At 37.6% G+C, this 72,089-nt stretch overlaps 3 protein-coding genes across 4 annotated transcripts; 1 reads left to right on the top strand and 2 right to left on the bottom strand.

Moving 5' to 3' along the window:
* The first annotated feature begins 28,608 nt into the window (after positions 1-28,608).
* Positions 28,609-37,614, top strand: LOC104094620 (uncharacterized). 2 transcript variants are annotated; one of them, XM_009600585.4, is made up of 12 exons: positions 28,610-28,814; positions 28,904-28,959; positions 29,109-29,142; positions 29,401-29,499; positions 29,607-29,755; positions 30,752-30,790; positions 33,441-33,533; positions 33,997-34,095; positions 35,016-35,096; positions 36,157-36,240; positions 36,810-36,875; positions 37,299-37,614. In XM_009600585.4, exons 1-12 carry the CDS (start codon positions 28,745-28,747, stop codon positions 37,383-37,385), a joined length of 957 nt encoding a protein of 318 aa, XP_009598880.1. In that variant the 5' UTR covers positions 28,610-28,744; the 3' UTR covers positions 37,386-37,614. The 2 variants fall into 2 exon arrangements, with proteins under 2 accessions (XP_070031162.1, XP_009598880.1); XM_070175061.1 differs by lacking the exon at positions 30,752-30,790 and having other exon boundaries at positions 28,609-28,814.
* A 512-nt stretch (positions 37,615-38,126) lies between these two features.
* On the bottom strand, positions 38,127-50,104 carry LOC104094621 (peptide chain release factor PrfB1, chloroplastic). The gene is made up of 7 exons (XM_009600587.4): positions 49,853-50,104; positions 49,531-49,608; positions 47,550-47,770; positions 46,838-47,041; positions 45,941-46,156; positions 39,279-39,465; positions 38,127-38,646 (listed from the first exon to the last, which is right to left on the bottom strand). Exons 1-7 carry the CDS (start codon positions 50,034-50,036, stop codon positions 38,342-38,344), a joined length of 1,395 nt encoding a protein of 464 aa, XP_009598882.1. The 5' UTR covers positions 50,037-50,104; the 3' UTR covers positions 38,127-38,341.
* Positions 50,105-52,387: 2,283 nt separating this feature from the next.
* On the bottom strand, positions 52,388-60,336 carry LOC104094622 (aspartate--tRNA ligase 2, cytoplasmic-like). Its single transcript, XM_009600589.4, has 10 exons — positions 59,687-60,336; positions 58,371-58,481; positions 58,068-58,181; positions 57,178-57,468; positions 57,000-57,110; positions 56,749-56,811; positions 54,298-54,377; positions 54,062-54,177; positions 52,955-53,069; positions 52,388-52,713 (listed from the first exon to the last, which is right to left on the bottom strand). Exons 1-10 carry the CDS (start codon positions 60,215-60,217, stop codon positions 52,587-52,589), a joined length of 1,659 nt encoding a protein of 552 aa, XP_009598884.1. The 5' UTR covers positions 60,218-60,336; the 3' UTR covers positions 52,388-52,586.
* Positions 60,337-72,089: the final 11,753 nt, after the last annotated feature.

Below are 72,089 nucleotides of genomic sequence, written 5' to 3'. Positions count from 1 at the left end.
AAAGAAGAGGAAGATAGAAGAGACCTCAGTGGTCAAGCTCACAGAGCATTGCAGCGCAATCTTGCAAAATAAACTCCCACAAAAGTGTGGAGATCCATAGAGTTTTACTATACATTACTCTTTTGGTACTCTTAACTTTGATAAATCTTTATGTGACTTTGGTGCCTCAATTAATCAAATGCCATTATCTATTTACAGGAAACTAGAGAAGGAGATTTGAGAGATAAGGTCGGTGCCAATATCTTTGCAGCTGGTAGACCAAATGACTATAACACCCGAGGGGATAGTAGAAGATGTTTTGGGGAGGGTGAATAAGTTCGTATTTCCTTTAGATTTCATAGTGGTGAATATGGAGGAGAACAAGGAGGTCCCCCTCATTCTAGGAAGGCCATTTTTAGCAATGGGTAGAGCTATACTAGATATACATGATAGAAAACTCATGCTTAGAGTGGGTAAGGAGACGATGACTTTTGAGATGAATGTAGCAACTGGAGTGAAAAAGGAGAATTCAACTGCAAGTGTTGAGTGGAAGGTGAAGAGTTCGAAAGAGAAGGCTGCTGTTATTGAGAAAGATAAGTTTGGGGTGTACCCCAAGAAAGCTGAGAAGAAGCTCTACACATGGATGTGTGCACTGGTTCGGGCACGTGGAATGGAGCCCAACTTCGACTCAGACCCCGACTAGATATTCAGGGAAGTTTCCTCTACCTTATACTTTTTAATTGTGTGTCATGGGTACATGTCACAACTAAAGTGTGGGGTAGGGGGATAATTATATGTTGTATGTTGTATGTATGTTAGTTTTTATTTTGTAAAATTGAAAAAAAAACATAATTTTTTAAAAATGTTTAACTTTTCCCGACGATGGATATTATTCGACAGGTTTCTTGAGGGATTTAAGTCAAAAGAAAAAGACAAAAAGATTTTCTTTTGTTAGGTAGTGTAATAATTTTTCCTTGGTTTTTCTTTGTGCTGCGGTTCTTTTTCAAGGGTTTTGTGTGAACCGGGTATAGTTAGTTTTTGTTTTTAGAAGTAAGAAACCTTGTGTTATGATTTGAATTGGAAGCAATGTCTGTTGACTTTATCATGCCTTGAGAATAGTGAGTGCTTTAGTTGTGACTCTTAGGCTCAGTTTTGGACTCTTGCATAAGCACCTTAAATTGTATAAGTCTAACTTTGCTTAACTGCTCTGACTAGAGAGTCTTGATCATCCAATCTTGAGTTAGTTATGTGCCATGTGTGTGTGAGTTTTTTGTGTTATTCTGTGCATTGCATTTGATGTCTAGAACTTGTAGTAGTTTTGTTCAGTCTGGGAAGTGATATAGGCATTTCTTTATTGAGCCAGTTATATGCTTTTACCCACCTAATTGTTATGTATCGTAGTTAACCCCATTGAGCATGTAATCCTATTTTTTTGGCAACCACATTACAAGCCTTACCCATTTATTTGAATTGACCATCTATTTGAACTATTTACCTCTCGTGAGCACTTGAATTTGTTATGAATTTGTAAAAGTTGAAGTGTGGGGTGGTTGGTTTGGCTTTTGAGTGGAACTATTGAAATAGGAGAAAGGTGCACTGTTTTGAAAAATAAGAGCCACTTGAATTTAAAAAGAAAAAGAAAAAATAGTGGTATTGTTGTGCAAATATTCTTTGATAGTGGTAACTCTTGATGTAATTGTGCTTAAAGAAGTTGGGAGTTAATATATATGGATAAAAAGGTGGAGTCTTGGTTTGACTTAAGTGTGGGGTTTTGAATATTAAAAGTATATGTATTAAAAGTGCTTAGGGAGGCATAGTCACTCTTATATCTAAATGTATCCTACCCATCCCGCAGCTTACATTATAACCAATGAAAGTCCTACTTGATCCTTGACTGAATGAGCTCAATTAGTAGAGTAGTATACTACGGGCAAGCCTATGGTTCGTCTTTTGTGGAATATGAATGTTATTTCTGAGAGTGAGTGAATTCTTTCTATCTTGAGTTCCTAGTTGTTCTTAACTTTTATTGTGTGTGGAACTACTCTCTATTATTGTGAGGGCACTTGATTCATGAAGGAAAGGCAATGTTGTTGACCTCTATGTTAGAGTAAGTGAGTGAGTTGTAAATAATGCATGGTGCTTTTGAGTCAATTCTTGAAGTGAAGATGTTACACTATTGTGCTTAGTCTATTTTAAATATTCTGGGTGTAATGAGTTAGGTGAGTTGTTTAAAAAGATCGTGTCTATATGAAATGTAGTTTGATTACTCGAGGATGAGCAATAGTTTAAGTGTGGGGTATTGATGGTAGGCTATAATCTCATGTTTTAGTCCCTTATCGCACTCTAATTTACTGCACTTTAATTGAGTTGGAGCTTTAATCGCTAGTGTTTTGCATTAATTATGTGTTTTATGCCTTGTAGGACTGATTCCGATCTATGTAGATATGATAGAATAAATTCAAGCTATTCTGGAGCTTTGAAGTTTGAGTAAAAGCCCAAGGATTAAGTTGGGATCGTGTTCGGGGATCAACGGATGATAGCACACTTTTGAAACGAAGAATCGAGTAGGCATATTGCGCAGCGTCTAGTAAAATGCACATAACCTTTCGCTCAGAATTCTGTTTGGGCTCCAAAATATATCGTTGGAAATCTATTTAAAAGAGCTACAACTTTCATGTTTTACATTTTTTCAAATTCCCAACTAGTGAGGCGCACTGGGCAACGCACAGTGCGACACATTAGTGTAAACATCTGTCAGAAAATGTCAAACTTCAGAGACTGGGTTTTTGGGGTATGTCAGGAAAAAGCACTAATGCTACGCACAGTGCAACGCATGAAAAGCAATAACTTTGCAAATTTTTCTATTTTGGCTAGGAAAAGGGAATTTCGTCTAGGCTCGACCCTACTTGGTATAAATACATGGGAAAACGGTATTTTCTGGACTTTTTGACACATCTAAGACCTAATGAGGCTAGAGAGAAGGTGGAGAAGCCAAAGTACAAGGAATTCATCATTCAATCCTCACTCAAGATAAGAGTTTGGATCATTTAATGCTTTTATTTATATTTGTGTTGAATTACTCCATATCTATAGAGTAGTTCTCTTTAGGGATTGATGAATTTGGTGTTTTGATGATTGTTTGTGGATATTAACTCTAGTTTTTATGTATTGAATTGTTTTGGGTGATTTAATTATTGCATCTATATTCACATGTTCATGTAATTGAGAGAGGCATAACTTGTGATGTTTTTTCATCATCTTGTTGGTCGAATTCATTGATTCTTCTTAGCAATCGAAAGAGGCTAGTTGAATTATTGTTTAGACCTAGTTAGGAGGATAATTGAAAGAGGTTCTCCTAAAGACCAGTCCACTACGAATTCATGCATATCTTTACCGAGCATAAATTAGTTCATATTGTGAGGTTGTGACTTAATCGAGAGGGGAGTTTCTACTAAACGTTTAAACTAATAATTGAGTGAATTCGAGAGACTCACTTGAACATTAGAACTGAATTAACGAGAGTTAAATCCCAGGCAATTATCTTGCACCTATCCAATCAACCCTTATTTTCTCCTATTGATATCTTCTTTTCTTAATTTTGTTGTCATTAGTCAATTAGATCTAGAGTCTTAGTTAATTTTAGTTCTTAATCATATAATCTCAATTGTCGATCATCTTGGATAGCAATCTAGCTACAAGCTACGAAAATACTATTTAACTCCAATCCCTGTAGATACGATAATTTTCTATACTATCTTTGACTAGTGAGCATATTTAGGTGTGTGTTTTGAGCTCGTCAACAGGCACCCTAGATTTCTCAAAGATAGATAAGAAGCTCAGCCCAGTTTTGGACAACCAGAAGGTCATCATGGATACATTGGTAAATCATGGTGTTGTGATATAGTAGGTAAAGAAGATGAGGAAGTCCCAGGCCAGCAAGAAGTCGAACTTCGAGCTGAGGTGTCCGGATAGCTGAGTTCGGAGATTTGCCTTTTGACATTCTGCTAGACCCCCCCCCCCCCCACCCAGCTCCATCTTCTCACGATGCTCCCGTTGCTCAGGCAGAGGAGCCACGCCTTGCATCCAACACTACTGAAGCAGTATGTGATATGTTCAGCTCTCAGGCCGCTCCCACACTTGAGATGATATTCAGTTAGTTGAGACGGCTGGGACTGATGTTGCTGGTGACACAGTGATGACTGAGGACATTTAGGGAGTCTCTTCGCCCTTTTTGCTCTTTGATCTTATTTTGTTAAGCATTTGGGATAATGCTTCTTTTTATTCGGGGTTGGGGGGTGGGGGGTGGAGAATATTTGATGATTTGATACATTTGACAACTTTGGATCATAATAATTGGAGGACTTTACCTTTTGGTATCTATCTTTAGTAGTTGTTACATTTATTAACATTTAGTTGTTTATCCTTAGTTATGTTTGTTTTGGTAGCTTTTATGTTTTTCGTATTAGTATTGATAATAAGCCTTTGGTTTTTTTAATGCCATGGTTCTTTCCTAATGTAGTCTTTTTTGTGAACCGGGTGATTCTTCCCAAGGTGTATAGTGTGACAACTTTCTTAAGGGAATGAGTCAGTTTCATGTTTAGGTAATAGTCGTAGTAAGTAGTAATGAATAAAATCCATAACTAAGTCATTTTCTACAAAGAGTTATTTATGCCTCATTTGACACCAACATACTTAACTACATGCTTATGATTAAAACAAGGTTTTGGGAAGAAATAGCTCTAGTTTAGTGACTTTGAGGTTCTTGAGTTGACTTTGATAATCATTAGGTGGTTGAATGGACCACAGTGTTCTTTAACTTGACTGTGATTGTTGTGGGCCTTAGACTCTATCCTCTTTTATGGTCTAATTGCATGAGAGGTGAGGTGAATTCTTGTTGCTAGTCCAAGTACTTGAGTGAATAGTCTAGAACTTGCCTCGAATATGTTTCAAAGCGAAATTCTAAGTTTGCTTGGTTTGAAAAATAATTGTAGGCTTTTCTTGGACCATTTGAGATTTCTATTTTCACCCTATGATCGTTATCCCTAGTCAACCCCTTTGAGCTTTTAGCCTTTCTCTGTTGGTAAACATGCTACAGACATTTACCCGTTTTTATCATAATCCTCTCTTGACACCCGAACCTTCCTTAACACTCATATGTAATAAGTGGCTCAAAGCTAACTTTGGGGGAAAAGTTGAGGAATCTAAAAGAGGTATCAATGCACTGAAAAAGAGAGAAAAGAAATGATCTCCATGAAAAGAAAAATAAAGAAAAGAAAGAACAAAACGAAAATACAAAAATAAAATAAAAAGGGAGATTGATGAAATTAAAGAAGAGGCAATTATCTCTAGTATGAACATCAAGAGAGAAAAAAAATGAAATGAACAATAAAGAGTGATGGCAAGTCTCTCTAGCCCCCCAAAAAAAGAAATGCCTCTAAGGGTTTTTCAAATGTGAGCCAAGATATAAAAAGTGGAGTGCTTAAGGAAGGACGTAACCACTTATCCCATATGATATCCTACCCCAATCCAAAAGCCTTCATTATAACCCGAAAGAAGTCCTACTTGATTTTGAACCGAGCAAGCTTACATTAGTAGAGATCCACATGAGGGGCAAGCCTATGGTACTTAAAACCTTACTTGTGACATTCCTTTGTGAGAGAAGAGTGAATCCTTTATTGCTCTAGAATTTGAGTGTTAAATCTTGAAGTGAGCATAGCAAATAGAATGTAGAGGAGGAAGAGTTTGGAGTCCATCATGATTTACATGAAAGAACAAGAGTCCTTGATGAGTGAAGCCAATTCTTGAAGCTCAAATGTCATACTAGAGTTACATGCAAGTCACATAAGTTGAAAAATTTGTCACCTTGATGAAATTGCATGAGTATTGTGGGTAATTGTTGGTCCCAACTGAGTATGAATGACTTGCAATTGACTCTTTTAAATGAACCATCAATTAGGGGAGGTGGGAACTAATCTATTTGCTTGAGGATAAACAAAGACTTAAGTTTGGGGGAGTTGACAAGTGTGGATTTTAACCGCTTATTAGTACCTTCTTGCTTTAGTTTATAGTCCGAACATAGTGATTTCTATTTCCGAATCTAATTAAGTTGTGTGAATTGCAGGCATGTTGGAGGATTCGAGCTCAATGGAGAAATATAACTCAAAAAGGAGTGTTCCAGCTCAACAAGGCAAAAAGGAGCAATGCAAAAGAAAGTGTGGTCCGTAGAGCTTATTCTGTGGCTGCCGATGAAGATGCGGGCTACAGAAATGCAAGTGTGACCGCAGATTTAACTTTGAAGCCTCAGAGTAGTTCAACAGAAGCTCGGTCTTCACACCAAATTGTGCGGCCGCAAAAGTAGTTCGCACTGACAAGCTTGAGAAGTTCAGAGAAGCTGCAAAAGATCAAGTCTGAAGTCTTTTTAGAAGGCAGTTCGCAGCCAAATTGTAAGAGCAAAATATCACAACCCAGAATTCCCACCATCGGGACCGTAATGGCGCCTAACATTTCAATTGCTAGGCAAGACAACGTTAGAGAATCATTAAACCAAATCCTTATTTCCATTCAGTAAATAACAATAATTAGCTAAGATAAAATATAATAAGTGCAGAATAATATAAAAACTGTATTAATTACTACCACCCGGATCTGGAGTCACAATTCACGATCATTCTAGAATTTACTATAAGTAATAGTCTGAAAGAAATACAACTGTTTGAATGAAAGAAACAGTAAAATAGAAGGATAGAAAGGGACTTCAAGGTCTGTAAACGCCAACAAATTTACCTTGAGTCTCCGAATAGCGGGTCCAATAGCTAAAATCTCGATCAAACCGAGCCGGTACCAAAATCTGCACAGAAAGTGCAGAGTGCAGTATCAGTGCAACCGACCCTATGTAGTGGTAAGTGTCGAGCTAACCTCGACGAAGTAGTGACGAGGCTAAGGCAAGGCACCTACAAATCAACCTGTACAATTTAACAGTGTATATACAAATAACAGACAAGAATTATCGGGAGGGGGAAACATGCTGGGGGAATACGAAATAAAGAGCTACAACAGAATGAGAACTGGAACAACCAATATACTATGAATTAACATGAGCACGAATACAACAAAGGAAAAATGCACGGCATCACCCTTCGTGCTTTTACTCTCAATATCACTATAAAATCAATAGAAACGACACGTCATCACCCTTCATGCATTAATTCTCATATCATGGCACGACATCACCCTTCGTGTTTTTACACTCACAATATGGCACGACATCACCCTTCGTGTATTAACACTCACAATATGGCACGACATCAACCTTCGTGCATTAACACTCTCTCTTACCATAATGCAATGCATGAATAACAACAGTAAGATAGAATAACAAGTACATGCCTTACTTCAACATTTGGCTCCACAATATCAATATCAACTTTTAAATAAATACTCAATTATCACAAGAGAATCCGTAAACATGATAAAACGATCAATTTAACAACACTAGTCTAAACACGTAATAATTAGGCATAGGAAGGAGACAATATAAGAAAAATGGGAGAAAACAGGGAAAACAGGTCAATTGGCGGCGCATAACTACTCGTCACCTCACATATACGCTGTTCACATGAATTTCACATAGCAAATAATTTGAGGTTCCTAAATTCCTCAAGTCAAGGTTAGACACAATACTTACCTCGCTCCGAAGGCCACTCAATACTCAATCAGAGCTTTTCTTCTAGAATTCACCTCCAAACCACTCGTATCTATTAAAAAATGACTCAATAATATCAAATATTTCTAAAGGAATCAATTACATTGCATAAATTTACATTTTCCCAAATTTTCCTCCAAAAGTTGAAAATCACCCCCGAGCCTGGATATATAATTGGTTTTGAAATTCGACCTCAAATTGAAGTCTAAATCGCCAAATTTTTGAAATTCCTAATTTCTACCCAAACCCCTAATCCTACCATGAAAACTCTAGATTTTAGGTTGAAAATTTATGAAATGAAATGGGTAAATGAAAGAAAATAGTTTAGAATCACTTACCAACACTTTGGGGAAGATATTATCTCTTGAAAATCCCCTCTAACCCGTTTGTTTTATGAAAAGTTGGAAAAATGGCTTAATCCCGTGTTTGATTCTGTTTTAAGTGCTGGGTGATAGTGTTCATCGCGTTCCCGAAGAGTATAGGCTGCCAAGCCTTCGCGTTCGTGACACCTTGCTCGCGTTCGCGATGGTTGCTCCCCCTGGCCTTCGCGTTCGCGAGACATTGCTCGCGTTCACGATGAAGGAAAGACCGAACCTCACCCAGGTCCCAAATGCTTCGCGTTCGCAATGAGCCGGTCGCATTCGCGAAGGGTAAATCCCCCATAACTTTGTGTTCGTGACCAGTCCTTCGCGTTCGCGAAGAGTAAAAATCAGCCATCCCAGTTTCTACTCTGCGTTCGCAAATGCAAAGAAGGAAACCAGAAGGCACCAGAATATGCAGAAAACCAGATTTTCCAAAGTCCAAACATCCCGTGGCCTATCCAGAACTCACCCGAGCCCTCGGGGCTCCAAACCAAACATGCACATAAGTCTAAAAATATCATACGAACTTGCTCGCGCGATCAAATCACCAAAATAACACCTAGAACTACGAATTTAGTACCAAATCAAATGAAATTCTCAAGAACACTTTAAAATTTCTATCTTCACCACCGGACTTCCGAATCACGTCAAACCAACTCTGTTTCTCACCAAATTTCACAGATAAGTCATGAATATTATATTGGACCTATACCGGTCTCCGAAACCAAAATACAGACCCGGTATCAACAAGGCCAAACATCAATCAATTCTTAAAAACAAATAAATTTCACACTTTTAATTTTCATCAAAAATTCATAAATCGAGCTAGGTACCTCCGAATTCGATTTCAGGCATACGCCTAGGTCCCATAATTCAATATAGACCCACCGGGATCGTCAAAATACGGATTCGGGCCCGTTTACCAAAACTGTTGACTGAAGTCAACTAAAATCAACTTTTACGGTAAAAATTCTTATTTTCATCAATTTCAACATAAAAGTTTTCCAAAAACACGTCCAGATTGCGCACGTAAATCGAGGAGGGTAAAAATGAGATTTTTAGGGCTTAAGAGCGCAGAATCGAGTTCTAAAACATAAGATGACCCTTTTGGGTCATCACATTCTCCACCTCTAAAACAACCGTTCATCCTCGAATGGACATAGAAAAGTACCTGAGCTGCTGAAAAGGTGGGGATATCTACTCCGCATATCGGACTCGGACTCCCAAGTGGATGCCTCAACATGCTGACCTCTCCACTGCACTCGAACTGAAGGGTAACTCTTTGATCTCAACTGGCGAACTTGTCGGGCTAGAATAGCCACCGACTCTTCCTCGTAAGTCAAATCCTTGTCCAACTGGACAGAGCTGAAATCTAACACATAGGAAGGATCATCGTGATACTTTTGAAGCATGGACACATGGAATATCGGATGAACAGCTGCTAAACTAGGTGGCAACGCAAGCCTGTAAGCCACCTCTCCTACCCTCTCTATAATCTCAAAAGGTCTGATATACCTAGGGCTCAACTTGCCCTTCTTTCCGAACCTCATTACACCTTTCATGGGTGATACCCGAAGCAACACTCTCTCTTTGACCATGAATACAACATCACGAACTCTGTGGTCGGCATAACTCTTCTGCCTTGACTGAGCTGTGCGAAGTCAATCCTGAATAGTCTTGACTTTATCCAAGGCATCTTGTACTAAGTCTGTGCCCAACAACCGAGCCTCCCCCGGCTCGAACCACCCAACAGGCGACCGACACCGCCTACCATATAATGCCTCATAGGGAGCCATCTAAATGCTCGACTGGTAGCTGTTGTTGTAGGCAAACTCTGCAAGGGGCAAGAACTGATTCCATGATCCTCCGAAGTCTATAACACATGCGCGGAGCATATCCTCCAAGATCTGAATAATACGCTCAAACTGCCCGTCCGTCTGAGGATGGAATGTTGTGCTCAACTCAACCCGCATACCCAACTCACGCTGTACTTCCCTCCAGAAGTGCGAGGTGAACTACGTAGCTCGATCAGGAATGATAGACACAGGAACACCGTGAAGACGGACGATCTCACGAATGTAAATCTCTGCCAACCGCTCCGAAGAATTGGTAACTGCCATAGGAATGAAGTGCGCTGACTTGGTCAACCTGTCCACAATGACCCAAACTGCATCGAACTTCCTCTGAGTCCGTGGGAGTCCAACAACAAAATCCATAGTGATACGCTCCCACTTCCACTTAGGAATCTCTAACCGTTGAAGTAAACCACCAGGTCTCTGATGCTCACACTTTACCTGCTGGCAATTTAGGCACCGAGCTACATATGCAACTATGTCTTTCTTCATCCTCCTCCACCAATAATGCTTCCACAAGTCCTGATACATCTTGGCAGTGCCCGGATGAATAGAATACCGGGAACTGTGGGCCTCCTCAAGAATCAACTCACGAAGTCCATCCACATTAGGCACACAAATACGACCATGTATCCTCAAAACTCCATCATCTCCAACAGTAACCTGCTTGGCAGCACCGTGTCACACTATGTCTCTAAGGATAGGTAAATGAGAATCACCATCCTGCCGATCTCTGATGCACTCAAACAAAGAAGACCGAGCAACTATACAAGATAGAACACGGTTGGGCTCAGAAACATCCAACCTCATGAACTGGTTGGCCAGGGACTGAACATCCAATGCAAGCGGTCTCTCGCCAACTAGAATATAAGCAAGGCTACCCATAATAGCTGACTTTCTACTCAAAGCATCGGCCACCACATTGACCTTCTCGGGATGATAAAATATGGTGATATCATAGTATTTCAATAGCTCCAACCACCTCCTATGCTCAAATTGAGTTCCTTCTGCTTGAACAAATACTGCAAGCTCCGATGATCCGTGAATACCTCACATGGCACACCGTAAAGATAGTTCCTCCAAATCTTCAGTGCGTGAACAATGGCTGCCAGCTCTAGATCATGAACAGGGTAATTCTTCTTATGAACCTTCAACTGCCGCGAAGCAAATGTAATAACCTTGCCACCCTGCATCAATACCGCACCCAGACCAATACGAGATGCGTCACAATATACTGTATAAGATCCTGAACCTATGGGTAACACCAATACCGGTGCCGTAGTCAAAGTTGTCTTGAGCTTCTGGAAGCTCGCCTCACACTCGTTTGACCACCTGAACGGGGCACCCTTCTGGGATAAACTGGTCAACGGGGCTGCTATGGATGAAAACCTCTCCACGAATCGACGGTAATAACCTGCCAATCCCAAGAAACTACGGATCTCTGTAGCTGATGTGGGTCTAGGCCAGTTCTAAACTGCCTCAATCTTCTTAGGATCCACCTGAATACCCTTTGCTGATACAACGTGACCCAAGAAAGCAACTGAACTCAACCAAAACTCGCGTTTTGAGAACTTAGCATATAATTGGCTGTCTCTCAGAGTCTGAAGAATGATCCAAAGGTGTTGCTCATGCTCCCCTCGGCTGAGGGAGTAGATCAAGATATCATCAATAAACACAATCACAAAGGAATCCAAGTAGGGCTTGAACACCCTGTTCATCAAATCCATGAGTGCTGCTGGGGCATTTGTCAGCCCAAATAACATCACTAGAAACTCATAATGCCCATACCGATTCCGAAAAGCTGTCTTAGGGACATCGGATGCCCTAATCCTCAATTGATGGTAGTCAGATCTCAGATCAATCTTCGAAAATACCTAAGCACCCTGAAGCTGATCAAATAAATCATTAATCCTCGGCAAAGGGTACTTGTTCTTGATGGTAACTTTGTTCAACTGCCGATATTCTATACACATCCTCATCAATCCATCTTTCTTTATCACAAACAATACAGGTGCACCTCAAGGCGAGATACTAGGTCTAATGAAGCCCTTATCAAGCAAATCTTGCAACTATTCCTTCAATTCTTTCAACTCTAGCGGGGCCATGCGGTATGGCAGAATGGAAATAGTCTGAATGCCTGGAGCCAAATTAATACAGAAATCAATATCCCTGTCGGGTGGCATCCCCAGCAGGTTTGCAGGAAATACCTTTGGAAACTCACGAACAACCGATAGTGAATCCATGGAAGGAACCTCCACACTAAAATCATAGACATAAGCCAAATAAGCTAGACACCCCTTCTCGACCATATGTCGAGCCTTCACATAAGAGATAACCCTGATGGTAGAATGACCAAGAGTCTCTCTCCACTCTAATCGAGGCAACCCCGGCAAGGCTAAGGTCACCGTCTTGGTGTGACAATCTAGTATAGCATGATAAGGTGACAACCAATCCATATGCAATATGACATCAAAATCAACCATATCGAGAAGTAAAAGGTCTACAAGAGTCTCAAGACTCCTAATGGTGACCACACACGAACAATAAACACGATCTACAACAATGGCATCCCCCACTGACATGGACACATACACAGGAGCACTCAAAGAATCACGGGGCACAACCAAGTATGAAGCAAAATAGGATGACACATAGGAGTAAGTAGACCCCGAATCAAAGAGAACTGAAGCATCTCTACTGCAAATTGAAACATTACCTGTGATAACAGCGTCAAATGACTCAGCCTCGGGCCTGGCTGGGAAAGCATAACACTGGGGCTGGGCCCCACCACCCTGAACTACATCCCTGGGATGGCCTCTAGCTGGCTGGTCTCCATCTCTAATGGCATGACCTCCACCTCTAACAGTCTGGCCTCTACCTCTGGCTGCTTGACCCCCTGCCTCTGGCTGGCTGAGTAGGTGGTGCAGCAACTGGTGCCGGAACCATGGCACGAGAACTCTGGTACTGTGAGTTACCCGTTGCCCGAGGGCAAAATCTAGCAATGTGCCTCGGATCACCACAAGTATAACATAACATCGACTACTGTGACTGCTGACCCTGAAACTGACCTTGTCGACCCGAGTAACTACCCTGATAACTCTGGAGTAGAGGTGCACTAATAGGAGCTGGTGGTGCACTGTAGGCTAGCTGGTCGGAATAATGTATCTGAGGGCCACGACCACCTGAGGCACCGTGGGATGCCTGGAGTGCTGAATGAAACGGAATGAGAGGGTGGCATCTACCAAAGGTACCCCTGCCTCTAGATGAGGTACCGCTGAACTCACCGGAATAACGAGGTCTCTTGTCAGACCCCTGACCTCCCTGAGCAAGAACCATCTCGACTCGTCTTGCGACATTAGCAGCCGCCTGAAAAGAAATTTCACTCCCAGTCTCCTTATCCATCTGCAATCTGATAGGCTGAGCAAGTCCATCAATAAACCTCCTCACCCTCTCTCTCTCGGTGGGAAGCAGAAGAATAACATGACGGACCAAATCCACAGAACGGGTCTCATACTGAGTAACAGTCATACTGCCCTGCTGGAGATGCTCAAACTGATGGCGATGCTCCTCTCTCAATGTGATAGGCAGAAACTTCTCTAGGAAGAGCTGAGAGAACTAGTCACAAGTAAGAGTAGACGACCCAGTTGGTCTGGTCAGCAAAAAATCTCTCCACCATTTCTTGGCGGAACCAGTCATCTGAAATGCAGCAAATTGACCCCATTGGTCTCCATTATACCTATGTTCCGTAGAACCTCATGACAACTGTCAAGATACTCCTGGGGATCCTCTGAAGGAGCACCACTGAAGTGAACTATGAAGAGCTTGGTAAACCTGTCCAATCTCCATAAAGCCTCAGAATACATAGTTGACCCATCACCGGTCTGTAGCACAACAACCGGCTGAACTACTCCGACTGGATGAGCTGCTAGAGCCTGATACTGGGGAGCTATCTGCTCCGGAGTGGGAGTAGTGGGAGTCTGGGCTCCTCCCCCAGCCAGAGAGACTGCTGGTGCCATGGGAAATATGCCAGTCTAGGCCACACTCTCCATAAGGCCCACCAAACGGACCAAAGCGTCCTGGAGTACTGGGGTGGCAATGAACCCCTCCGGAACCTGAGCTGGTCCGGCAGGAACAGTCTGGGCCGGAACCTCCTCGTCGAGCTCTATTTGAGGCTCCATTGATGGGGCTGCTGCTCGGGCTCTAGGCTGAGCCCTGCCCCTACCTCGGCCTCTGGCACGGCCTCGGCCTTGACCTCTGCCCCGCGTAGGAGCTGCCACTGGAGGCTCTGGTTGCTACTCAGCTAAGGAAGCGGTACGTGTTCTCGCCATCTGCGAGAGAATAAGAGTAGAAGAGTTCAATTAGTATTGAGAAAACAACGTCGCACGACAGAGAAGAATAGAAGTGAAATTTGTTCCTAAACTTCATAGCCTCCGGAAGATAAGCACAGACATCTCCGTACCGATCCTCCAGACTCTACTAAGCTTGCTCGTGAATAGTGAGACCTAGGCATCCTAATGCTCTAATACCAACTTGTCACGACCCGGAATTCCCATCGTTGGGACCGTGATGGCGCCTAACATTTCACTTGCTAGGCAAGCCAACGTTAGAGAATCATTAAACAAATCCTTATTTTCATTCAATAAATAACAATAATTAGCTAAGATGAAATATAATAAGTGCGGAATAATATAAAAACTGTATTAATTACTACAACCCGGATCTGGAGTCACAATTCAGGAGCATTCTAAAATTTACTAGAAGTAATAGTCTGAAAGAAATACAACTGTTTGAATGAAAGAAACAGTAAAACAGAAGGATAGACGGGGACTTCAAGGTTTGTGAACATCGACAGATATACCTTGAGTCTCCGGATAGCGGGTCCAACAGCTAAAATCTCGATCAACCCGAGCCGGTACAAATATCTTCACAGAAAGTGCAGAGTGCAGTATCAGTACAACCGACCCCATGTACTGGTAAGTGTCGAGCCTAACCTCGACGAAGTAGTAACGAGGCTAAGGCAAGGCACCTACAAATTAACCTGTACAATTTAACAGTGTATATACAAATAACAGTAATGAAGAGCTAGACAAGATTTATCGGGAGGGGGAAACATGCTAAGGGAAATAAGAAATAAAGAGCTACAACAGAATGAGAACTAGAACAACCAATATACTATGAATTAACAAGAGCACGAATACAGTAAAGAAAAAATGCACGGCATCACCCTTCGTGCTTTTACTCTCAATCGCACCATAAAATCAATAGAAATGGCACAGCATCACCCTTCGTGCATTAACTCTCATATCATGGAACAACATCACCCTTCGTGCTTTTACACTCACAATATGGCACAACATCACCTTTCGTGCATTAACACTCACAATATGGCACGACATCACCCTTCGTGCTTTTACACTCACAATATGGCACGGCATCAACCTTCGTGCATTAACACTCTCCCTTACCATAATGCAATGCATGAATAACAACAGTGAGATAGAATAACAAGTACAAGCCTTACTTCAACATTTGGCTCCACAATATCAATATCAACTTTTAAATAAATACTCAATTATCACCAGAGAATCCGTAAACATGATAAAAATGATCAATTTAACAACACTAGTCTAAACACGTAATAATTAGGCATAGGAGAGAGACAATATAAGAAAAATGGGAGAAAACAGGGAAAACATGTCAATTGGCGGCGCATAACTACTCGTCACCTCACATATACGTAGCTCACATGAATTTCACATAGCAAATAATCTGAGGTTCCTAATTCCCTCAAGTCAGGGTTAGACACAATACTTATCTCGCTCCGAAGGCCACTCAATACTCAATCACAGTTTTTCCTCTAGAATTCACCTCCAAATCACTCGTATCTATTAAAAAACGACTCAATAATATCAAATATTTCTAAAGGAATCAATTACATTGCATAAATTTACAATTTTCCTCCAAAAGTCGAAAATCGACACCGGGCCCGCTTGGTCAAAACCCGAGGTTCTGACCAAAATCCATTTACCCATTCACCCCCGAGCCCGGATATATAATTGGTTTTGGAATTCAACCTCAAATTGAAGTCTAAATCCCCAAATTTCCGAAATCCCTAGTTTCTGCCCAAACCCCTAATTCTACCATGAAAACTCTAGATTTTAGGTAGAAAATTTATGAAATGAAATGGGTAATTGAAAGAAAATGGTTTAGAATCACTTACCAACACTTTGGGGAAGAAATTATCTCTTGAAAATCGGCTCTAACCCGTTTATTTTATGAAAAGTTGGAAAAATGGCTTAATCTCGTGTTTGATTCTGTTTTAAGTGTTGGGCGACAGTGTTCATTGCATTCGCGGGAACACTATCGCGTTCGCGAAGAGTATAGGCTGCCAAGACTTCGTGTTCGTGAGACCTTGCTCGCATTCGCGATGGTTGCTCCCCCTGGCCTTCACGTTCGCGAGACATTGCTCGCGTTCGCGATGAAGGAAAGACCGACCTTCCCCCAGGTCCCAAATGCTTCGCGTTCGCGATGAGCCGGTTGTGTTCGCGAAGGATAAATCCCCCATCACTTCGCGTTCGTGACCAGGCCTTCGCGTTCTCGAAGAGTAAAAATCAGCCATCCTAGTTTCTACTTCGCGTTCGCGAGAGTGACTTCGCGAATGCGAAGAAGGAAACCAAAAGGCACCAGAATCTGCAGAAAACCAGATTTTCCAAAGTCCAAACATCCCGTGGCCTATCCGGAACTCACCCGAGCCCTCGGGGCTCCAAACCAAACATGCACACAAGTCTAAAAACATCATACGAACTTGCTCGCGCGATCAAATCGCCAAAATAACACCTAGAACTACAAATTTGGCACCAAATAATAAAATTCTCAAGAACACTTTAAAATTTCTATCTTCACCACCGAACTTCCGAATCACATCAAACCAACTTCGTTTATCACCAAATTTCACATATAGGTCATGAATATTATATTGGTGTACCGGGCTCCGGAACTAAAATACGGACCCGGTATCAACAAGGCCAAACATCAACCAATTCTTAAAAATAAATAAATTTTTAGACTTTTAATTTTCATAAAAAATTCATAACTAGATCTAGGGACCTCCGAATTCGATTCCGGGCATACGCCCAGGTTCCATAATTCGATACGGACCCACCGGGACCGTCAAAACACGGATTTGGGCCCGTTTATCAAAAATATTGACTGAAGTCAACTAAAATCAACTTTTAAGGTAAAAATTCTTATTTTCATCAATTTCAGCATAAAAGTTTTTCGAAAACACGCCCGGACTTCACACGTAAATCGAGGAGGCTAAAAATGAGATTTTTAGTGCTTAAGAGCACAGAATCGAGTCCTAAAACATATGATGACTCTTTTGGGTCATCACACAAAAGAAGAAAGTTCGGTCCGCATACCAAATTGTGCGGCCGCAGAACCTCTCTTAGGGCATTTTCGTCAGCAAATTTTGGGACGCTATAAATTGACGAGAAACACTTTTTAGGGTATTTTAGCAGCTATAGCGGTTAGAGTTTACTATTTTGGGAAAGTTGTGATCAAAATTAGAGAAGACCCATTACTTTTATCTTTTAATTTTAGTTTTATGTCTTCAATTACTTTTACTCTTTCATTTTTTATGTCTTCAAGAATGAGTAGCTAGATTTTATCTAGGGTTGTGACACAACCCTAGTGTGTAAAACTTATGGGTTATTAATATTAATGCTTGTTAATTATTGAGTTTTTTTTATTTAGCCTTGTTTATACTTTATATCTAGAATTAATGATTGCAAACATTGATTCATACGTATTTGACTTAGTTCTTACTTGAGAAAGAGGAACCTAGTCTAGAAAAACTTGGCTAACAAGAAATTGAGCTAGTTAAGATTTTGTCTAGTTTGATTAAAGGATTTGAACTAGATATAGGGATAATTCCACTTGGATTTGTATCAATTACTTAGATTTCTACCCATTTTGTATTGAGAATGCCAATTTGGGCATAATCACTCTTTGACCGAGTGGTATTCAGTGGGTATTTGAGAATTGAGAGTCATCATATAGCCTGATCTATCAAGCAAGCATTAATTTACTATATCCATTAGGTTTACACCTAGGTGAAGGTTACATCCCTAGGATTTTACCTTAATTGATTAAAACACCAAAAATATTTCATTCTCTAATTGTTACTACTTAGTTTAATTTCTTAACTGTCAACTTCGATAACAATTACCCACTGTTGTTTGAAAGTCTAATTTAGCTATTTCACGCTCTCTTCTTGAGTATTTACCTTAGCATCGATCTAAACTCCCTGTGGAATTCGACCCCGACTAGTGTTGGGTTTTATAATTGCAACGCCCGTTTCATACTTGTTATTTGAGTGTGAATTGGGCGTGATCAGCTCCCAAACTCAAAATGTGATAAAATAACTCAACCCTAGCCAGGCCTTTGCGCATTTGTGGACCAAACAGCCGCATTTGCGCTTCTACTGAAGTCCCGACCTCTCGCACATGTGGAACATCTTCCACTTTTGCTACATCGCAGGTTAGAGAAAAGATCTGCATCTGCGCTATCACCCTTCCAGCCATCCCTCTCGCTTCTGTGCCTCATCAACCGAATTTGCAGCTCTGCACCTGCGCCCAAGGTTCCGCAAGTGCGACCACACCAGACCCCTGCCAAAACCAGCAACATTCTACATGACCCAAAATGGTCTGAAACCCATCCAAAACTCACCTGAGCCCTTCGGGACCCCGTCCGAACATACCAACAAGTTCCAAAACATAACATGGACCTACTCGAGGCCTCAAATCCCACAAAATAACATCAAAATCACGAATCACACCTCAATTTAAGCTTAATGAACTATTTCAAATTTCCAAATTCCAAACTTACGTCGAAAATAACTCGGAATCACCTCAAATTTTGCACACAAGTTCCAAATGACATAACGAACATATTCCAACTCCCGTAACAACAATCCAAACCCGATAACATCGAAGTCAACTCCCGATCAAACCTATGAACTTTCCAAACCTTCAAATTGTCAACTTTCGCCAATTAAAGAAAAAACCTCCTAGAAACATATAAATGCAAATCCAGGAACCAAGTCCAAAATCACCATCCGGACCTAACAGAATAATAAAAACTTTGATCCGAGGTCAAATACACAAGAGTCAAACTTGGTAAACTCTTCCAACTTAAGCTTCCTAATTGAGGATCATTCTTCCAAATCAATCTCAAACCATTGGAAAACCAAAACCGATGATATACGCAAGTCATAATATACCATATGAAGCTATTCAGGACCTCAAACCACCAAACTGAATGCAAATACTCAAAATGACCGGTCGAGTCGTTACATTCTCTCCCACTTAAACATATGTTCGTCTTCGAACGTGCCAAGAGTTGTTCCAAAGCTATAAAGTCACTGTATAACCTCACCACACACATACCCATGGGTGACCCCACATCACCCCAATCCATATAAGCATGACAACATAACCTAACTGAAGATCCTTTCTTCAACCTTAGTTCACAAACCTTAGAACCAATCCCCAACATCCGGAGTTTATCATAAGACTCGAATCTCACATCTATACACCGTACAAGTCTGAACAAGTCGTATCAAGCCATAACCATACTCCAAGATATAATTATATGATATTTCACATAACTTAGATACTCGTAGCAATAACTTGCATCCACATAAGTTGCCCAATAACAAACTCGGTACCGGTAATAAACCTCATATCAAATAAAACATTGGTCTAAACCTCCGTAGACCGCCAATGATGAAAGAAACACGCAAATACTCATAACCACCTATCAGATCAACAAGTCGTGGAGCTCTCTCGTCCGATAAGAACCATTGCCAAATTCTGAGCTGGCTAATGGCGTTATTCTTCTAACATACCATAATCAAATCCGATAGCACTCATTCTTGGTCTAATAACTTCATATCATCCAATACAAACCGCTTGACCGACATTCCACACCAGCACCACCTCGAGCCACATACCATGTAATCCATGCATCAAACAAGCAACAACTCGAATGTACCCAATGGTGGAAAGAGAATCAAATGAGAGAACTGACCCACAAGCTCAACAGATACCACCACCAAGAGCCATGCTATGAACCCATCACACATATAGGAGAACCAAAACACACGAAATAAACACAAAGGATCATATCCCAACATAACTCCGTTGTGATGCGTGACCCAATCCAATTACTGGTCCACATGGATTACGCATTGCCCAACTTCTCATACTCACCAAACACGGGTATAACAATAGTAATCACGCGAAGCGTATGACCATAGCCATGAAGAAACGGATAACACAATATACCACAAATAGGAAGACCATAACCAAGGCTTCATCTATCCTTCAACATACCAAGAACCATCTCGCTTCGAATTTCGCTATAAGGCCCAGACGGAACCGCATCATATGTGCAAATAGTCAACAGTCTCATAACCCATCGTAGTCTAAAAGAGTAAAACATGGAACATATCAGCCACAAATAAGATCAACTCTAACCGAATGACACACCCCTCAACAATAGTCGTGTTGAGCAAACAAATCCGACCAGATGTAGAATATACATCCTCATTAGGCCTACCAGTAGAATCCAAATCAATTTTGATCCTCCCGAAATAGGTAGGTAACCTCTAAAAAGTCCCCAATAACCTATCTATAACACATACAATCAATCGTCCAGCTCTTAACATATCTTCCAAATTCACAACCAAGTAATAATCTACCTCTGAGAACTCTAGTCTCCAAATCCCAAGAATACAAGAATCTTTATACTGGATCCCAACTTGGCCACTCAAATGAATGACACATCCCTCATACAAAATCATCTCGTGAGAAATACTCCCATAATTCTTTCGTGCCACATAGCAAAATCTGAACATCAGCAGCTAATCAACTAGGCGATTACCGTAATACCAGTCAAGCATCTGTAAGTCCAAACACAGTACACCGTCTAAAATGCGCACCTTTATTGGGTGATACCAGATAGTGCGAGCATTCTTCTAAATATCTGAAACCATCCATGTTGTCTAGAACTCATGACCTCCCATTCGAACAGGACCATAATCTCGTACATGCAAACCTCAACCCCATACGTCGCACTATATCTATCATGCCATTATATGAAAACACGAGAACCCCATTATCAACTCTGAATCACAAGTAGGCTATACATTTTGTCAGCTAGAAACCTTCCATTTGACCCCTATCCAAGAGAAAAATCACAAAACGCAACATATTTATCATGTCTGTCGAAAATATCCGGCCCAAGCCGTAGTCGAAACCATCGAGGACTCTTCGAAGAACCTTTGGCACATAACTAAGCCATCAGAACTCCTCTAACTCAACCAAGTTACGTAGATCGCCAACCCAAGAGTATGTCCACAAAACACTTGTAGAGTCTTACCACACAAGGAACCGATCACTTCTACTACTATGCTGATCCAACCCACTACCAAACTATCTTATTTCTTCGAGCTCCTCCCGACTGGCCTTTAAGTTAACACTTCTCCTTGCTAGTACACTACGATCCTTAACCAAAGCTCACCATAAGAGATCCTAGCATGAAACCACGTCATCCTAAAGCCCATAAGCCATGGTATTCCCTCTTAAGCACCTAAAAATACCGCAGCCGAGATACCCACTCTGAAGAGACCTTCTGTGAATTTGAAGCCATTTTTTTAACCTCTCTGATACTGAAATTTAGAATCACTAATATTACAGAAATACCGCAAGTCTCGACACCACCCACTGCAATTCTCAGATCTTAGCCAATATACAAAATTCGGGGAAACTCTCAAATACCACATATGAATCATGAACTCATGAGAATCTTCTCGAGAGTCATCTACTCTACTCTAATCTCCAATGCACCGCTAATACAAGCCGAACAACATGTTATCCATTAGCACATAAATATCTTAAGAAGCAACCCCTACCTTTAAGCAACCGAGTGAATCCCTTCTCCTTGGACATTACGTCCACCACAAATAACAAACCCAAATCAGTTCAAGATTTCCATATATCCATAGAGTGTAATACATCATGCATCCAGAAATTTCTTTACTTGAGTCATCCTCAACATCAACCTCTTCTAGTCATAACCGATCCATCAGTATGCCTCAGACCCAAACCGATATAACACATGACCATGCAATATGATCGTCGATATGAGCCTCCCCTACGTGGCTCGAAGCCATATAACATAACATCCGATAACCCACCATACTCTTACTCCATGACTATCATGATCTCACACTGTAATCTAACTAAATCCTTCAAAAGCTCACATTACACTAATCACAAAGTACCTCAAATCATCTACTAAGCGCTTATTCATCCTCGTGACAGTCATGCGAACTTTCTCAAGCGATCCAAACTCAAATTGCAACACATTTAACCCACTGGTAGAAAGAAAACTCTTCACATAACATCATAAGGATCACTCATCCATAGACCACCCCACAGGTGATAACCCATATGTTTAGCCTCAAACTGGCATCTCTTTATGACCCTATCATGGTCACAAACCCTACGTAATCGCTAAATCATCCTGAATCTGAACTCGTTAACAAGACACAAGAATCTACTTCATCCCACAATGAGCAACTGAAAGATCCCTAACACACTCATAACTCAAGATTGTACAACACATCAAAACAGAATTCTAGCATACGTAGTCCTTTGACCTCCCAAGAAAAAAATTCTCCTCGTCACATCTGAACCATCGAAGCACATTCTGCCGTCACACAAAACTCATCATATAGCCATCCAACCACTCGTTGCACCACTAATCCCACTATTAGGGCACTACCAGACATACAAGTCCAAAAGCACATACTTATACAACTGAAACTATCGAGCCCAAGGCGCAGTATGAATCTGGTCTCAAGTCCTCCAGACTGGCCTATCTCCACAACACCGAGAACACATCTCGCACCTCATCCATGACATCATAAGTCATCGATACACAGCTGATACCGAGTGCTCATGTAACATATAAGTGGATGGAAGGAAATCAAAGAGATACGCTTCAAGCTGAATCAGTGTTGCACGATAAGGAAAGAAAGATGGAGAAATTTCCTAGATGCCCTGTAGCCTCTCGAAGATAGGTATGGACGTCATCATACTAACCCGCAAGACTCTACTAGACACTTGCTCATGAATCGTAGAACCTATGAACCTAAAGCGCTGATACCAACTTGTCACGACCCAAAAATTCATCTAGTCATGATGGCACCTAATCCAACCCATTAGGTAAGCCAGGTAATAGTCAACACAACTCAAATGAGAATAATAAGAATCAATAAGTGAAATAACTAAATTTTTATACAATAACCCAAGGATTGGTAGTACAAGTCATGAGCTACTAAGACTTATATTTACAAAGCTCGTATGAAATAAATACAACATATGTTTAGAATGTACATAAACAGATTTCAAAACTAAAACTACTAAGGACAAGTGGTAGCTGTATCCAAAAGCAGGTATATCTTAAATGCCAGCTCCCGTCATCCTCCAAGATCTGCACGCAAGGTGCAGAAGAATAATATGAGTACAACCGACCCCATGTACTGAGAAAGTATCATAACTAACTCCGACGAGGTACTAATGGCAAGAATTATAAATAATACTCTCTAATCACCTGTACAGTTCATAATTCCAACAAGTATACAGAACAGTAATATGATCAAGTCATAAATCACTGATAAAACTACCTTGGAGCACATAATAACTTAACGTACTCTGCTCAGTCAATAATCTAACATAAAAAAGAAAATATGCAAATAAATCAGGTAAACAACCAAAAAATTACAAGTAAAGATAAAATGTAATAACCAAAACATCAATCCATTGCGGTGCGCAACTCGATCTAAATAGAAATCACAACGCGACTCTAAGGCCCACATCAGAATTTCATTAATCGAACCAAAACACAGATCGGCTATCCCAAAGCCCTCATCAACTAGAAAGTCGTCGATTTCTTACACTCCGCGTGTACACCATCAAGAAGAAACATGAGAGGGTGGCCCTAGGGGAATGGATCCATATCCACATGTTGCACGGCGTAGTCACATGCAATCAGCCCAACGTTATCACATGCTCAATATCACAATCCGCCTGGTGTGGTCACATGCTCAATATCACAATTCGCCTGGCATGGTCACATGCTCAATATCATAATTCGCACAGACTCAATATCACAATCCACTCGGCATGGTCACCGGCTCAATATCATAATTAGCCCGGCATGGTCACATGATCAATATCACAATCCCCCTTGCATGGTCACATGCTCAATATCATAATCTGCCCGGCATGGTCACATGCTCAATATCACAACCCGACCAGCATGGTCACATGCTCAATATCACAATTTACTCGGTGTGGTCACACGCTCAATATCATAATCCGCCCGACATGATCACATACTACCAGTCCAATCCATACCACACAAAAAGTAGATATACATGAATACATGTACATGATCAATAAATATCAAATTTCATACTCATGGACTTGCATAAGTGACATGCTAAGGTGTATGCATGTGCAAAGTGTGCTATCATAGCTCAAATCAGGCAAATACATAATGGAAGTAGCAATTATCAGGTTCAATCAGAAGATTAATCTCTATGTGACCTCAAACATGGCTCAAATAGCTCACATCATGGTACAAATATAAGAAACATCACAGCATGAAGCTTAGCATTCAATTCAAGTCATATTATAGTCTAAGTACTACCCCGAGCATGAATAATTACCCCGGTGCACGCTCATGGGCTCAACCCCACACATGTGCGTCACTCATACCACATAGCTATCACAAATAACTCAGGAAACTAGTGCCTCAATCAAGTTTAGGTAAGATACATACCTCAAACAAGCCAAAACAATAATCTAGAAACACCATCCCACGCGAATTGAGCTCCGAACGGCTCAAAACTAGCCAAAAGCAACTCAAAAATATCATATAATGCCATAGGAAACAAACCCAAACGATAAAGGTCGAATCTTTAATCAAATACTCAAAGTCAACCAAAAGGTCAACCGGGCTCGCACCTCAAAATCTGACAAAACTCACAATTTTCGATAACTCATTTGAATACAAGCCCAACCATACTAGTTTCACTCAAATCCAACTCCGAATCAATCTTCAAAATCCAATTATTCACTTTAGAAAAGTTTTGATAAAAAATCCCAATTTCTCTTTTAAATTCATTAATCAAATACCGAAATCAAAGATGAACTCATGTAAAATAATTAAATCTGAGTAAAAAATACTTACCCCAATCCAAATTGTGAAAATCTCCTCCAAAATCGCCCAAATTCGATCTCCCAAACTCACTATGTGATAAAATAACTCAATCCTCGAAATATAAAGTCTGCCCAGGCATCTCCGCATATGCGAACCAAATAGCCACATGTGCGAGTTCCACTGAAGTCCCGACCTCTCACACCTGTGGAACATCTTCCGCTTCTGCGACATCGCAGGTGCGAGGAAAGATCCGCATCTACGCAATCACCCTTCCAGCCTTCCCTCTCGCTTATGCGCCAGAGTGACCGCTTCTGGTCCCGCAGATGTGCTAAGCACTCTGCATCTGCGAACTCCTGCCCTAACTCAACAATGCGCTTTTGTGCCTCATCGACCGTATCTTGCGGGTCCGCACCTGCGCCCAAGGTTTCGCAGGTGCGACCACACCAGACCCCTACCAAAACCAGCAATATTCTACATGACCCAAAATGATCTGAAACCCGTCCGTAATGCACCCGAACCCCTCGGGACCCCGTCTGAACATAACAACAAGTCCCAAAATATAACACATTCCTACTTGAGGCCTCAAATCCCACAAAATAATATCAAAACCATAAATCGCACCTCAATTCAAGCTTAGTGAACTTTTTCAAATTTCCAAATCCCAAACTTATGCCAAACATGTCTAAACAACTCAGAATTACCTCAAATTTTGCATACAAACTCCAAATGATATAATGAACCTATTCCAACTCCCAGAACAATAATCTGAACCCGATAACATCGAATTCAACTCCCTATCAAACCTCTGAACTTTTCAAACCTCCAAATTTCCAACCTTCGCTGATTAAAGTCAAAATCTCCTAGAAATATCAAAATGCAAATCCGGGCATACGCCCAAGTCCAATATCACCATTCAGACCCATAAGAATCATAAAAACTCCGATCCGAATTCAAATACATAAAATTTAAACTTGGTCAATTGTTCCAACTTAAAGCTTCCTAGTTGAGAATCATTCTTTCAAATCAATCCTAAATCACTCGAAAACCAAAACTGACGATACTTGCAAGTCATAATACACCATATGAAGCTGCTCAGGACCTCAAATCACCAAGAAGAATGCAAATATTCAAAACGATCGGTTGAGTCATTATAAATATATTGGCTGCACTTCAGACCTATTTGGCCTTAAGTGCATCTAAAGAGCAATGTTTTCACTTCAGACCTATTTGGCCTTAAGTGCATAAAAATATTAGTTGCATTTTAATCCTATTTGGCCTTAACTACACCTGAAGTGTAATTTTTTTACTTCAGATTTATTTGACCTTAAGTGCATGAAAACAATGGTTGCACTTCAAATCTATTTGGCCTTAAGTGCATCTGAAGTGCAATTTTTTTACTTCAGACCTATTTGATCTTAAGTGCATGAAAATATTTATTGCACTTCAGACCTATTTGGCCTTAAGTGCATGTTAATTGTACTTTAGACTTACTTGACCTTAAGTGCATTGCACTTCAGACTAATATTTTTTAACTTCAGACCCGATAAGTATGAAGTTAACTCTAAAGTGGGTAGACTTACAAAATTTTGTGCAAAGTGAGTATAAGTTCAATTATGACCCCAAAACTGGGTATATATGTAAATGCCACTCCGTTTGTTTTTCATCAATAAATTTATAACCAATATTATGCTTTTGCAAATTTTAGTTATGATCAATCCAATGACATGTAATAGTTAAATAATCATTGTCATTAGGACTACGACATATATGAGAAGTGACACACACTTTACAATTAAGTAGTAAAATACACAATATATATATATATATATATATATATATATATATATATATATATATATATATATATATATATATATATATATGAAGATAGTCATAATAAAATCTAAAAATATCATTTCTAACTATGTTGTAGGAAAACTTTGAAAAGCATGATTATACATTTCTTGTATATAATGCACAAAATCGTGGTGAGAAGGAAAACTAAAAGGTAAGCCATAGACAATAACTATTTTTGCTATATTTTTGCAATCTATGTCTTTGTTATATGGATGTTGTAAATCACCAGTGGTAGGTTTTAACTGTTATTGGACACAATTAGAACCCCGGCAGATTCACTAGGAGAGCCAATAACGACGCTAGGATCTGGTACTAGGCCGACATCTATTCGAGCTTGTAATCATCCAGCTTTGTGTTTTTGCTCCAAGCGTCTCTTTAAAACCCCGTGCCATCTGCTCTTCCGCTGGATCCATGTGCAAATTGCAATCTACATTTGTTACAAGTAGCAACACATGTAATTTTCTATGACATGTTGCCTTAACCTTACCCCTGATATGAGGTACAAGGGAGGTCGAGCTCCAAACTGAAATTTAGTCTAAGTTGGAGCTTTTGTAACTGGACTAGATAATGTTTTATTTAATTCATCTTCTTCTTTCTCATTAATATTACCAAAATCATTGCCAAAATGTCTTTCTAAAGTTTCGTTATCTAGTGGCTCCTCCGAATTAATATCATAAAATTCAACGGGTTGGGTAAAAGAAGTTTTATCAAGATAAGTATAATCCTCTCTACGTTTTTAGTTTTAGGAAGAGGATTAGAATTATTACTAGAACTAGCACCTTTACTATTTTTTTTCAGAAAATGAGTTGGGTATGCCTAATATCTTTTTAGGAGCCATAATTTAAAAAATATAATAAAATTAAACTTTAAATTAATTGAAATATAATAAGTTAAATACAAAAATAAATAAAATTAAAAGATGGACTGCGCGTACCAAACGTCTGCGTAAAAGCAGACGATTATAACCGTTACTTGAAGCTTGAAATTTGCTCTAAATTTTGCCCAAATACTTGAAGCTTAGATGATTAGCAAATTTAGAGAGAGAGCAAATTATGAAAAAATTGAAGAAGGATGGAGGGTATTTATTATTTAGAATTAGGGCCATTATTATTTAGAATTAAAATAAAAGTTGGGAGAGAGGAGGGGATAAAGGGCTGTTTTAGCCCTTTTTAGTTGTTGTCAACGACCAGTTTTGAAATCAGCCATTGGCCAACAATTAATTTTGTAATAAGCCGTTGGCCAATGACTAGTTTTTTTTAAAAAATAATTTTTAAAATAATCTGGTAGGATATCGAGACGGTATTGATCATCGATACTGCGACCCATCCCATGACTCGTCCTCGGTCTCCCTCCGCTCTAAACCGTCCCCGCTACCCTAACCTCGGACCGAGATTTCCCGTCCCATTAGATAACCATAGAATAGAATAGAATAGAATAATAATAATAATAATAATAATAATAATAATAATAATAATAATAATAATAATAATAGAAAGAATAAAACAGCATAATTAATTTTGACATAATAATTTCTGTGTTACATAACTGTCTTTGAACCCCTAAAAACGCCAAGGCATATATCGCCCTTTGGAGCCAAATGCGCAGTGTGGGAGGCATTTAGCAGGAAATTCGTTATCCATTGGCGTCCGTTGCTCGAGCATTAACGACACTGTAAGCTGAAGAGGAAGAGAAACATGATGATCTTGTTTTTGATATTCCTTGCTATCTTCATAGCCTTCTTCATCAAGTTCCTCACTGCTGATGGTAAATACTCATTCATATGGATACATTTTGAATTTGAATCTGACTGTTTAACAAAGGATTGAAATTTCAAAATTTTATTATCTTATCAGGGGACTTTACATTACTCTCCAAAGGGAAAGTCAAACGCGAAGAAATCGAAGATAAGGTCTGAGTTTCTGATTTTTTGGGGAAAAGAGCTTGGTTTGGAGTACTATTCTGTTGATGTGTCTAGTTTACTCTCAAATTTTGAGCCGATACTTTTTGTGTGTTTTTCTAATTATTTATTTATTTTCTTAATTTTGAATTTAAGTGCAGGTTATTTGGGTTACCGGAGCTAGTCGCGGAATAGGTATTTGGTTTGTAGGATGTTAAAGTATTTTATCTTATCTATCTATCTATTTATTTATTTATATGGAACTGGTGTTTACTACATACGTAACAGTTGAACTTACTACATACATAACAGTTGAACTTCTCATCTTTATACTATGCTCATTGGTCAATAAAACTGTCACAAGTTTGTCATCTCACGTTAACGCTGTTACTCAAGTTAGTGTCACTCTCTCAATAAACTAGTTCGTCTGTACATTTGGATATTGGTGAAAAGGGGAGATTCTTGCCAAACAACTTGCAAGTTTAGGGGCAAAACTCATTATATCTGCTAGAAATGAAGCTGAGCTACAGCGGGTCAAGCAACAACTTACAGGTAATGCTTTCTCAATGATGCAGGATAAGCCTCTTGATTTCTTACTTTGACTTACTGATCTTTAAATCCTGGTTTTTGTTTCGCATTATTGTGTCAATTAAAATCAGGAAAGTATGCACCAAGAGATGTGATGATTTTACCACTGGATTTGACATCCGGGGAGGAAAGTCTGAGAGTCGCTGTAGAGAAAGCTGAATCATTTTTTGATGCAGCTGGAGTGGATTATATGATTCACAATGCAGCCTATGAGCGACCAGTAAGTAGATAATATTTGTTTATAATTGAAGCCACAATTAATTGCACTTTCAGTATTGGCCATTTAATTCTCTTGAATGTAAGTCATTTTTTGAATCAGATATTCTTTTGTGCTTTCATTTGGATTCATTAATTATAATATTATTCCTTTTAGTCTATGACGGAAGGTCTCGTTGGGAACAAACTCATCTTATGGAGTCCTCTTACCCAAGAACATTTCAACATCAAATAAACAGATCATTAGTAACCCTGTGAATATCGAGGATATTCAATTCTTTTGCTAGTCCTACAAAGCCTAGAACAAGAGGATGTTTTCAAGAATTGGAAACTCTAATGTTTTATGGAGATGCTTTGGCTAACTGTGTTCTATTTAGCATTTCAATCTAGGCAAATTGTGAACTTCTGCTATGGGCCTTACAATATCAGTTGTGCAACGAAAACTCATCCTTCACTTCTTAAAGATTTTATAGGAGTACTTATCAATCTTTATGTTTAACTTTTGTGCCTCTCCTTTTTTAGCTGGGGATGAAGCAAAAAGATATGAAGTCCAGTTTGTTATATATTTTACGAGGTCACAGTAGGAAGCAAATATAAAAGCAACACCACTTTCACACAGTTTCTTAAAGAAAAGAAAACTACAAATTTGTGGATTTCTTTAAGGTTGAGGGTTGACACTTTCTTAGGATGTTGAATTAAAACTTCAATTATTGTTCATTCTGTCTGGTTCCAATGTAAGCTAGTAAATTTAACCTTGAGTTCCCTTTTAAATTCCTTTGTGCTAAATCTTCTATACTAACTACTACTGAAGTACTGTGGAAGGGTGGGAGAAGAGAGAGAGAAATGACTATAAAGGATCAATTGAAATTTGCAACTTTCTCTTTGTAGCTTGTAGAACTTTAAAATCTGGGGTTTCATTGAGTTTCTGTTTGAATTGACTTTAGATCATTGTTAATGTTACGAAGATGTAGTTAAAAATTACCGTTCTTCTTTATTCCAGAAATCTACAGCACTGGATGTGACAGAAGAAACTCTCAAGGTATCATCTTATATAAAGCTTGTTGTACAGATAAGGTCCATATCCATCCCTAGCCTATAAAAATCCACCATGCTAGTCTGTTCATGGGTTTTTTTCTTAATCATTTCAATCAGAGCTAGCAGCCTCGTAATTCAGTAAATATGCACCCACAACCACAACTAATTTGTTCTAACAGAATATGTTAAAACACGAGAAAGTGTTTGTCAACTGCTATACTATGTCCACAAGAAGAATAGTCTTCAGCTATTATTGTTTATCTGTTGGTTTCCAAAGATAGTTTCAGCTAGCACTACGTTCTTGCAAGACTATTTTGCCTTTCAGTGACTTTCATAAGCAATTGACTTAAGGAAAGAAGATATATCTCCTGAGTTAATTATCTATAAAAAGAATGGGCTGTATATCCTTAGTGTGCAAAAATTAGGAAAGTCTGTTGGAGGGCTCAGGCTTTGGAGTTCCGAAGATATTCTGCAGTGTGAGATTGAGGGCTTATTTCAGGCTGAGGTCAAGACCCTTGAGGTCCTTGAGGCAGTATCACTGTCAAGAAATACTAGTTATCGAGAAGGATGGTGGTTTTGCATGTCAGATTTCTTAGATATGTCGGGTTACAAGGTTCATTCTGTTGCCACCATGAGACAGGAAAGATCATACTGGGGTTGAAAGGAGATGGAGATGACAATTAGGGATTTCATTGGTCTGGCTTAGAATGGATGTGGAAGCTTCTGTACCATAGAAGTGAGAGATAATAAGATTTGTTGTGAAGTATGTGATGCTGGAAGCAGAGAAAAGAAGCCAGTTGGTTATACTGAGAATTGGGTTTTGCAATAGGAGCATCAAAATCCTTTGATCATTCATGCTGTGTGACAAAGTTCAATTAACGTGTTGCTTTTCATATAGTGAGATATGTGAATATATTTTGTATATCTAGGAGAGAGAAGAGGTTTTACATGCTGAAAAGGGAATGGAGGAATGTTATCTTTTTAGCACACTTGTGCACCCAAGTTACCTAGGGTAAGCAAAATGAGCCCGAACTAGTAATCATGAGAAATAGAGAAATCAAAGCCGTGATGAAATTTCTCGGGATAAAGAAAGCTAAGTTTGAGCTCAATTGCTTCCCTTGAAATAGGGGCTCAATATCTTGCTTACCTTACACGTCATGCGCAGAATAGAATGGTCAACTCTAGGGTGATAACACCAATATGAAGTGGATGACATTTTAATGAGAGGATGGTAGTTTGTTCTACTCTGGGGGTCATCCAAATGTGGAGCAGCTTTGCATTTGAAAGGTCTTCCTGAATCTCCATTATCTTTAGTTAATGTGGTAGGTTTATGGGACAACACAGAATTCATATGAGTAAATTGAGTAGTTTTAAGGAGTTGTATTGCTTTTAAAGTCAAATGAGGAGAGAGCCAGAATTTCTTATACTGAAGGATTTGGTTAAAGAAATGGAGAAGAGGCAAAAAATCATAGGTTGTGCAGCAAAGAGAGTTTAGGAGGCCAGGACACCACCGTCATAAAAAAAAAAAGAAAAAAAAGAGAGAGTTTATGAATGAGAACAGATTGAACTGGTACAGTAATAGCAGGAAGATGGAAAGCCAAAGATTTCAAAGCAATAGCAGGAAGAAAATTGTAATTGTCGCTCACTGTTTTGATTTCTGAATATATGTTGCCCGTGCTGTTCTTGTAGGCTTTGTAGAATCTAGCTTGTAAGCGATGTCAATTTGAGGTGTAATTAGCTGGATGCTAAACTTTTTTTTCCCCTGAATTTGGTGACAACCCCTTCTTAGCGCACAGCTTTATATATATTGATAAATAAATTACTGTAAGAAAAGAACTGTTTCCTGTGGTGGCTCATCATTCCAACATGTAAGTATCTTTTGTTGTCATGTCATCCCTATAGCGGGTATGAGTAATTTTAAGGAGTCTCTTTTATTTCAAAAGAGGGGGTTGTCTTTTGCTCATGCAAATTGAGATAACATGCTATGAAGACGTGGTTAAAGAAATGAAAGGAAGAGGCGAAACTTGGAGGCTAAGAGCAAAGAGAACTGAGGAGGCTTGATCACAGAGTTCACAACTACCACAAAAGTAGGAGAATGGAGGGCAAACAGAATTCAAGCAACAGTGGAGGAAATTATAGATAGTACTTTAAGTCCATTTGGTCTCTAAATATGCATCGTGTGGGCCTCGTAGTTTTTCTAGATGTCTAGCTTGTAAGAGTTGCCAGTTTTGGGTTTGATTAGCTAGGTGCAATAGTGTTGTTTTCTTATTGCAGGCCTTTCCTGGTGCAGTTCTTAATATATTAACTTTTTTTCTTCAAAAGGGGAGCTTTTCTTTCTCCTGGTAGAGACTTTTGTCATCTAACGTATGAGCATCTTTATGTTGTTTTTATCTCTAACAGAGTGAATTATCAGAAAAAGAGTCCTAAGGCTCGTATGGCTCTTGTTTTAGTTTCTTTGAACAGGTTGGCATTGGTTCAGTTTTTATGTTTGAACTATTCTTATATTAGTGTTTTCTGTTCTGAATTTCATGTCCTTGTGGATATCCTCATATCCATCTACCCACTGCGACTTGATAATATATGACATTCGATTATGCATTTATGTCCTCATTGTGTTACTTCAAATACTCATATTGTATCTGATCTGTTAGTAGGCAACATTAGATGTGAATGTTGTGGGCCCCATATCGCTGACGCGGATGCTTGTACCTTACATGCTGAAGCAGGGAAGAGGACATCTGGTTGTGGTAAGTAGAATGATCAGAGGTGCCGCACATTTTGGTGACAACAGTTTTCTTGATGCCATAACCTGATAGCAAATCTGTTCCAGCCAAAAATCTACAAATTTGTCAAATAGGCGAAGTAAAACTTTGCAATCTCATAAATAGTTCACCAAGAGTTATACATCCTTTTTTTCTTGGCAAAATTCTCTTGGCTAGGCATGCAAGTGAAACTCGACTATGTCCTTGATCTATAATCAATATGCCTGACATCATAATTCTCAGGGAAAAACTGTGATTTATCATTTTCTTATTAGAATCAGGTAGCTGCATTTTTGTATACCCTCATCGCAGGATTATGGAAAATTTGTCCTCCTTTGTATTTCAATTTCATTGTAATTATGGGCACAAGTGTTAGTTCTCTGTACTTTATATACCCCTGGATGAGGAGAGGGTAGAAAAAATTCATTTGATTTATTTTTATATCCAGATGAGCAGTGCAGCAGGAAAGACTCCTGCACCAGGTCAGGCAGTATACTCAGCTTCCAAATTTGCAGTAAATGGGTATTTCCACACCTTGCGTTCGGAGGTATACATCATAAATCATCTGACGGTTCCTTTCTATACATTAATACAAAATTTTTAGTTGCTTTCTTCAAAGGCTGCAAGATCTATTTGGATAATGACTGAATTTGATAATATGTCTAAAACATTTCAAATGCCACAATTGTATGCTTTTAATTATAGGTGTGAAGTGATAGGTGCCCATCCAAGAATGTGGAATGTTATGTGCTTGGAAAAAGATAAACATGAAATATACCTTTTCCATGGCCTAACAATTTTGTTTTGGGGTTCTAGCAATTACTTTCCATAACCTAACTGTCTTCACCATATCTAAAGGAAGTGAATTTTGAAGAAGACTGATTAAAAAACCTGCTGGTCTATAGTCGCATTACTTAAGCTACATCATATTGAGCACAAAAGGTTGCATCCTTTTGCATCTATGCACCCTTATGTACTCAAACTAGTTAAAGATGTATGGTGTCCTCGTCTAACTGATCTTCATTGAGTCCAGCAAATACTCTGTTCTTAGAGGAATGAGGAAGGATTACTTCCTAGCTATGCCTTCTCTACATATATACATTTCTTCAAGCTTCTGTGGATCCTATCTTTCATGGCGGAAGGCTTCAATTTTTGGTTGATACCATCATTCTTCTTAGTGCTCTATGACTCACTGAAGCTATGTGCTTCTCCTCATCACTTTTCTTTTCCTTTCTTAGTCAATGAAATTATTCAAGTGTGAAACTTTCATATGTACATAACAAACAATGTCCTTTTAAGCTGGTAGCTGAATTTGGGCCAGTATGAAGTTTGATTCCAACATCCACATTATTATCATTATTATTCTACACTTCCTCGATACCTTCATATATGTTCCGGAACCCTTGTTATTATCATCTTATTGCTTTTACTTATCCTAGCATTAATCTAATTCTTTTCCCTTTGCAGCTTTGTCGTAAAGGAATCAAGGTCACGGTAGTTTGCCCAGGGCCTGTAGAAACTCCCAATCCAAAAACTGGTTCAACTGAGGTGACTATCTTTCTCTTAATTCAGATTAGATGTTTTTGTTGCTGAAATTTTACAGTAATACCACTCAGGCTGAGCAATGCTGGTAGTCCATCTTCTGGAACTTTTAGGCAGAATGAAGGGATCTATTATTGGATTTTGCAAGGAGATGAACCATATACTGAGTGGAATTTCCCACGCATCTGTTTTCATGAAATGGGACATAAATGTGAAGTGCAGCTCCTATCTTAAAGTTAGGCTTAGTTATGATATTTATTCTCTCAGTGTTCTGACTTGTGATGATGTTTGAAGCATAATGTGATGAAACGATGGTAGGCTTTTGTCCTTGCCCGTTGGACCTTTCATTTTAGGTTTCTGATCCTGTCATTTTAAAGATGGAGTCAAAATTTAAAAATTATTAAGGAACTCCTATGAGGATGTACTTCTCCTTTAGCATTCTAAAAAGTGGTTGATTTATGTTTAGTTGTGAAAATTCATTTTAGAGAAGCTATATTGTTGGCATCCTGGCTGTTCATAATGATTATTTGCTGTCAAGTGTAGCTTGGAGGATGATAGTTGACAAATTCACTTACTTTGAGAATCATCTGTTCTCAATCTCTCTCTCCCCTCTGATTTAATATTGTCTACTTCTCCAATCTCTTTTTTTCTTCTCTACTCCTGTCTTGTTAGCACAATAAAACATCTCTCTTGGTACTAAAGCAGTCCCTCATAGGATAAGAATCCGAAGCCTATACTGATGTTAGTATATGTGATGATCGTAATTCTGCCAACACATGCTACCGGAACTAGGAGTATTTTTCTAAACGGAGCACATAATGCATTAAAGCTTTCGTCACTCTCAGATGAAACATCTGCAACTATATTTTGCTACTATGGTACTCTTTGACGGAAAGAACAATTCATCTGATTTGGACCAGATAAATCTCTTCCCTCGACTATGCATATGCTTTCAGTATCAAGTTTCCTTTTGCTCACTTATTTTGATACATTCATAGCATGTGAAGCATGTGGATAATTTTTGCAAATTGTCGTGTTAACTCTTTTATCTTACAATTATATATAGCGGCGTGTATCATCAGAGAGGTGTGCGGAGCTGACAATTATCGCTGCTAGCCATGGTATCAAGGAAGCTTGGATATCTTATCAGGTTTGATCAAGACATTTACTTTAGCAGTTGTCTTTTCAGAAATTTGTTAATCATCGAGGTTCTGGCACATTTATCGTAATTTAAATTGCTACAAGGGTGTATACGAGGGACTAGCAATTTAGCATAAAGATTTTGTGAGAAAATGCCGATGCTATAAAATTAGTCGTGATGTGTAGTTAAATTTCTCTTGTAAAGAGTATGTGGCAATAATATGCTTACACATTTATGGCTTATTTACGTTCTTTTTGTGTTTTTATACTCATGTGGTTGTTTTCAAGTAAACTTACTACACCAGCGTCCCCTCTTTGTTTAGTTGGTTGAAGGCTGTCCTGTTACAGTGTCCAATGTCTTTTAGCAATACATAACATGAAATATCTAATAACACTCTGTCTGCTAAATTGATCGAGTGTCTAGTTGTCCCATCCAATTCGCATAAGTAGGACTCCAACGTTCAGTACTTCATATTATACTCTTAATCCGTTCTGTACTCTTTTTTTCTTTAATACTAATTTCTCTTGCATATATGCAAATAGCAACTAGTAGCACTAATATTTTGGGTACTGTTGCAGCCTGTGCTTGCTGTTATGTATTTGGTGCAGTATATGCCAACGGTTGGCTATTGGCTTATGGACAAGGTACTATATGGTTATTGCGCAGAGCTTTGGTTATTTCCAATTTGGAATCGTCTCGAGACTAATGGATTATGCATTTAAGCTATATAGACTAATAGTATTAAGTAATTTTTACACTATTATAGCAGGTTAGGAAAAGTATTAAGTTTATATACCGAGATGACAAACGGGTGCAAGTTTAGGTGGCCCTGAGGCCATTTCGCCTTTAAGTCATATACACTTGACAGAGAAGAATTTTTACACTATCATTGTACGTGACATGTTATAATAGGTTACTTATTATTATTTTGCGAATCAATGCTTATTATATAGAGTTACCTGGTATTTTTTTAAAAAAGTAATTGATTGTGTAAATTCTTTTTTTACACTGTCAGTGCATTAGCTCATCAGAAGTATTAGAACTCTAATCTTGTGTTTGTTATCCAGATTGGTGCAAAACGTGTGGAAGCTGCTGCACAGAAAGGCAACACATACTCCGTCAACTTGCTTTTTGACAAAAAGAAGGAAAGCTAGATAGAAGTCATGTTGGCAGTGAGAACCATGTTTTCAGCGTTCTTTCTCCTTTTCCTCAACTAACTTAGAGATCGTGGGAGTTAATAACAATCGTAGTCTTGTCATAGCATTTACACATGAAAGTAACTTGCAGAATTCCTATAAATGGTATTCCCTCCGGTTCTTCTTATGTCGTTTTAGCAAAAGATTTGTCATTCTAGAAAATAAAGAAGACATTAATTATTTGTTATTTGATTTTACCCTTACTACCTCAAGAAGGTTATAATATTAATTACTCAATTAAGAAAAAGATAAGAATAATTTAGTCAAACAATTTTTTATGATTACCGCTATTATTTAATGCTTTCCTTCCAGGCTCCGTAATGAAGATTAAAACATTAAACTACGGATAAAAATTACCAGAGGGAATAAGTAAACAATCTCCCCATACCAAATCATTGAAAACCTTTAAAGGATTTATGAGAAAATGCTAAGACCAAGCTAATAGGATATCCATTCGAGTGTTCGACCACCCCAGGAAGGACTCACCTATTTGAGGACCCTTCCCTTTTTGATGGAAATGCGTTTTCATTAATAGTTCACTGAAGAAACGAAAATATATTAACTTATCATACAACAAATTTTGTATGGAATTGAAAACAAACAATAATATAACCATAAGCTCTTGCGAAAATGCATACCGTATTTACTATGTTAAACTCTACGAATAGATTATACCCTGGAAAAAACAAAAGCAGAAAGGGGAAGAACTTGGACCTTTTTGAAGGCATTTATTTCACCTCAGGCACAACCATACACCAATATAAGCTATAATAACATAAAGAATCTTCTTTTGAAACCAAAATGGAAAAAAATAAAATAAAAGATCATGTTGCGTTTGGAGCCTAGCTAGTTTTATTTTACAGAATTTTCTTTCCAACTTTTCTTTTACATAGTGTATTTAATGTACAACAAAATCAACTAACTACACTAGTGTTTGCTGCCAAACTGTACTTGTGCTTAAGGTAGGACTTAATAAAAGGATCTAAGTCACCATCCATCACAGAAGTGATGTCAGAAGTTTCATAACCAGTCCTTACATCTTTCACTAGCTTGTAAGGATGAAACACATAGTTTCTTATTTGCTGTCCCCATTCAGCCTTCACTGCATCTCCTCTTATTTGCTTTATTTCAGATGCCCTTTGCTCCTCAGCAATCACCAACAGTTTAGCCTTCAATCGGCTTAGCGCTTTGATCTTATTTGCTAGCTGTGACCTCTCCTCTGCAATGGTGACATTGAAAACCAGTATAAGCTATATAACAACTACGCCTCAACCCCAAACGAGTTGAGATCGGCTATATGAACCCTCATTGACAATGTTGCTCCATTTAAGCTCATCTCAAGCCAGTAGTATAAGCTATACATTTGGGGGGGAGAAGTCGACTTTGATCTATTCCTTGCATTAGATCTCGTTTGTAACTGTTTATTTTTATTTAATTTGTATTGAATATTCTGAAGATGTGTATTGTTCTTCCACGAATATGCCATGTCTACTCCAGTAGCAGCTAGAATATTATAATAGAGTTTTGCAATTAATAGTACTTCAGAAACTACTTGACAGCGAGAAACTCAGACAAGAAAAATGATCTTTGCCATAGTTTTTAAATCTTGCAAGGGAAAGAGGCAAAAAGATGGGAAGTGAGAAAAAAGACAACGAGCTAAGATCAAAGGTAGCGTCGTGTATAACGATTTTACAACTCTAATCTCTCTGAGTCCATCTGTCAATGTACGCCACAAAGATCAAACATTTATTCACTAGACCCAAAAAAGGTACCCCCTCTGAAAGTCGGAACAAAATTTTTCGCTACAGATGTGCACATAATATATAGAGAAACAGGGTATCAAAGAAGAACCTGTACAGCGAACAGCTACACCAGTGGGAATATGAGTGATGCGAACTGCAGTCTCAACCTTGTTAACATTTTGACCTCCTTTTCCACCTGCTCTTGTAAAGCTGATATCCAAGTCTTCTTCAGGAATTTCAACATCCAATGAGTCTTCAGGAAGAAGAGGCATAATCTCAACACCTGAGAAGCTTGTCTGCACAGTGGCCAGTTCAAAGATTTACATATTGTCCAATGTATGTCAATGAGAAGAAATATTTGGTACAAAGATAGACTAAGATGCACGGTGAAATCAGATAAAGAGGTCAACGAAACAATGATACATTGCTCATTTTTCACACAATGATACATTGGGAACTTTCACAAATAGAGAAACAAGAATAATTCAAACAATCTATTAAAAAAGCCCCCTCATTCAGATTTATACAACATCTGTCCATTTTGGCACACCCCAATATATTTGAAGCCATTCACTAATAAAAATATTCGATGCAACTTCATAACTTTCACCAATTCAAATTTTTATTATAAAATCCATGTCCAGTCAAACAAAATCGGAGGGAGTATTTTGTTAAAACCTGTAGTGCCCGCGAAATTTTGAGCAAGCTCGAGTCTCAGTGACACTTGACCATGGGTGATGTGGGTGTATCATGAGCGGACGACTCTAGGTGAGCATCAGGCTCGGACGATCAGGAAACTAGGTAACAAATTAATGTTGGTCGCAGCTGGACGCGTGGGACAAGCGGGAATAGTGATTCCTTGATGTGACAACAGCGCTATAGAGTGAATATTTAAAGGAATGGTCTACAAGTGAATATGTAACTAGTGATACAGTGACCAAGACCTAGAAGTCTGGACTATAAATAGGAAAAAATGGGATTCTTGTTCCCAAAGACAAAAAACCGAGAATCTAGGCATCTGTCCGAGAGTTTCCATCGTACATTTATGAGCATTTGGCCTATTTATGACCCATAAATGAGGATCTAATAAGCAAACACTAGGGTTTTCTTAGAATCTCAAGGTTCTAGAATATCTTCTAAAAAGGAGCAAAAGCGAGATTGACTACCAAAAAGGTAACACTTGTCTGAATCTCGTTAGATAATGTACTGGAGTATGAGTATAGCATTTATAAAGCGTATCTATGATTTTATTGAAATTAGAAACAATTAATGGTGGTAGCTGCGTGTTGAAATATGATGAACAATGGATGGGTATGTTAATCAGTCTTGTAAGACCATAAGTGGCACGAATACCCTATAGATAACATGGAAATGGTGCGGGTGACTTGAGATATCACCCGAGACCATGTATGGAGGTCTGTGAGTGACATGTTTACTGTAAATGTGTAGATTTATCCGTTGAAGACAAGTTGGGTCAATTGAACGTCAGAAACGTGTCAAGGTCAGTGTTGTCAAAGGCGCACTTAAGCCCTGAAGCGAGGCTCAAAACATGTTGAGCGCTTCGCCTCACTCTGTGGGCGCTTTAGTATCGCATCAAGGCTCATAGGCATACTTTTACTTGACAATGAGTGTAATCCTGAAAAGGCATCATTAAACAATTGATATTTCACTTTATCGTAAATTTTTTTCAATTTCTTTGTCCATATATTTGTTATTCATGCTTATAATCATTAGTCTTAGACTACATATACATATTTTTACTTTTTCTCCAGTTGCGCCTTTTTTCATTAAAGCCCACGCTTTATTTGCGCTTAAAGCCCCAACAGACCTTAGAGCTTTTTTGCGCTTTTCGCCTTTGTTAACACTGGTCAAGGTTGAGATAAGTGGAGACCTAATCTTTCTTTAAGGCTTTTCCCAGAAGTACATGTTACATACATTTTAAAGGTATGGTTTCAAAAGTGGACACACGCTCGTCCACACAAGCGAGATTGCGTCTCACCAGGTTTGTGACTATGCATTGATCGAGCTACTTTAGGACTCAACTGATATGTTCTGAAATGGAATACAAACTGTTGATGATATTACACAGTTAGAAATGATATTCATGAAATATAAATCTTTGCGGGTAGAAAACTGTGAAGTCTCGGGTTCGAATCCTAGCGGAGACAAAAATCACAAGGTTATTTCTTCCCATATGTCTAAACTTTGGGGGACAGAGAGTTATGGAATTTGGCTATTGACTGGGATTGTTTCCTTTAGCATTGTTTGACTTCCTTGATGCTACTTGGCTAGGTTTTGGGCAATTGGAGGTCAATAACAAAGGAAAAAGCATAATTTGGGGTAGAAGACTAGCCCGGATAAGGTAAGAACTTGCTTAACCTCGACTTGAGGGAATATTTTCTAAAAATGAAATTATATGCTACATGCTATGTGTTTGGGGGTGCGACGTATATGCGAGGTGACGAGCGTATATGCGGGCACCAAGGTTATATCATATTCGGGGTAGATTTTAGACTTCTTTATGCCTGCTGGTAGGAGGTAGCAGGTACCCGATGGAGGTCGAAGTGCGCGCAAGCTAGCCCGGAAACCACCGTTATTAAAAAAAAAATCTATCATGATCAGTGAATTACTGTAAAAACTGCTGCCCTATGTGCTGGTGCGATGTGAGATAGACTGATATAAGCCCTGATGGGCAAGAGGATGGATCGTTCGACGTTAAGAGATTATGGTGAAACCGACAGATGAAGGACCTGGCAAACGGGAGGTTGGCTCATCTGCTGTGCAAAGGACATGGTAAGAAAGATTGTGATACGCTAAGGCAAGAGGGAGGCTAGCTTGTCCACCATGAGAAAGATGTGCTGAAACTAAATTGATTTGAGTTTGAGCTTTGTCGATCGGGTGGTTGGGTCGATCATCACATAAATGGCGAACCAGAATGAAAAGCTTAGGTGAAATTGCTGAAGAATATGAATTGCTATGCCTAAGAACCAACTCTGATTTCAAAGACTGATTCAATCATGAATATCAAAACTTATGAAATATTTGAAAAGCTATGGAACATATATGATCCTACCTTTTGGAGAAGGAGGTATGAGACTTACAGAGTACATGTTGTGCTCACGAAGAATCAGAGAAATTAAACAAATTTCGAGATCCAGAAACCTATTTATACGCCTAGCCTTAAGCAAAAGAAATATCATTAGTCCTACCATAGAATTCAGCGTTGAAAGTATGCTGCATCTTTAGCGCAAATGGAACCATTTCTCAAAATAAAAAGGAATCCTCCTCTTGAGGTTGGTAAGCTAGCCCAAAACCATGCTCATGGGAAAAAAGTATGAGGAAATTAAAAGAAACCTTGATGTCTTCGCCCTAAGTGCATGCCAGGAAACTCATTCCTCTCATGATTGGAGACTTTTGTCTATTTTTCTCTTACAAGGATAGGACCATTCGTGACTAGGAGAAAGTTAGAATCATCGCCCATCCCAGACTTCTTTTGGTGAACCACACTTCATGTTCAGTGGTGGCCTATCTGGCCAGGAAGCGTCCCCAGCATCAATCTTTTTCTTTTGTTGTCCATAGAGGCTCATGACACACTGTGGATGTTATGTATAAGTATTGATGGCCGTCCGTATTATTTAACCCCAATGGGTCGTATTTCAGTATAAATGCATATTTTGTTCGTGCTAATTTATTACGAAGATACTGGGATAACTGGACCATATATTGCTCGGTGCATTCGGACGGAAATGCTAATTGGTTCGCTCGGTGGGGGATGGAGACGCCAGGTGCCGATCATGCGGCCCTCTGGATTTGGGGCATGAAAAAATCAACATGAGCCTATTTTGAATAATATCAAAGCTCATTTTACTCCATCAGGGATGACTTTTTTTTGGGTACCAGATCCTTTTCCCAAGAAAAATAAGAGATATTTTCAAATAGATAAGAGAAGGTCAATTTCAGGAAAAAATCTGCATCATTATGTGACCATTTAAGGTAAAGAAGGGATTTCGACTTTTCAACACAAATCACTACTTTTAGCAATGAACCTCACCACACAAGCGAGGGGAGGGGGAAAAGCTCCAAAGTGACCACAGAATGACCATTAGTCTACCACAGTTACAGGAAGAAGATGTCCTCAGAAAATAAAAATACAAAAACTGGAAAAAAATCATGAAACGAGTTGATCGAACCACCAATACTTTCTACTTTAGCTCAATTAATACAACTACCCCATACATGCTCTTGCTCTTTGGACCATAAAAGAGCAAATGGAACCATTTTCTCCCACTTCAGAAGCGTAAGAGAACAATTACATGCTCTTGCTTCGAACCATAAAGATCAAACGAAACCATTTTCTCCCACTCTCTCCAGATTCATCAGAGTTCTCTTTGTTTTTTTATCATGCTCTGAAATTTTTCTCTCAACTTCATCTTATTATACAGTGAGATAACTAGTACCATAAAGAAGCAAGCATAACCATTTTCTCCCATTAGAGATGGCTTCCTAATTCTCAGATGCAGCAACTTTGCTCTAGCTTATGCAGATAATTTACTCTTGATATACTCCCACCGTTCCTATTCATATGAACTTTCTTTAGAACGTTCCAAAATGTTTGGCACCATCTACAACTTTCAAGAATTCAAATTTATCAAATCATTCAACTTTGATGTAATATTTTCCCTACCAGAGAAGGTCCAAATATACCCCTGTACTTTCGAAAATGGTCTAAGAATATCCCTCGTTATACTATTGGGTTATTTATACCCCTGCAGTCATACTTTGGGTTCAAATATACCCCTCATTTAACGGAGGGACACCTGTCATCGTCTTATTGGCCAATTCTAAATATCTCCTAATTAATTAAAAATACCCATTATCCATACCCGAAAAACAATTTTATAAAGCAATTTTTTTTTTTGTAAAAACTGGAAAAAAACTGATTTTTTTTTACTAAAAACTGAAAAAAACGAAAATATTTTTTTTTTAATTTTTACAAAAATACTTCTTCAAAAAAAACTGAAAATTATTTTTTAAAACAATGTTTTTGTAAAAACTGGATAACAAAACTGAAAAATAATTTTCTAAAGCAATTAAAAACTGAAAAAAACTGATTTTTTAAAACTAAAAACTGAAAAAAAAGAAAATATTTGTTTTTTCAGGTTTTACAAAAATATTGCTTTAGAAAATTGCGTATCAGTTTTTGTTTTTTAGTTTTTACAAAAATAATTGCTTTATAAATTATTTTTCAGTTTTTTTTAAAGCAATGTTTTTCTAAAAACTGGAAAAAAATATTTTCGATTTTTTCAGTTTTTAGTAAAAAAAAAAATCAGTTTTTTTCCGTTTTTAATTGCTTTAGAAAATTGTTTTTCAGTTTTTACAAAAGCATTGTTTTAGAAAGTTTTTTTTAAAGCAGATTTTTTTTGTAAAAAATGAAAAAATAAATATTTTCCTTTTTTTAGTTTTTAGTGAAAAAAATATCAGTTTTTTCCAGTTTTTACAAAAAAAAAATTGTTTTATAAAATTGTTTTTCGGGTATGAATAATGGGTATTTTTAATTAATTAGGAGATATTTAGAATTGGCCAATAAGACGATGACACGTGTCCCTCCGTTTAAATGAGGGGTATATTTGAACCCAAAGTATTACTGCACGGGTATAGATAGCCCAATAGTATAACGGGGGTATTCTTAGACCATTTTCGAAAGTACAGGGGTATATTTGGACCTTCTCCGATAGTTCAATACCTTCCAACCATTACTTTGATAATTTTATTTCACTACTACTACTAATATATATATATATATATATATATATATATATATATATATATATATATAATTAACATCTTAAGTACTATTCCATCAGAAAACAATTACTGAATGGGACTTCTTAAACATGCTTAAATGCTTATTCCGATTCTGTTGGTATCTTTTATAGAATGTTATTATGATCCAGAATTTATTCTCGGATTTCACTTTTCACTGAACTAACAATTCAATATCAAAAATAAAAAGATCACTCTGTTTTCTTTTTCTCTGTAATACCAACTATCAAATGGTTTCAAGACTAGTAGTCTGATTTCTAGGAAGATATCAGATATGGAGAATCACCCTTTCTCTTTTTTCACAACTAACTCTTAGAAGTTATGCTCAGAAGGTATCCACTTGGCAAATTGATACTTACACTTTAGGAAAAGGGAGAATTATTCTAAAATGGAGCAAACCACAAGGATAGTATATGCTTGGACTGTTGGATCACGTTGAATTTAATAACAAGCTCACTTGGTGCTATAATTAAGTAACAACAATAACAACCCAGTATATTCCCACAAGTGGGGTTTAGAGAGAGTAGGATGTACGCAACCTTACCCCTACCCCGCAAGGGCAGAGAGACTGTTTCCGGTAGACCCTCGGCTAGAGAAAAGATGGAAGAAGCACCGATAGCAAGTAATAACAATACAGGATAATTAGAAAACTAAATCCAAGATAGCAAAAGAGAAGATGAAAGAAGTACTGATAGCAAGTAATAATAGTGCAAGATATGTAGTGATAGCAAACTAGGGTGCTATAATTAAGTATAAAGGATATAATTTTATTTCCCATAACTCATTTGTGAAGCAACAAGATTTCTATGATTACCATTCCTAGGTGCTTTTATTTTGAAGTAGCACACTCAAACTCATAGTAAGTCTTCCATATCTATGTGAGAATCTAGAAAGTAGAGAATATAAGGAATCCCAGAGCAGTATTATGAAAACATAAAGATTTATAACCTGACGAAGGCCTTTAGAGTTGAAAGGAGACTGTCGAACAATCCTGTGAGTTCCTTTCTCCCCTGACAAGTAACCATATGCATACCGTCCTTCAATTTCAATAGTGGCTGACTTGATCCCAGCTTCTTCTCCCATAGACTTCTCAACAACTTTCGTCTTATACCGCTGCTTTTCTCCCCATCTCACATACATCCTGAGAAGCATATCAGCCCAATCCTGCACTGGAATTAATCAAAAATATTCTAATGTAAAAGAGCCACAAAAAAAGTAAAGAAAACTGTAACACAGTGATTTCGCAAGTTTTAAAGACGTGAAACTATGATAAAACAGGAGGACTAGCAGAAAATATAAGGAGCAGAGACCTATAATGAGAAAGAGCAGGACAAGGTTTTAAAGCAAAAATAGAGCACCAATCATGTGTACTCTACATCATATCTTATCATTCTATTTTTTTTTTTTTACAAGTGAAGATTAATAATATAAGTCATATCATGCTTTATTTGAGAATCTCCCTCTGATCAAAATGCAACTCCAAAACGTTTAAGTCGCCTGTTCAACCATATATGAAGGCTTTTAAACAGAGAAAACACACTGAGTTGAAATCTATATGGACAATGATAGTTAATGCTCACAGCAAAGAATGGATTTCTACATTGCAGCAAGGCACCTAAGACTGTATTCTGGTTTTTATAAATGACCATTACTGCATTATCGTAATCAGCTAAAATGAAAAAGAACCCTTTCGCATAGCAGGAAGTATATGGGATACTGCCTCACCGCTTCGAGTGAAAAACCATGATGATATTCATGAAAAATGTGAACGAATATGAAATTTTAATCATTGGGGTCCATATGCAATCAATAACTCTAGTCCCTAGCAATCAGATCCAGCATTACCTGTGCATCAGTGCCCCCTGCACCAGCTGTGATAGTAACCACAGCTGCTTCTTTATCATAGGGGCCTGAAAGAAGTTGAGTCAACTCATAACGATCCAGTGCCTTGTTCAATTCCTTTATGATACCAGCAGCCTCCTGAAGAAGCCCTGAGTCAATAGAGTCCATCTCCTCAGTGAGCTTAATAATTGTTTCTGCATCATCAGCCTGTGGAAGTGCGAATTCCTGAATTTGTCATAGTCTGTCGTATTGACACTGTGGATTATGCATGTATATCCAAACAAGTGGTGAGATACCTGAGATGTTTTAGAGGACCGGGAGAAATTCTAAAAGAGCAACAAACAGATCGAAGATTTGCAAATTGTTGAAATGGGTATCAAAGGGAACCAAAAGTAGACAACTGTCTGCACTATACCTTCCTCTTTGATTTTTAGTTTACCATCCAAACTTTGGACAGAAACAAGGAGGTATTAACAAGAAATGAAAGGAAATTCTACAAGTACATCATAAGATTGGTAACCACTCGATTGTTAAATGTCCTTGAACCATTGACCATTTACGGACAGGACAAACCAAAGTTAAAGTTGGCATGCACCTCGCAAGATAATATAGGAACTCCAGTGTAAGATTAATCTAGTACAAAAGATACGTCACCAAAAACAAAAAATAACAACTTCAAACCAGTGCGCGCTCTTTGGGGGAAAAGTGTAGGTACCTGTGTCTTGAAGTCATGGAGAAGCTTTAATTTGTCTTTGTAATCAGTTAAAGCTTGAAGTGTTTCCTGAGCTTTAGCACGATTATCCCAGAGAGAGCTATCAGCTGCTGCTGCTTCTAAAGCTGCAAGATCATGTTGAAGTTGCTTCAGACCAGCAGCAGCTCTAATCTCTTCAACACGCTCGAAGACGGTCTCTACATCCTTCCTTAAAGTATAGAAATCTGTAAGCAAATAAACAGTGAGAACAGTCCAACTTCATAATATTGTAAACGACATATAATGAGCCAAATACTCCACAAAACATTCACACTTCAGCAGAAGATAGCACAAAGATTTTGAGTGCTAGTCAGAAAATTGTGACTGCAGAAAGCTACTTCCTATCCACAAAATTTGAACTTCGAATTTCGATAAAAGTGAATTTCATTCAAAGATGACTAAAACGAGCCCCTTCCCTACACGCGATTCAGAAGGAAGTTCCAGTGGAAATATTTCAAATGTCAAACTAAATTTCATTTCGAAAAATAAAAAACCCAGTTGGATTCTAAGTACAAAAAGAATTACAATCAGACCAGTGAGGTGCATCCATATGCCAAAATACAGACACCTGACCCTATCAAAAACAAAGAAAACAGAGATTCGACTCTCTGCTTTTCCTGAGCCGAGGGTCCATCGAAATCAGCCTCTCTACCTTCAAAAGACAGGGGTAAGGCTGCGTACACACTACCCTCCCCAGGCTCCACTTGCGGGATTACATTGGGTCTGTTGTTGTTGTTGTTGTAGATTCGACTCTCCATTATTCATCTCCACCTACTTAATCCATTTCAATTTTCAGACACTTTCTCGTTTTGCCACCCTCGCCAATCGTAATCCTCCTACCTTAATTAAATTCATGTGTGACATCCTCTTTGTTATAAATGAGCCCCAGAATCTAGCTTTAGCACCCCCTATGCCGCCACCTTCAGATTAATATTACTAAGGTCCCTTGCATTCCATTTCTTTCAATTAGTTAACAAATCCCTTTTTTCCTGTGAAGGTTTGCTGGGAATATGGCAACGGTTCCAAAGCAATATTACAGTTGCAATCGTTTTTACCAAAGAAAGCTATGAATCCACCAAATTTTGATACTTATAATGTCAAAGAAACGTAAAACTGATTACAAATATGAGAATAGAACCGTCCATTTCCTTGATGTTGAACTTTTTTGCACAGGTTTCATGGATTACAGCTTGCCTCATTCTCCATATACGACCTTTTAACCCTCACTTCCTTTTTCCAGTAAGGAGTTGAGTATAAGATTATTATGGGGGGGAATTGAGACAGGCTTCGGAACTAAAGAAACAAAACAAGGGGTCAGGATATACTTCGCTGGTTGGCATTACTGGATATGTTTATTCGGGTAAGTTTGAAGGATTCTTGTCTACAGATACTTCAAGAGAGCGTGTTAATCATATTTCAAATGATGAAAAATCTCAAGTTTTAAAGTAGCATAGTATGTGTGAATATGTGGACCCCACTTGTGTGATTATACTTGAGTTTGTTGTTGTTGTTGTTGTTATGTCTGAATACGTAATGTCCTGCTAATAGGTAAGGTTTCAAGTTTTTAATTTCTTCTAGGCCATATTCTCATAATGTTACAAATGCACAGCCATGCAATCATTACATTTGCAGAAGATACTGCAGAAGTAAACTGCTAGAATCAGCTAAGCATAAATACTTCATATTACACATAATCTTTTGTTTTCATAGTTCAAACATTACATCTCAACTTAGTAGTTCGGTCAAAATGCAGACAAGACACATAAAAACAAACTGCAAGAAGATCTAACAAAGTTCAGAATACACCTAAATCATTAATGTCACTATAACAACCCAATAATTTCTTATCAAATTTATTGGAAGAAAAACTCAACAATTCATTATACTATTTCTTCGAGACACGGAAGACAACAATTTAGCATCATGGTAAATAGTACAGCTTTACCTTGCATGGCCCATTCACGCGTTTCAGTATTGCTAACTCCCACCTCAGGCGTTGCAAAAGAAACTGTTCCACCTTCAACTGAATTCATGAAAACACCAAACAGTAGGCAAAAATTTCTTTTCCTTTTTCCGGATAAGTACAAAATACTAACCAAATATAAGGCCCCAAAACAAGTATATTTGTCAGAAACAAGGTGGCAGCCTAACAATTCAAGACTGACAATTACTGTTAAGTTAAATAGCAAAAGGAAAAGGAAAAGAAGGAAGACCCACTAATTGCAGTGCCCTTTTTGGAGTAAAAAGCAGAAGAAAGAAGTAGATACCCTTTGGAGAAGAAATGGAAGGCAGAAATGAGTGAGAGCTGCTGCTCTGTTGTGGAATTCTCAGTCTTCTCCCGCTATGTATTGCTGTTATTCGAACTGATGTTACCACTGTTGGGTTTCTTCTGGTTAAGCTGTGGAATGGCTTCGAATATTGAGGCACTGAACTTTGAACCATACCCTCCATGGCTAAGCTGTATCTGTTTGCCTAGCAAAAGGATAAGAGGTCTCGAATTCTCTTCTTGTCTATGTAAGGATTAAGGAAGAACTTTGGGACTAATCTATAATTTCCAAAACTTATGCTCTTTTTTTCATGGGTGTGTTTAATCGAAGTTTTGACCAATATTGTTTCTTATCGGGCATGTCTATTTTGGTCCTTCAAATATAATACTTAGCATATTTAGTTCCTTAAGTATGCTAAAGTGGAGTATCTTTAGTTTCACTGACAGAGGTTTTGACCAATATTGTCCCTTATTTTTGAGAGTAGGTCTATTTTGGTCCCTCAAATATAACTCTGAGACCTTTAGTCTCACTCACACAATATATTCAAAAACTAACACTGTTACCCAACTCTGATTCATAAAGCAAATCTTCTGCTATAAAGCAAAATGTTTCCTCTCATTTTATTGGATAACGCAAATTATCACTTTAATTCCTCATTTTTAGATAATACCTTCTAAAATTTTGATCTTGAATATATCCCATTTTGTGCCAGTTTTCAATGAGAAAATGACAATGTATAACCGCTGTTAAAATAATAGCCGAAAAAATATATAAAATTTGCAAATTGTTTTGTGTATATATATACATTTAAAAATTTCGGTTGATTTTTCCAAAAAGAAAAGTTAAAATTTGAAAAAAAATAGAGCTGTCAGGATCACTTCTAGGCATATTATTGAAGCAAACGAATAACCAGGTTGTATTATCATTTTTATCCCGTGCCAAAAACTATTTACATCTGGTAGCGGAATAAGCATATAAAGTTGGTATATTTTTTGTATATTAACATACAAAAAAAATTAAAAAGAAATATATATATATATATATATATATATATACAAATTTTATATATTTTTCGGCTATTATTTTAACAGCGGTTATACAGTGTCATTTTCTCATTGAAAACTGGCACATAATGGGATATATTCAAGATCAAAATTTTAGAAGACATTATCTAAAAATGAGGAATTAAAGTGATAATTTGCGTTATCCAATAAAATGAGAGGAAACATTTTGCTTTAGAGCAGAAGATTTGCTTTATGAATTAGAGTTGGGTAACATCGTTAGTTTTTGAATATATTGTGTCAGTGAGACTAAAGGTGCTCCACTTTAGCATACTTAAGGGACTAAATATGCTCATGGTTATATTTGAGGGACCAAAATAGACCTACCCTGACTAAATATGCTCATGGTTATATTTGAGGGACCAAAATAGACCTACCCTCAAAGATAAGGTACAATATTGGTCAAAACCTCTGTCAGTGAGACTAAAGATGCTCCACTTTAGCATACTTAAGGGACTAAATATGTTCAAGGTTATATTTGAGGGACCAAAATAAACCTACCCTCAAAGATAAGGGACAATATTGGTCAAAACCTCGTGTTTAATCAGTACAATTACATTATTTACACCCTTTTAAAAGTCGAACTCTTTCCTCAACTTTAAACTTTAAATAAACTTTAAACAATAGATATTCTCCTTTCTTATTCTACATATGCCATATCTATTTTGCCTTTCACATTTTCAATCATCCATTTACGCAAGCACCTTTTTATATTATATATAATATTTTTTAACCGAGTATTTTACCTATAGTTTAAATAATTTAATATTTTATTATTGATTTTTATTTAAGTTAATTAACGTTATAACTAGAATATCTTTTTACAATTTTTTTGAAAATCTAATGCTATTTTTTATGATTATTTTATATGTTCCATTTCTCTCTTATTCTTTATCGTCTATATAATAAAAGAATTTTGATTGTCGTTAATAAAATATTTTTTTAATTATAATTTAAAATTTATTATAATTTAGAAAATATTGCATTATTCTATTTATAATATTCTTTATCGACTATTTAGAGAAAGGAACTTTTATCCTAGTTTTAATAGTACTCAGAAATTTGTTAGGTGAGGTTATATAGAGTATGCTGGCATTAATTTTGTTCTTTTTGAGCTGTGAACCTGCTCACTTTTAATTTGGTATATTACCAAAAAAAACATTTATAATATAAATAGATAACTTGTTATAAAATTTGGTATAAATCTAATTTACCAAAAAAAATCATTTAAAAAAAACATAACCTTTAGTGTAACGTGCGAATTTGAATTAATTAAATATGGGAGCTTTTGATACAAATGCCTTAAAATATAAACATTGCTGGGTAAATCAATTGCTTTACTCTTTCCCTTTCTCCCTCCCCCACAATTATAGTTGTCTGTGCATCAACACGACAGGAGCACATCCCAGAAAGCAAGGTGATAACCAAGTTAAAACAAATTATTCAAAACGTATTAACTGATATACTCATGGAATTTCGTCAAAAGCAAGCAAGGTCAAAATCGAGTACTTCAATGGATATAAGTTGATTCATTTTTCTTCCATAGCCCCAAAATCAGGCGAGGGAGGGGTTCATGAACAATCATGGCATTTTGTTAATTCTCTTCGAACTACAATGTTCGTGCCTCATAAATGACGGTAAACTTAGAGCATGTCTAGCGATGAATATAGGAATCAGGGGGCAATCCTTTGTGGGTCACGAGGGAAAAGTGATGTCTTGCGAATATTGTTGAGCGCGCAGAAAAGCATCACCACACGCTCCAGTCCGACTCCAAATCCACCATGAGGAGGAGCACCATATCTTTAACATGCGGGAAAAAAATTAGTTACTAAATTTCAGTCAACTGAGAATGAGCTTATCAAGTGTAATTGGGGCGGATGTCAAAATTTAGAGAACAATTAGAGCAGTTAGTCACAGCTTGAATTTACCAGATGACAACAATTCCAAGAAGTTTAGCAAAATAAGATTAACGTGAGTTGACTAAACCAGTTATGAAAGAAATCTAATAGTAAGGGGAAAATTGATAAGCCAAGAAAAGTACCGGAAAGAATCAATATATGTTGATATTGTCTTCACATCAATTCCACATTCTTCAGCACGTTTTGCCAAGAACTCAGGTACATGGACACGCTGAGCTCCGGAGATAATTTCTTCCCCTGATAAAAGGCAATGGAAAAATGTCACCAAACTCTCCAAGCACACTGCAAGTAGCTTGTGTTTTGGCAGGAAACCCATCTCCACATCAGAAATTGCAGTCATTTTCTTTAATGTTCTAATTGAGGCTCATTTGGACAATATTTGGTTGAAGTAGATAAAACACTATTTAAAGTTGAAATTGAAACAGAATATTTGGAAGTTGAAATTGTACTTGGACATAAAACTTCACTACGAAAAGAAGCCGAAATTTTGTGAATGAACCATTATCTCACTTGAAATACTCCTCAAATAAGTTTTTCAACTTCAATATTCTCTATTCAAGTTGAAGTTGAAATAAGTAATGTATAGAATTGTAAAACAAACACTAAGTTGCAATTATTTGCAAATAATATGTACATCCAAACGCCTACTGAATTCACAAAACATAGAGCTAGACAGCTAGCATAAATTGAGGCACTTGCAGACAAGAAGCTAACAGAATCACGAAAAGGAAGCCCCACAAACAGTGTGTGGAGATGTCAGACATGTGTGAAAATCATTTTCCCTCAAGGAAAAATATCAATTTCAATTAATAAATAAAAAGCACGGTTGATCATGCTCTGATACCATGTTTAAATTGTGTGACCATCTCATATAAAAGCTTCAGTTGTTAGACAAAGCACACTTTTATTTACTCAATTATGTCCTCAACAAAGAATTCCTACCTGACAAAAGGATAATAACACACTCAGAAAAGAGAGGAATATTTACTGAGTAATTGCATCTCATTTTGCCAAGAAAAACAAAATGTGAACTATAACCAACAAAATAGAAATGGAATAAAGAAAGCTCCTCCTGTCAGCATAAAGAACTAGAGAAAAACTGGAAATATGAGATCTGTTTCCATTTTTAGGAAAGAAGAAGATAAAACACACTATACCAAACTAGATTGTTTTTGGAAGGAAAAAAGAATCCATCTTCGCAAAATACTGAAATAAAAAAGTTAACATACCTCTAATGAAGACATCAAAAGAATTACTGTAAGCTGGATTATCATAACATGGCATAGTATAGAATGGACGAACTGCCAAGGGATATTTGTGAAGTATATAAAATTCAGTTCCATACCTAGAACAACAAGGAAAAACAGAAAATTAGACCAATACCATCACGAATATCATGCAGAGAATTAAGAACAGAAAGGTGGGGAAGGAAGTTTAGATTTTGGGAGATGGAAATGATAAATACTTCTTTGCAACAAGCTGGCCCAGCTTTCTTTCTGATTCTGTATTTAGGTCCCCAAAAGGATCGACTTCAATACCAGCTTCCTGTAATAGCAGAACAACATTAAAAGGTTAAGTAATAACTAATAAATACTCTTGATTGCATGCCTGAGGCATAAGCAGACATGAGATCTCGTGAAGCTTCCTCAGTTCCAGTTCAACCAATTATCCAAAAGAAAGGAAAGCAAAGAATAAAAAAATTCAATATTCACTTATGTGATAGGATTTCTCTATGCAGTATGCACAAGCTCCTAACTCTAGCTAGGTGATTGAACTTTCTCTTTTCATATGACTAATCATTTAACTTCTTACTGATGAAGTTAAATAATGGAATCCTAACCCTTTAAAAGAAGCACCAAGTGATGTTATACTGACCCACGTACAGGCTGTTTGGTGTGACTACAATACTGTCAAAACATTTTTGTGACAGCCACAATAGCATTCAATTGACTGAAGGCATCTTCCTTCACAAAAAGGGTTGAGGGAAGGAAAAGCTGCAATTCTTCCACTTTTACTAGAAGAATGCCCGAGTATTTGCACGCCCAGATCAGAATATCGGGGTTCCTTATCGTTCTTTCTTAATTTTCTTAAAGATTAGTAATTGGGGTTTCTTATTGTTTCAGGCCAATAAATCTTGAATACTCCAATGGTTTCTTCACATTATCGATTGCCAGAGATACTATTATTTTCTGCCGATGCAACAGAAAATCAATATCAAAATTGAAGGATAGCAATCTAAGATCTCCAAATTACTATTAATTTCAGACGATGCAACAGAAAATCAATATCAAAATTGAAGGATAGCAATCTAAGATCTCCAAATACACCTTGCGAAGAACAAGAATTTCTTAGTTGAAGATGTACCAACTTTTAGTTCTTCAGCCAGAACCCTAAATTATGTGGATTAACTGTCCTCACACATTTGTTACACTAACTTGGGGGATCTTACTTCTTTTACCAGAACCCCAAACTGTATGGTGAATTAACTGTCATATACATATTTATTACACCCTTAAAAGAAGGATAGTTACATTGAAGAGACAATGCATGTCAATCAAATTTAAGGTAACATGTATGGTTTACTCAACAGCATCCCTACTTACAAGTTATCAGTTCATAATGCACAAATTAGCGGTAATAATATTTTCCAAATGCAGCTGTAGTTTCCTGCTAGGAGGAAGAGGATGGTCCATTCAAAATCCTTATAGACTAGAAAATGGACCTAAGCCTGGAGGGAACTAGGAATGGGAGGATAGGGATCTAAGAAAGCACATGCAGAACCTTCTCCTTGGTGGTTATCTAAGTTACCCGGACTCGGATGCAGGTGTCCGATACGGGTGCGTATCTAGAGGTCGGATCCGTCGTGATCTAAATTTTAAGATACGGGGGTACGGATCCATGTATAGATACGGGTGCAAGGATTTGGCTAAAAATAATTCAAATATCAAATATCTAAATAGTTATAAAAATGTCTAAATTATTAGACATCATGTGAAAAATTACAATGTATTCCAAGAAGGAGAAATAATGATCAAGAGGAGATCCGAGAAGGAGATAAAGAGAAAAGTACTGACATCAAAATTTTCATATACAAGGTATTCCATTTTTTTCAATTTCACCCTAGCTTTTGTTTTGATTTTAGAAATCATTGTATCTATCCCGAGTTTCTTTATTAATTTTGGTCAAAATACCAAAAATCGGTTGACCACATTCAGTACGAATCCCACACCCCCACACACACCCATGTTGTGTCGACATAGTTGTTGCACCGAAAGTGAAGAGTCCAAACAACTTAGGTGGTTATGGAGATAGGAAGCAGACATGGACAAGCGATCCACCCACAACTACTTGCAATTCATTATAGAAGCTAACCAGCAAATATGGAGCTTATGAAATTTAAAGCAAATAAATGTTCAACAGACGAGGCTGAAAAGGACAGAATTTTTCAAGGCAAAACCAAACAGATACATTCTTCTTTTGAAGAAAACTTTTCCTACATCCGCAGATGTCAATGAGTTGCAGGGAAAAAAAGGAAATCGCCAGAATATCATCTCCTTCTCCACTGTGAAGTTTCCTAGATTCTCTGGAACTATGTTTTCCCCATTATGACAATATGACATGCAATTGACATGGGAACTAAGTGCATGCAGGTGTAGTATCCAAGGATTTACTTTAAACTTTCTAACTCTTTCTTAGTGATAGTCCATTGTCCATAGCTTTATTCTGAGGATTCTATTCAATTTCCTACTTTATTTTGCTACTGCACCTCTGGTGCACAAACTCTTCATCAAAAGGACCTTTAGCACCAAAACAATAATAATAGCATGTTTGACTGTTGTCTTAAACATTACATCACTGGTCAAAAGTAAATATCCTTCGCGTTGCCAGACAACCAATTTCTGCAACAAACATTTACCTTCAACATTTGAACTCCCTCTTCAAAAGTAAGCCGTAAGGTCTTTTTATCTCCCCGAAAATACTGCATTTTCAATAATAAGTAGTTAGTCCCTCTGAAGAAAGTGATAGTGAAATAAGATAACTGAAAGCTAACGGAAGAAAGTCCCCTTTCGCCACAAATAAACAAGGGAATTCCATTGAACACTCCTATTTGTGGAAGCTTAACTAACCATAAGCAGCATACTAATCATTCAAATCCATCTCAATTACCTTCAAAGGTTCAAAAGGATATTGCCTTCCAATGGCTTCCAGTTCCTTTTTGCATTTGTCATTCAAACTATCAAATATTGTCACAAATAAGCGGTCAACAATATCCATGACCTGCACAAGTAAACATTAAGGTCAAGCTACTAGCAACTTTAGAACATATAAATCCAGTATGTCATACCTCTGAATAGTGTTCTTTAATCTCCATTTCGACATCAAGACCTGTAAACTCACACAGATGTCTGTGTGTGAAAGAATCTTCTGCTCTAAAGACGGGACCAATTTCAAACACACGGCCAAAATCACCACATATTGCCATTTGTTTGTGAAGCTGAGGTGACTGTGCCAGACATGCAGGTTGCCCTTTGTAATCCAGTCTGAATACAGCTGAACCACCTTCACTAGACCCTCCAATCAATTTTGGGGTATGGATTCCAACAAAACCTTCAGACAGCAAAAACTGCCTAAATATCTGCACTTCCGCAGGAGAGAGATTAGCTCTTTATGCTATATTTGGTGATGGACACAACATAAATGTAGAAAATAATCTACTGAACTATTTCTTTGCTTTATTTATCAAGTGTTTCTTTATTAACTCCAGAAAGGAGCTGAAATCAAGTCTAACAGCAGTTTCTAAATGCAATTATAGAGGTTCTGACTTGCTTATATCCAAAGAATATTAGAAAGATGATCAAAATGTACAAACAAAGGAAATTCGAACTGGAGCCCATTGTCTCCAGAAAATATTACAGAGAATATTTTTGAATATAATGGAGAGAGGTTTGTAAAAAACCTACATATTTGTTTGTGTAGATCCAACTCAAAGAAAAAATATTAGGTTACTAGTTTTCAATCTCAAATTATCATAAGAAGACCTTTAAAAAGAAGCAAAACATGAGAATATGTAAAAAGGACGTGACACAAGCAAGCACAAAGCAAAATTATTCATATAAACAGAATTGGATGTGTGCGAGTGTCCCTTTTTTTTGTTGAGTATGTGTGGATGTCAATACAGGATAACATTTTTCTCTTTTTCTAAAGAAATAAACACAAAAGGACTCCGTAACGAACATTTTCAACTTGACATTGGATGCGGAAGATCCCTTGATTTGCAGGTGTGCGCATATCTAGAATTCTGTAGTTCAAACGAGTATCCTGATTTACACGAACAAGCTGCTCTCCTTTCTGCATTTCATATAGAGAAGTTAGCAGAAAATAATTCCACTACCCACACAGACCGTCTTCCATTTTCAGAATTTGTTGCATACTAAAATATACTAATGACCTTTTCCGAACAAGATCTTTCTAAAAGATATGAATGGTGAAGTTCATTAACCAAACATGACACATTACAGGAGAAAAAGAACATAATACCTCTAACGCTTGTTCTATCTCCACCTCGCTTCTAGCAGCATCCTCGATATTAATTGGCAGTGTTGGCACAGCCTTGTTGACACAATAAAGTTTGCTTATCTGAACTTCCACCTAGAACAACCACAGAAGTTATAATAAGTTGAGAACCATAAAACAACAATGAACATATATAAAAATTAAAAGACTCCGTGCATCACAACATTAAGAATCTTCTATTGTTTAGACAATATACCAGAAATTGTAAGCTAAGAACATAAAAGGATAGAACTATGATTTACCTACTTAAATTGGACACTGTTCAAAAACTCCCTCTTATCCCAAAATAGTTGTCTAACCTTCCTAAAGTTACACTAGTCCATTTGTTATAGAGGAACTTTTTCCCCCATGGGAAATGATTTTCGTGGAAAATGTTTTACCTTGTGAAGCCTGTTTTCTGGAAGATTTTCTAATGTTTGGTTGGGTATTAAAGAAATGTAATATATGGTAATCCTACAAGGAGTAGAAAATGAACTCCATAGAGATACTTTTGATGACATTTTTAAGTATTAAAAGCTCACAACAATAATTATGTGTAGTTGTGAAAACATATGACATGTGTGGAGTCCTTTGGCGTTGCTAGAGATTTATATGCTTGTTGAAAATATAGAGAGCTTGTCGTACATCTTATTTTTATTTGTAAAGTATTTGTCTGAAATGAATTTAAATGGAAACATGGACAGTAAGTAGTCATATAGCCCACCCCCACTTGTTTGCGATTGAGCTGAAGTTGTAGTTGTATTACGAGTTGAGAACAAAGCCGAGATGCTGAATGAATCAAATATTTTGCAGTTAAGAATTGAGCTATTTGTAAAGGGAAATGACGTCCACAAGTGATACAAGTCACTTTCCCTATTGGCGGAAAATAGTCCGTTGAGCAAGTAGCAAAACACTGCACAACAATATGAAGGTAAATATTTTGCATTACCATACACACCTAAGTGCTCAACTTTACTTTACTATGGTCAAAACATGAATCAAATTTTTTGCAATTAAGAATTGAGCTGTTTGTAAAGGGAAATGACGTCCGCAAGTGATACAAGTCATTTTCCCTATTGGTGGAAAATAGTCTGTGGGGCAAGTAGCAAAACACTGCACAGTAATATGAAGGAAAATATTTTCGCAATACCAAACACACCTAAGTGCTCAACTTTAACTTACTATGGTCAAAAACATGAATTAAATCTCTATCTGATTCAGTTACAAAATGAGTCAAATTTATCATCCGTAGACAAAAAGAACAAACAATAATTCAACATATACACATGTACTGTACATACCTGTTGTTGAGTGGCACCCGTAATTGGCTTCTCCGGGACAGTAACAACACCTTCAACATCAACAATGGACTCTTTGCTCAAACTTGTTGCGAATTTCACCATATGCGCACTCACCAACTCCGGCTTTACCGTCAACACGCACTGCACTGTGAAACCTCGTTCCCTCACGACAACGAAAGCTATCTTCTTCCCAACGGGCCGGATCGTCTGAACCCTACCCCGAATCAGGACCACCTGGTCCCTCATTTCCGGAGCAAGTAACTCGACTTTGGTCCATTGGCGACCGGACACCACCTTGGATTGCAGGTCGTTGAGCAGAACGTCTCCGTAGTTGCCTGCAAGCGGGTCCGGTCCTTCGTCAACGGAGACAGCGGATAAGGCAGCGGTGGCAGCAGATGCAGCAGCCTCTTGACGTTTGCGCTGGCGTTCGAGCTTTGCGGCTTCTTTTTTGGAGAGTTTTTTACCTTGATTGCTGCCTTCTTCTTCTTGGGATTGGTTTATTTGAGGGACTTCGGATTCTTCAGACGCCATTGTTGAGACGATTGAGAGTTTCTGTTAGGGTTTCCACAAAAAGGCTTCAGAGTAGGCAGTGGTTTTCTGATTCCTATGAATAGACAGCAAAGTTGTAATCTAATGCTTGTTGGATGGTGGTTATTATTTGTAGTAGTATTTATACCCGCTTGTTACGCGAACAATATATTCTACTATCTTCACAGCTAGCTTAGAGCATGGATGGGCCACTTTTAAACAGTTATTAACTTGTGTAAATGTTTGTCAATCAAAAAATGACTTAAAAAAAATTAAAATCTATTTTAAAAAAAAGTTAAAATCAATAAGTTAGAAAACATAATTTTTTTTAAATTGGCTTAAAAGCCATATTGCTTTGACCAAGAATATTACATTCTTATCCCTTATAATTTTTCTTAATCCCAAAATTACCTCTAAGTAAAAACCCTACAACATACTATTTTTTTTCTTCTCCATTCTCCAATATTTGTTAATTTCTTAAAGTTCTTAACGTGAAGCAAACAATAATTTTTTAAATAATATTTGATACATTCCAATATTTTATAAATATTATTCTTTTTGCTTCGGTTTTTGGTCGTTGAATCCTTCCTTTTTTTTTAATTGGTGTAACTATATTCTAAAATCAAATCATTCAATAAATTTACGTGTTACCCCTGAATTTGAAGTTATGAACGGAAAATATAATATTATAGTCATCATCTTCTTTATAATATTAACAACTTTAAGGATATTTCAGTCATTTTAACAAGAAAAAGTATTTACCGGCACTTGTTTACCAAACACTTCATCAGTTTGTTTTAAGTTTCAGCACTTTTATCCAAACACGTAACTGCTTATTTATAAAACAAGTTCCAACACTTATAAAGTGCTTTTAAGCACTTAACTTAAAAGTCATTTTTTTAAGTCAATCCAAACGGCCCCTTAATCTTATGAATAATATTTTTTTGTCCGCTAAGTTACTTTTTATTATGCTGTCACTTGCTTAATATGATATCTTTGCCTTTTCTTTTATTATATATAGATAATATATATATACACATCCTTTAGTATAACATAGATAATATAGATTCCTTACTTCATCCAAAATATATGAATTTTATTATTTTATTAAAAATGTATCAATTTTTTGATTGTTTTTTTCTACATTATATGGAATAAGCAATTAGACTTTTCTTCTGTTTTATTTTCAAAATAAAGTTTTGATATTTACATTTTTTACTTCGTCCAAAATATATGTTCTTTTTTATTTGTGTAAATGTATCAATATTTTTAGAATATATTTTCTACATTATATGAAATAAGCAATTAGACTTTTATTTTATTTTATTTTTAACTATGTTTCTTGTAATTATTTCAAATTCAAATTAGACTTTTCTTCTACATTTAAATTAAAATTAAAAAAGAGTAACTAATTATTAATAATAAATAATGCATAATGTAATTTTATTAAAATTTAAATTAAAAAAGAAACTAATTATTACCTAACCTAACTAGCTTTATCCTAAAATTGCTAAATGGATTCTTATTATGTTGTCACTTGGCTTAATATGGTGTCTTTGCCTCTCCTATTATATATAGATAAATGTTTTCTACATTATATGAAATAAATAATTAGACTTTTTTCTATTTTATTTTTAACTATGTTGCTTGTAATTATTTCAAATTTAAATTAGACTTTTCTTCTACATTTAAATTAAAATTAAAAAAGAGTAACTAATTATTAATAATAAATAATACATAATCTAATTTTATTAAAATTTAAATTTAAAAAAAAAACTAATTATTACCTAACCTAACTAACTTTGTCCTAAAATTGCCAAGTGAATTCTTATTATGCTGCCACTTGGCTTAATATGGTGTCTTTGCCTCTCCTATTATATATAGATAGATTTAAATTAAAATTAAAAAAGAGTAACTAATTATTAATAATAAATAATGCATAATCTAATTTTATTAAAATTTAAATTAAAAAAAAACTAATTATTACCTAACCTAACTAACTTTATCCTAAAATTGCCAAGTGGATTCTTATTATGTTGTGACTTGGCTTAATATGGTGTCTTTGCCTCTCCTATTATATATAGATAGATTTTAACTATGGTGCTTGTAATTATTTCAAATTCAAATTTGACTTTTCTTCTGTATTTAAATTAAAATTAGAAAAGAGTAACTAATTATTAATAATAAATAATGCATAATGTAATTTTATTAAAATTTAAATTCAAAAAGAAACTAATTATTACCTAACCTAACTAATTTTGTCATAAAATTGCCAAGTGGATTCTTATTACGTTGTCACTTGGCTTAATATGTTGTCTTTGCCTCTCCTATTATATATAAATAGATTGTTACTTTAAATACAATATTTATTTTGATTATTATTTAAATTTTATTATATGTATCATTAAATTTGTAATGATCAATTTGGTGTGGTCGCGTCATTACCTTATTTTTTTCTCTTATAGCCTTTCCTGATTTACTAAATACTCTTATTTTATCATTTACCCTATATTTTTATATAATTATCACGTACTTTACTTTTTATTTGTAAGGTTTTCAAATGCGATCATTGGCTTGCATTTGCGAGACATGAAGCACCCGCAAAACTCTGAACTCTCTCAACTCTCTGAAATGCGTCTGAAACTCACCCAAGCCCACGAGACTCCACACCAAATATCCACACAAGTCTAAAAATAATATACGAACTCGCTCGCGTAATCAAAACACCAAAATAACATCTGGAACCAAGAATTAGATATCAAAACACATGAAAATCACAATGAACTTCAAAAACTTCTAAAAACATAACCACGCGTCTGATTCCAATCAAACTAACTCGAAATGACACCAATTTTGCAGACAAGTTCCAAATAACAAAATAGACTTATTTCAAGTCCCAAAATCAAAATCCGAACCCGATATCCGTAAAGTCAACATACGGTCAAACCTAAATAATTTCTAAACCTTCAAATTGCCAACTTTCGGCAAAATAAGCCAAATCAACCTAGGAACCTTCTAATTCAATTTCGGGCACATGCCCAAGTCCAAAATCACGATATGAATCTATCGGAGCCATCAAAATACCGTTCCGGGGTCATTTTCACAAAAGTCAAACCTCGATCAATATTTCCAATTTAAATTTCTAAAATGAGAATTATTCTTCCAAATTACTCTTGAATCACTCGAAATTCGAAACCAACCATGCACGCAAGTCATAATACACAATATGAAGCCACTCAAGAACTCAAATCACCGAACGGAATACTAATGCTCAAAATGACTGATCATTGTCATTACATTCTCCCCCTCTTAAACAAGCGTTCGTCCTCAAACATGCCAAGAATCATTACAAAGCCATCACATCACTGTACAAACTCACCATACACATACACACAGGTGATCCCACGCCACCCCAATCCACATAAGCCCAATAACACCATCTCAACCGAAGATTATTCCTTCCACACATACCGACAAGCCTTATAACCAAATTTCAACATCCACCAAAGACCTGATTCTCACATAAACACACTGTATCAACCTCAATCAGTTGTAATAGCTCATACATAAATCCACACGGTATAACCACAGGATGTAATATATCACCCATATGTCCATAACGACAACTCTGACCACAATAGCTGCCCCATTACCAAATCTGGTACCGGTAAATAGCCTCATAATGACTAGAACCTTATCCCAGACCTTCATAACACTGCTAATGATGTAAGAACTATGTGAAACTTATAACTACTCACCCGACCAACAAGCCACACCATACGCCACCTGGGCACATACCTCATAATCCAAACCCAACAAGCACAACTCAAATATGACTGAATATAGAGAGAGAAACATATGAGAGAACTATAAAAAGCCAAACAAGTACAACTCCCCATTGGTACCATACTATGAATCCATTTCACAAATGAAGAAGCATGACACACATAACAACCATAACGAATCTTACCCTAACATAACCCCACCGCGGCACATAGCCCGGTCCAAACACACATATCCACAAAGGACAAAAGGTCCACATCCTCCACTCGGAGTCACAAGTAAGATAAACATCCTGACAACTAAAAACCGTCTACTAACTCAATCCCGTATAATAATATCACAACACATAACCAACTTCCCATACCTGTAAAGCACCTAAATCACAAGTCGAGGTCAAACCACCCAGAAATCACATCAAAACCTACCGTATAAGTAATAGAAAGTCTTCCTAACCTCATAACCCTCAATAGCGACCAAACCATAATGATAGACACGGGCTATCACAATAAAATCTTCTAACTAGTGCAGACACCCAAACATAGTACAAGAACCACGAAACACAACCATATGTGAAGCAAGATAGGAGGACTCATACCAATAAATAGAATTGGATCAAAATAAAACGGGTGCATCTCTATAACGAGCCGAAACCATACCTGTAGAGACATCATTTGGTGCAGCAGCCCCAACCCTACCAGGAAAATCATAACAACGGGGATGGTTTCCCTCTTTAGGATGCCCTCTACCCTCCCATCTCCCATATCTAGCTGGTTGTATGGGTGTAGCGACAACTGGAGTGGAACCCATACCCTGGGCACTCCGTAAGGTATAACCGCTTGGAGTTTGGGACAATCTCTCATCATGTGGCTGGTATCCTCCAACGACCCCGACCTGTCGTTTTGAGCTTTAGCGTTCCATTTAGAGGTTTGAGACTTTGAGTAGCTTCATATTATATATTATGACTTGTGTGTATGGTTGTTTTCGATTTTCAAGCAGTTTGGGATTGATTTGGAAGAATGATTGTCATTTTAGAAGTTTTAAGTTGGAAGAGTTTACCAAGGTATGACTTTTGGGTAAACAGACTCGGAATCGGGTTTTAATTATTCCAATAAATTTGTATGATGATTTTGGACATGTCCGCAAAGTTTGGTTAAATTTCGATGAGTTTTGGATAAGTTTGAGTTGTATGGTGATTGTTTTCGATTTTGACGTCGATTTGAGCATAAAGGTTACCATATTGATCAAACAGCCTTTGATTCGTATGTTGACTAAATCATTATTATGTATCGTAATTTTGGAGCCATAGCAACTTAAATCATCAAGTTTCGACATCGTATGAGAAATTTATGGTCATTTTACTAAGAATTAGGTTGTCAGATTTTTCAAATTAATTACGAAATTACCACTGAATTCGTATTTTAAAATATGCACTCTTTCCAAATATTGAAACCAACATATCTCCTTCATTATAAAGTCAAATGGAGTGACTCAAAAGCTTAATTTGACTGGAATTTCATGAGGAATCTATTGGAGGCATCAAAAGCGAGTTTTGGGATCATTTGGCATAAGAAACGAGATAGAACAGCTGGGCATTTTTGGCTATTAATGTTGTTGGAGTTTTTCTCATCTTGAAAGTTTGAGATTGGGAGAATTCAAGGATGTTCTTCAAGTTTCTTACATGGGGTAAGGTCTAAACCATAACCTAAGGACCCGTTTGGCCATAAATTTTGCCAAAATAAACTTGAGTTTTATTTGGCAAACACATGTTTGGCCATAGATTTTGCCTACATTTTGGCCAAGTCCCAAATCCCAAAATCAGCTCAATAGCTGGTTTTGAGCCAAAATATCACTATTATATTTTTTAAAAATTACCCCAAACTTTTGTATTTTATAAAAGAGCCCACAATTTATTATTTTGTAACGATGTTGCTTCATCTTCTCGGTCATCTGATAGTGTATCATGAAGTTTATTATAAAAATGATAATTTTGTATCAAATTTATTTATGTTCAGGACTATAGTTTACGATAATATAATGAATGTTATTGATAATGGTACTGTTGGATATTTGTTATAGTTTTTAGAACTTGTGAGTGTAAGTCATGTTTCATGTTTTTCCAAACCAAACTTCACCCAAGACAGATGTCCAAACACATTTTCATCTTCAAACCAAACTTCACCCAAATCAGATTTTTCAAAATAAATTTGGGAATCTATGGCCAAACGCTAGCCAAGTATTTTTCTTTGATTCATTCCCTTGTTTTAAGCTTTAATCCATGATTTTAATTGAAAACACATTTAATTCTTTAAATCAAGACCTAGGATTATGTTCTAAATTTTAAAAATTGAAAATGAGTTAGAAGCGTTTATCTCTCGATTCCTTTTGGGATTTTGTACATACTCAAATTTGGCGAGTTTTGGAGGAGTACTTCGGGAGATATGGGATCCAACTAGTGTGGGTTCCCCTCTTGGGTTATGAACACCCAAGAGCGATATTTTGGCGAATTGGTTGAGCTATCGGACTTCGATTGAGTCGGTTTTCATTCGTGTGGGCTTGTATTGATTTGGGCTTCGCTCGGGTAAGTTTGGATTCAGAATCCAAGGCGGGCCCGACGTTGACCTTTGTTGACTTTGGGCTTTTGATTAAATATTCGACCTTTATCGATTGGGTTTGTTTTCTTTAGCATTATTTGATGTTCTTGAGTTGCTTTTGGATAGTTTCGAGTCGTTCGGAGGTTGGTACGCGCCGTATGGTGTTTCTAGAGTATTGTTTGACTTGTTCGGTATTGGATTCGGCTTGTTCGAGGTAAGTAACACTTCTAAACTTGGTGGTGAGGGTATGAATCCCTGAACATACGTGTTATGTGTTTGGTATTGAGGTAACGCACATGCTAAGTGACGGGTGTATGGACATGCACCATGTGAATTATGACTCGGTTGATTCTAGGATACTGTGTAGTTACCTAATCTTGTTTCTATCCATGAAATTTCTACGTGTTAGAGACATTGAGCTGTGAATCATATTAGAAATCATGTTTAGGCTATATGCTTATTTTTGTTGGGACCCACTGAGGTCGTCTCTGTTGTTGAGTTATTTGCTTAAATTACAGTTACATACTCAATCATATTTATTCATTCGCATATCATATCTCAGTGTCTGTTATCTTTTGTTGTCACATCATGTTATCATTGTTTGGGCTGATTGGCATTAAATTTGTGAGCCCGAGAGGCTGGAGAGATTGATAAGTGAGTTAGGGCCTGATAGCCGTGTTGTGAGAGATATTATGGATCAGGATGCACGTCGCAGTAGGCCATATTGGCTTTATGTATATTATTATTATATGGATCCGGTTGCACGCCGCAGCAGGCCTTATAGGATTTATTATTATTATTGATGGGATCGGGTTGCACGCTGCAGCAGGTTTTATTGATTCATGATGGGATCGGGCTGTACACCGCAGCAGGCCATGTTGGCTTATATTAGCGCTTGGACAGGATCCGCCGCTTTGGAGTCTGACATACTAGCAGTGAGCGTAGGTACCGTACAGTGCTCGGTGACTGAGTGTGCTGAGTGATTGAGCGTGTGAGTGTGAGTGCAAGTGCGAGACGGTGAGATTAAGTACTCTGAGAGTGTGAGTACATGAATTCATCACTGTGATGCATTGCATTTGACATGCATACTTGACATACATACATAGAGATGCATTTCCTTACGCTACACGATTTTGTGATATTCATGATTTCACATGCACATTGACAAGTAGGCATATAGATGTACTTTCCTCATACTATCTGAGAATGAAATATCTTATCTGTTGTTGAAAGTTTTTGGGAAAAATCACAATTTTCTGATTTACTCATATTTTGGTGATTTCGGTGAAAGATTTGGGTTTTATTGTTATACTTGAAAAGCATGCATATTTTTCCGTAACCGTGAACGAGTTGAGCATCATATCTTTGAGTTACTACTTGTGTTGCTTTTATTATATTGTTACGAGTTATTTTTGGCTATTGGTGTTGGACTCTGACTGTTGTCTAATCTCGTCACTACTTTCAACCTAAGGTTAAGTTTGTTACTTATTGAGTACATTGTGTCAGTTGTACTCATACTATACTTCTGCACCTGCGAGTGACGGGAGCTGGCATTGAAGATGTACATGCATTCCAGTTAATTCCAGTTATAACTACCTATTGTTCTTGGTAGCTTTATATAAATCTGTTCATGTAAGTTTCGAACAGATGATGTATTTATTTCACACCAGTTTTGTAAACTCCAAGTCTTAAAAGCTCATGATTTGTACTACCAGTCCTTGGGGAATTGTATAAAATCCAGTTATTTCATTTTTGACTCTTGTCATTATCATTATATTGTGGTTTATTGTTAATTGGCTTACCCATCGTGTTGGTTTAGGTGCCATCACGACTAGTTGAATTTTGGGTCGTGACATATCCCCACACTCAAAGCAACCTCTCTACTAATGTGCCTGTGGAAACTGTCCGGAACGGGTACTCTGGGATCCGTGGATAACTGGAGTACCACGTGAAATCTGAAGTGCATACTGAACAGGCTGACCAACTAAACCTCTACCATGATGCGCTTTGCACCAAAAATAGGGATAAGTAGATCCTTCCGGTCCACGAGGCTTCTTATCCTCCTTATCCTCCCTCTCTAGACCACGGATGTGCTCCATCCTCCTGGTGATCTCCACAACCTGCTAAAATGAAGCATCGGTCTCCAACTCCCGTACCATACTAAATCTAACAATAACTGAGCCCATCGATAATTCTGTTGACTCGCTCTCTGACTGTAGAAATCAAAGCAGGTGCATGACGGGACAACTCATTGAACCTGATGGAATACTCCGACGCCATCATAGTGCCCTAACGCAACTGCTCAAACTCTGTGCGCCACACATCCCAGAGGGTATGTGGGACAAACTCCCTCAAAAACATATATGCTCATGCTCTTAATTAAGTCCATTCGGGTCTTCCTTCCGTCTTTAAATTAAGGTTCAGACTCAATCGGTTGTCCTTTCCGATTGGCGAACATCCGAAAACTAAGTCTAAGTGAGTGGCGCTGCATCAACTGGCTTACCCTCCTCATAAACCTGCTACCACCTATATGCCACCCCTGACAACTGAAATGTTGTAAAGGCTACTCTACTTTCCTCCACAATACCTATGGTGCAATGGTGGCACTTGTCTAGAAAACCCTGCGTATCCTCAATAATTGTGCCACTGAAAGTAGGAGGGCCATACTTCTTGAACCTCTTAAGCCTCTTCTGCTCCACCTCTGATGCCTCTGGCCTAACCTCAGGCTGAACCACGATAATGAGGTGTACTGGCACTACACTTGGAGTATGACTAACACGAGCCTGCTACTCTAGAGTGCGGGCAGTGGGAGTCTGAGCTCCCCCCCCAGCCTGTGAAGTAGCTGGTGCAACCAGAATCAATCTCGCATGAGCCAATGTACCAAACATGCTCAGGAAATATGCAAAAGTCTCATGCAGTCCTGGGGTAGCAACAAGTGCCTCCGGTGTCTGCCCCCCAATCGGAGCTACCGGTGTCTCCTCAACTGCTGCTCTAGTAGGTGCTCTAGCTGCATCACGTGCTCCTCCTCAACCTCTGTCTCTACCCCGGCCCCTAGCAACACCAGATTTGGGGACATCATCATCAGTAACTGCATCTCGTGTCCTCACCATCTGTAAGAGAATAGAATGACAAAGTCTCAAACTCTGAAATCAATAAATTCGCACGATAGGAATGAAAGAAGTAAAGTTTCTTAATAGTTTCGTAGCCTCTCGAAGATAAGTACAGACGTCTCCGTACTGATCCACAAGACTCTACTAAACTTTCATGTGACTCGTAGCACCTATGAATCTAGATCTCTAATACCAACTTGTCACGACCCAAAATCCCACCTTTAGGATCGCGATGACACCTAGTCCTAGGGACTAGGTAAGCCTAACGCATTCTGAGTTATTAACAAATTTAAATCATTTAACCCTTCAACATGAACTAGTAAATGACATACATAGCTAAAAACGATCAATATTTATACATTTCCCAAAACCGGTGGTACGAAGTCATAAGCTCTACTAAGTACAATGGAAATCACTAAATACAATATTATTCTGGAATGGAAATAAACAGTAACAATGAAAGGCAACAGAAGGTGACTCCAAGGCTTGCGAACGCAAATGAAAGGTATACCTTGAAGTCTCTGTAGTACCACACAACATCTAACTAACGTTCGACACGCTTTGAGGTACCTGGATCTGCACAAAATTGTGTAAAATCGTAGCACGAGTATATCACAGCGATACCTAGTAAGTATCAAGACTAACCTCGGTGAATAGTGACGAAGTTCAAGTCAAGACACCTACTAGACATAATAATTCTGTGCAAAATATTAATATAAAGCTAATAGAGGAACAAATATCAATGTAAAGCTAAACATGGAAAGAATAACAATATAACGCTAGCAATGGAAAGTAGAAGCGACAAATAGTGACAAGGAGTAAACAAGTGATAACGCATCAAAGCAATCAAAACACAGTTAAAGTACCAGTGAAACCAATTAAGGAAAACAAATGACAACCAAATAATCAAGAGGTTCTAACACCAGGTTTACAACAAGGATCACCCCGAGGTATCACACCTCATAGCCATAGATCACTAGTCCCAAATCATAAATCATATACACATGGCACCTCGTGCCCACATTATCAATCACAACAGTACGGACAACTCACGTGCTTTACGGACAACTCACGTGCTAATGTCACAATCCACCTGCCATGGTCACATGCCAATATCACAATCCGCCTGACATAATCACAAGCTCAATATCCCAATCCACCCGGCATTATCACAGGCTAACGGTCCAACCATATCTTTGAGGAAAAAAATATACAAGAATACATATGCAAGAGCAAAGAATATCAAGTTTCATATTCCTAAACTTGTATAAATGACATGTTACGGTGTATGCATGTGAAAGTGTACTATCACAGCCCGATTCAACAAGTATTATTTGCTATGGTGTATGCATGTGGATTTAACACCGCAAGTCACGTAATATGCATGACACACACAAGGAATATCAAACCATTTCACGAATATTATCAATAGTATGCCCCCAGGATATCACATATCATCCCTGACATAGCCTCTCTTGTCTCACCGCGTGCGCAACAATATAGTAAATGCCCTCCTTGTCTCGCCACACACACATTAATAGTTATCACACCTTGTCTCGCTACATGCGCAAACCCAACATATGTATATAGCTCGCCTTGTCTCGCCGCATGTGCAATATCATTAATAACAATAGCACGGAAAAATCTCATGCAAACACCCTGACAATCCTCTCAACAGGCCCACATGTGCCAAAACACAACAACACAACATAAAAACTCGCACCACACATGACCATATACCACAACATTACCATAACAACAATACCAATACCACAATAATACGTCGCCCACGACTCAGCAACAATAAGTGCAAAAATCAACAACAACAACACAAGAGTACGAATAGTAAATCAACGCAAGAATTACAACAACATAATGAAACAGAAGAACAAACTCAACAATGGAAGAGATAACATGTAATAATGACTTCAAATAAGAAATCTTGACAATGAACGAGGTAATATACAATGACAACTTCAACTAAAGCATATAAGAATAAACCCAGTAATGAAATATACGACATGTAATAACAACTTCAATTAAAGCATATAAGAGTAAACTCGACCATGAAAGATATGACATGTTATGATGACTTCAATGAAATGCATATAAAAAACCTAAAAGTCTAAACCGATCAATTTCTACGTATAAGACCGTGTACACTCTCGTCACCTTGTGTACACGTCTTCCACATAATTCAGATAGTACAATCAAACCAAATTCTAGGGGTTAGTTTGCCCCACACAAAGTTAGACAAGATACTTACCTCAAAAGCCCTCAATCAATACTCTAAAAATGCTTTTCCTCTAAAATTTGCCTCCGCCAGCTCAAATCTAACCAAAATCGACTTAATAATATCAAATAATACAAGAGAAACCAATTCTAATGAAT

This window comes from Nicotiana tomentosiformis, chromosome 5 (assembly GCF_000390325.3).
Source record: "Nicotiana tomentosiformis chromosome 5, ASM39032v3, whole genome shotgun sequence".
Lineage (NCBI taxonomy): Eukaryota > Viridiplantae > Streptophyta > Magnoliopsida > Solanales > Solanaceae > Nicotiana > Nicotiana tomentosiformis.
This window is presented reverse-complemented; position numbering and strand designations above follow the sequence as displayed.

Coding starts and splice junctions, on each gene's coding strand:
- LOC104094621 (XM_009600587.4), bottom strand. CDS start 50,036: ATGGAGGGTATGGTTCAAAGTTCAGTGCCTCAATATTCGAAGCCATTC. Junction 49,609..49,852: donor TTCCATTTCTTCTCCAAAGG/GTATCTACTTCT, acceptor TCATGAATTCAG/TTGAAGGTGGAACAGTTTCT. Junction 38,647..39,278: donor TGTAGCTGTTCGCTGTACAG/GTTCTTCTTTGA, acceptor TCACCATTGCAG/AGGAGAGGTCACAGCTAGCA.
- LOC104094620 (XM_009600585.4), top strand. CDS start 28,745: ATGATGATCTTGTTTTTGATATTCCTTGCTATCTTCATAGCCTTCTTC. Junction 28,815..28,903: donor CAAGTTCCTCACTGCTGATG/GTAAATACTCAT, acceptor TTATCTTATCAG/GGGACTTTACATTACTCTCC. Junction 35,097..36,156: donor CAAAAACTGGTTCAACTGAG/GTGACTATCTTT, acceptor AATTATATATAG/CGGCGTGTATCATCAGAGAG.
- LOC104094622 (XM_009600589.4), bottom strand. CDS start 60,217: ATGGCGTCTGAAGAATCCGAAGTCCCTCAAATAAACCAATCCCAAGAA. Junction 58,482..59,686: donor CGGGTGCCACTCAACAACAG/GTATGTACAGTA, acceptor TGGTTGTTCTAG/GTGGAAGTTCAGATAAGCAA. Junction 57,111..57,177: donor TTAAAGAACACTATTCAGAG/GTATGACATACT, acceptor TTACTTGTGCAG/GTCATGGATATTGTTGACCG.